The following is a 72,089-nucleotide window of genomic DNA, read 5'->3' on the forward strand; positions in this document are numbered from 1 at the left end:
AAGTATGTTACTAATGTACATTATAATGAGACATCTAACATTTTCATTTTGTGAATGTTATTAGGGAAATAAACTTTAGATGTCTTACCTTAGGAGCTAATAACCATACACTCCTGCATTAGGACAAGGAGGTCGTAAGACCATCCTCCTTGACCTCGGTACCAGTAAGATCCGCCTAGCGGGTAAAAATAGCAAAACTATACCCGTTTATAAATGTGATGTTGCAAAAGAAAATTGTGTGTTAAAATTTGGTTATCCACCTCAAATTTTTATAGAAATTTTATTATGTGTTCAGGGACCATTACCATGGTAAGGACGTATGGTCGACGACGACGTGACCAGGCAGCATCATCACCATTAATGCCGCCACCATCGTCTCCATCATCCCCATCACCTTCGTCACCACCAAGACCATTGTCAACATCAAACGCTCCAGCGCCAGAATTGACTGTGATAATGAACTCTTTGGAAGCCTTATTGGAGACATTAAAGGAATCCACTAAGGCCAGAACCAAAGGGGAATTTCATCATGTAGCCACCAGTTCAGTAGAACCAAATAATTATGAGCCCAGAAGACCAAAAGAAGACATTTCCAGGGAGCTTCAGAAAATTAGACTCCCAGAATTCTCAGGAGGTCGAGCAGGTGAACGCGTTGAAGCATGGTTAGAAGGAATGAACAGATGCTTTAGGTTAAGAGAATATTCTTCTCTTCGGCAAAAACAAAAATTGCCGTGTTTCAATTAAAGGAGAGTGCCTTAATTTGGTGGGGAAATCTGGAGAAGCAGCTGCACCTTACATCAGATAATGTCCCTTGGGAACTATTTGAGGAAAGGTTCCGCGCAAAGTATTTACCTCCATACTTTCAACAACAGCAAGCGAGAGCCTTTCATACATTAATTCAGGGAAATAAAACGGTGGAAGAGTACGAGATTAGGTTTATGGAGCTTGTAAAATACATTCACTACTTAGATTCTGATGAACGTCAAGCTGAACGCTTCATATTTGGGTTAAATCCTCGCATTAGAGCCTTGGTAAGCATGTGGAAACCGTCATCAGTAGCCGAGGCGGTTGAGTGTGGTCGTTATGCAGAAGAGCACCTTGGAATCAGAAAAGAGATAGGGCTAGCAGAACCTTTACAATCAGGATTTCCTGGAAAGACTCCTCGAAACTTTATCAACGGAGGTAGCTCAAGGCCACCTTATGATAACAGGTCTACCTCTAGAAATATAGTAACAAGAGCTCCCATGGCAGTAAACACTATAGCCTCGGAATCATCAAACGCTAGGTCATGGTCATCTCAAGGGACTGCCAGCAAAGGTAGAAATTCGAGAGAAATCAACATGAGAGGACGAAGCTCGTTCTCTAGAAATTCACGTCCTGAGTCAAGAGGATCAATGCCGCTAAATTGTTGGGGATGTGGGGGACCGCATTTTCAATGGGATTGCCCTGAAGCTTCGTTGAATATGTCGCATAGGATTGGAGAGGGACCAATATCAAACAATCAAGATAATCATAGAATTCATGCAGTAACCAGCAACGACCAAGCAGCGCATCAACCCACTATAGCAGGATCTTCAGGTATGGAACAAGGGAATCGTAACGGTCGAACCATTACGTATACTGGGACGTAGGGTTCGATAGTTGAGGAACCGCTTGGTGGACCAAGTTAGGGTCCATTGGGACAAGTATAGTCCTGGATCAGCAACTTGGGAAAATACAGAGGACATATGTCAAAGTTACCCTAATCTATGTCAATTTTGAAGAACTTTAAACTATGTTTAGTATATATTTACTTCACTACAATCAGAGACTCAGAATTTTTTTTGAATGATTATGGATAAACGTGAAATTTTGTGGCATAATACATGTTTAATTCCTGCTGGTACATGGATACAAAAACAATATATATGGTTCATTTTACTAAATTATAGTTGTCAAAGTAAAGTTAATACAGTTGAGTGATTTTACTTCTGATAGAAATTAAGATATTATAGATCTGATTTCTTTATACATGTCAATATGATCAATGGGATAGAAATCAGGAAGTGAATACATTCTAGATGAAAGTCAAAAGACATGCATGGAATATGGAAAAATATGTTGTACTGTAGTATCATAAATGAATTAATAAGGGAATAATATGTGAGTTATTTTGAATATGCTTGTGCACATTTTACGGATGCATGGATAAGTATATGATTGCAGGTAATAGACAGTTACCGGGATGACCACGTGATGACAGAACCTCAGAACAATTAAAGCTCCAAGTGATTCTATGATAGGGTGTTAGCCCTAAGTTCTATTGGGAGGGGTGGAGGTGTTGCCCATCGTTTATCCTCCGAACCCTGGAGTCATGGGAGGACTGTGTGAACCACGCTCCCCTAGACGTGTGATGATGACTGCCAGATGCCTACTGGGAATCAGGTTGGTATAACCGACGCTGTCACCTTAGAGTTTATGAATGGCCGAGTCAGTAAAACTGACGCCATGGCATACTCCAGTAGAGGACGGATAGGATGGGAGCGGAAGAGATTAGGAAGGATAGGTTGATTTTAGAATAGCTTGGGAACCTGGATGGAGCACGATATGTCCATTAAATCGTAAACCTAAAATTCTAATTTTGTTTTAGTCTCTTGATATTAAAATAAAATTTTAAAGCTAAGAAAGGGGTACTAATTACCATCATAAGTAATCAGATAAGATGAAACTCTAACTTCGGGACGAAGTTTTCTGAAGGGGGAGTGTATGTAACGACCCATTTATAAAGGTTAAGAAAAGTTAAGAAATGATATATATATATATATATATATATATAATAATTAATTAATATAAAGTTATAAACCTTATATTTTAAATAATATTAATAAAAAGATATATGATAATCATATTAAATGTAAAGTTCAAATTCAATAAGTTAGAAACTTAATACTAAAATAAAACACATTAATAGGACAAAAGGGCAAACCGTAGCTAAATGATAAGGAACGGGATAAGCATACGGTCTGAGAGCGTGGCAACAGGGAGGGAGGCGGTGGTTGCATGCGGGAGGGCGGCCACCGCCAAGCCCGTGGATAAAACCGGAATTGTGAACCGAGTACGGGGGGGAGAAACGGAGGAGAAGCCAGAGGAGGAGTTCAGCAGTGAAGCCAGAGAAGGAATTCAGCAGGGAGAGAGGTCTGACATTGGAAGAGCTTTAATCCGACTGAGGTTCTGGGCACGGGGGACAGTGGGCTTCTGTGAGAAGCTTGCTGGATTGAGCAGCCAGCCTCTGCTCAATCAGGTTGGGTGGAATTGGTCTCCCTGGGTAATTGGAGAAAACAACAACAGTATCGTCAACTTCACGGGATCAGCTAGCAGTTCAGGTAAGTACAAATCAAATTTTTATGCTTCCTGTTTTCAAGTTTATGAGTATTACAGAGCTGAACCTTCAGATAGCAGAACTACAGTTGAAGATGCAGCCTTCAACCCCGCTGGAGGTTAAGGGACAACGCGCCACCGTGATCACAACAACAATGGCGGCGGTTAACAGTGTAGTGGCAGAGTGCACAAAGTTGTTCGAGCAGTCATTCGAGGTCCTCACCACCCTGCAGGAGGACCCAAACATAGAGTGCATGGAGACAAAGGTGCGCGAGCTGCAGCAGAGATACGACGAAGTAAAGGGGACCATGCAGATGATTGCCCTTACACAGAGGTTCACGAGGATGTATCAGGCTAAAGCGCTCAAGGAGCAGGTGGATGCTGCTCGAGATAAGGAAGCAATTTTGAAGGTGCGCCTACAACTATGGATCGATGAGGCTTATACCATTTCAGCCTCCTTTGAAACAAATCTCACGCAACTGCAAGCAACACAAGAGAGGATTCAGGGCAACAGTTTAGCCACATCGGTCACTGAATAGCGCGTAGAGTAAGTACAGTAGGCAACCACTCAGTGCGCTGCCTAACTTGCAGTGTTCTAGTTAGAGTTAGGAGGTCTTCGCGCAAAGATATCCGCATCGATAGAGTGACTTGAGGGTGAATCACGATGTTTGTGTTGGGGGCCTATTGGGTGCAGGGTTCCCCAAGGGAAGTTTTGGGGCTTAGAGCCCAGATTTTGGTCCAAAATTGTAATTCTAATGTAAATACTCCGCATTTTGTGGGTGCAGAGCGCGTAGTTTGTTAAAGAGTCATAGGTTGTTCGCCCTTAATTTTGTTATTGTAATGTCGACTGTAGAGATCTACCCATGGTCCGCGAACCATGGGATTGTATAAATAGAGCGAGGCTCTAAGTAGTTTGAGAGGATAATGATAAGGAAGAACATATGATGTGCGCGAGATAGATCTGAAGTGTAAAGTCTAGTTTTGGGTCGTAGAGTAGGAGAAGGCTCTGCAGCTGAGTGCACAAAAGCCTAGTAGTTCGCAGCTGAGTGCACAGAAGCCTAGTAGTTCGCAGCTGAGTGCGCGGACGTCTGTAGTTGAGTGCACAGAGCGAGTCGAGTCTGTACAGTTGGAAGTATTAATAAAGAGAAGTTTCCTATCAATTCTGTGTATTTATTTATTGTTTTATGCATCTGTTATCTTGGGTATGAAATTCACTTCTAATACTTATTTGGTGCGCGAATTTGTATAATTGTATTGATTAAGTGAATGCAAGATAGAATATCTGTTTACGCGAAGTTAACTAAGATCTGTTAAGAAGATAAGCAAGATACGCGATGTAGTATGGGGAAATAGTGTAGTCCGCTGCCATAGCAGCCAAAAGCATCTCAACGCTTGGTTAGGGCTGCGCAAAAGACAATTGTAATAGATCGCGAAGGTACTGAGGGTTGGAACAGTGTGCGAAGTGACCTGTGCAAAGTCAGGCATAGTTGGACTAAACTGACATCACAAACATCTCAAGGGTGCGGAAACTTGGTTCCATTATCCCCCCATACTGCTTTGGGTGAGACTTCAGTCTGTGCTCCGCGGGCTGATGTTGAAAGGGCCAGTAGTGTAGGGATTTGTTTGGCTAAATAACTCTGAACCTAGGTCAAGTCCCCACAAGCCAACACGTTCCAATTCCTCTTCTTCCATGGATACCGCAACCTTTAGACCTTTTCTCAACTCCTTCAGCGTGCCTTCATCCTCAACAATTTTCAAGAACAGTTTAAACCATTCCCCAATCTGTTGGGTGTGATTAGGCATGTGATCTTGCGGTCTTTTATTATCTTTCTCTGCAGTCATCCTTTCGAACAACTTAGCTGCTTCCTGATAGTACTTCTTTTGGCGTTCAGGCTAATACCCCTTTCGTGGAGACGTCACTTTAAGGATTAAGGGGGGGTCTTCTGTGTAGTGGTCCTTCCTTGTCTTCTTCCCTCCCCTGGTGACTATATTAATATTGGTTGCGGGGAGGCCGTCATCGGTTCATCATTCCACATTCACCAAGTTGGCCCCTTTGTCTGGTCCTTTCTTCCCAACTTTGTAATGAGTTCTGGACAGTCCTCCGTTGCGTGGGTATTAATTCTACATTGTGAACACCAGGGTCTCCTCCGCAGTGGACATTCTCTGTCAACATGCCCTTCCTGGTCACAGTTGTAACACCTCACAGGCCCTCTCCCTCCCGATCTTCCTCCTCGCCCATTTCCTCCCCCCCCCGGTTCGACTCATTGATTCTGAACGTGGATCTGTCCAGCCTTTTTGCTAGAGCATCCATCACTCGGCACTGATTGATGTGATGCGTCGCTGATGCGAAAAACTTACAGTAGTTGTTATTGGGGACGTTAGAGTACTTTTGAAAAATGGGGCACATCCGTGGCAGGTGTCCATATACCCTACAGACCTCACAAAAGTCTTGATTATCCCTCCTTGGGAAGGCCCCTTGCGCTCCTACCACCTCAACTCCTACGATTGGTGGGGCTCCTAACGACCCTGCAACCCCACTTTGATGATTAATCCCTCGCAACCTCGGGCATTTCGTCGTAACGTGCCCCTCTACCATGCAGTGGGTGCACCAAACGTTGGGTGTGGTTGGACGCACTGGCTGAGGATCTTTCAATTTCTCTGTCAAGGTCACGATCTAGTTTTGTAGGCCTAAAATCGACGAATCTTGCAGGCTTGCGCCTCCCTTGTACTCATGCGGGTATCCCACCATAGCTTCTATGTGTGACGCTTGTTCCAATGCATCCTGGAGGGTTCCTATCTTTTGTTGTGTTAGTCGCATTCTGGTCAGAGGAAAGAGTGCCTTAATGAACCAGTCCCGCTGTTGGTTTGGGTCCAGAGTGTAACTCAGCTTGGCAATGGCATCCTTAAACGTTTGCATGAGCTCCCAAGCCATCTCCCCTTCCCTCTTCTTAGTTTCCCATAGTTCCGATAGCCCTTGTTGATCCCTCTGTGTTACCTTGAATTCCTACACAAATCCTCTCTTAATATCATCTACTTTCTAATTCTGCTCTGCCCACTTTATAAACCAGCGCAGAGCCCTTTCCCTCAACTTGGTTTGGAATTCTACTACCCTTACATTATCCGGAGTTTGATAGGCCCTCCAAATAGCTTCCCAGAGATACCAGTGCTGCTCTACATCCTCGTTTCCTCTCCTTGCAAATTTGAGATATCTGGTAAAAGATCTCGCCATACTGATCTGGCTAGGAGCTATCAGCACGAACCCTTTGCTTCCCAGCTACTGGAATCCCTATAATCCTAAATTACTAATACTACTAGTTCCTGTGTTGCTCCAGATGTTGAAATTGATTCGGTATTTCTCCCGCGCACTATATACCCATGCTCCCTTAGCTAAGCCAATAATAATTTCCTTCGATTGTGATAAAGTGATCTGAATTGATCTAAGACAAACAATTAAGGTATTACAAACTCATGTGCATGGATGTGCCTATGTTACTTTGTGCAATGGATCAATAAGATTGCGAAGTACACAGGCAATGAAGCAGTTAAAGAAAACATAGCAGGCAAACATACAAACACAACAAGTTTAATAAGGAGTTCACCCAATACTCCTGGGCTACGTCTCCCTGTCTAGCCTTCAGTGGTGGCCTCTCTATTATGTTCTCTAAGCAAAGTTTTTACAACAATGAGCTCAATTTGAGTCTCACACAGCAAATAAAAATCAGCAGGACTGTACTTGGATCCCCCAAGTCTCTAGAGTACACAGACTCTCCTTATTGAAACTCAACCTTTGTTGGTCACAGTAGTATGAGCCCAATCTCAGACTCATACATGACAGGCATATACAGAGGATTTTGCTTGAACCTCTCAAGCCTTCTCTCAAGTACACAGACTCTCTGACTCTCTCTGGCTCTGTCTGGCTCGATGTTGCCTTTGCTTTGCAGGTCAGCTCGGCTTATTCTCTCCACTATTAGTTTTCTAACTTGCTTTCTTTCTGCTTTTCCGCTTCACTTGCTGCATTTTCTCTCTCTGCCAGTTCATGGCTTTAAAGCCAATCTGCTTTCTGACTATTCATTTTTCGCTTCCCGGCTCCCTTGCCTCTATTTGTCTGATTCGCTCTGTTCTGCGTAATCATCACTGTATAATGCCTCTCAGGGAGGTGGCCACCTATTTCATAATGAACTGAGTGTCAATTCTCTTGGACGTTTTCGAAATGACCGTTTAATCCATTAACTCCAAGAATGCTTGCGAAACACAAATCGCTGCCAACACATCGTCCATATCAGACTTCAAATCCTTTATACTCTACCTGTTGACCCTATCAAATCCGGTCATCCATCGGATTGCGTCTCCGCCGTCGATCTGGAGCCTCCAAATCCAACGGTCATCATTCATATCGGGCGAGTAAGAAACATGATGTTTACCCATCCGATGTGAGTGATTTTCTCTCTCTTTCACCAGACGCGTGGCACCCATTGTGTGGCATCAGGTGGGACTCGGTTGAAACTGCTTACCGCTTGAAGCCCTTCTGATATTTTGCCGGTTTCTATGGGACCCTGCTTCTGATGGAATCGGCGTGATATCTGTTGCATTTTATGATTTTTCGGGTGCGGGTGCTCGGGGCTTTTCCTTCTTTGAGGGGTTTTCTTGTCGCTAATCGCATATCAGAAACCACCCCCATTTCTTGAATTGACCTCTAGTTTTGCTAATTTGTGGCAGCGCGCGTTACCATGGGCCGACGATCTGCACGCTTGAATGAGGGTCCTCATTGCTCCGCGCTGATCACAAATTTCAACTATTACGAGGATATCTTCGATAAGCTTGATCTGTATAAGACTTGTAACCTTGGCATGATTTTTAAAAGAGTTCATGAAAAACTTAGAGAGTGTTCTAGGATCCAATTCGGATCACGGCCTTCCCACTTAAAAAGCTTTTGGACCACCAAAAGTTGGTTTTTAAGCATCAATCAAGTGAGGGTATAGATTCCCCACTTGCCCAATTTCTATCCATTTTGCACTGCTTAGTTTTGAACCTTTGAGTCTAATCTTGAGGTACTCAACATCCCCTCTGCGCGTAGTCCTCACCTTCCTGTCTAGAACTATATCTTCCTGCAATTCATTGAGATATTGAAGCTAAGTTGCAGGAAACGTGGCCCTAGGGGGCGTTTCGCCAGGGGAAACGAAACGAAACGCGTTTCCTCGTACCGTACGGCCTGGAAACGCGTTTCTGGCCGTAAGGCCATGTTTCCCGAAACGGAAACGTGGCCGTACGGCCGGAAACGCGTTTCCAGGCCGTACGGGCCACGTTTCCCCCAAAAAAACATTTGTTTTTTAATATTTTTTTTTCTAATGTAGATCTCTTACATTTGTTTGCCCTAGTGTTGATATGCAGTTCATGGTAATGTTAAATTCTTAAAGTAAAAGTGATATTCTCCTTTATTTTTCATTTTCATCCTTTTACATAAATTTTTAACATTACCATGAAATGACTCAGGATGTTTGAGAGTGGTTTCGCCGTCATTGGATTTCATATGGAGAAAGTAGAATTTTAGATCTTACTCAAAATCCAACAGACTTATCTGTTTTTCAGGATTTCAGGATTGGGGGGATTTCAATGTTTCCATTGGATTTTATCATGTACTAGGGTATGGAACTTGTATTTAATCGAGAGAACAAAGCCCTCTATGCAGGGGAGACTCCCAATAATCAAGAGAATGTAGGGTACTAGGGTATGAAACTTGTATTTAATCAAGAGCACTAAGGTCATTCGACTATGTAGGAGGAGACTCCCAATCAACCACGAGACAAAAAATTAGAAATTTCTCGTGGCTGATTTTGGATATTTCTATTTTCATTATGTGATTATTCATGAGTAAATGTGATGTAAATTTAGATACTTATAGTCTATGCATTGACAATTGACAATTTTATCATAATGTAATAAATTAGAATGTATCATATATGCTTTATGATTGCACATATTTCTTAAATTCCTAATATATATATATATATATATATATATATATATATTCGCGTTTCCCCGTTTCCAAAATTTGGGGAGGTCGCGTTTCGTATCGCTTCCCGTTTCGGAAACTCGTACCCGTTTCCTCGTTTCGTGCAACCTTGTATTGAAGCAACATATCATCAATAGAAGGCAATTGACTCTGCTCTTCAGGATCTTCAATTAATGAAGGTTCAAATAGTCTCAAGCTTTTTGCAATAACAACTGAGTAGGTATGCATGTAAGGTGGTAAATCAAGGCGAAAATCATTTTCACCAATTTTCTCAAGTATTTTGAAAGGTCCATACCTTTTTGGCTTCAGCCTCTTACCTTCACCTTGCATTCTGTCTCTGCTGATATACAACCAGACTTGATCACCAACTTGGAAACTATGCTCAATCCGATGCTTATCATGCCTTGCCTTGTACTTGGCTTGGCTCTTTTCCAGCTGTTCCTGTACTGCCTGGTGAATTTCTTGGATTTGTTCAATGAACTTGGTTGGCTTGTTCACATCGTTGTGTCCATCAACCGCTATGTTTTTCTCAAAGACAAAATCCAAGAGAGACCTTGGTGTGAAACCAAAACAGGTCTCGAAAGGAGATCTCTGTATAGAAGAATGTTTAGCTCGGTTGTAAGCATGCTACATATAACACAAATGTTCATCCTAAAGTTTGGGATGCTTGCTGCAATAGCTTCTGAGAAACTGGATCACTGTCCTGTTGACCACTTCTGTTTGGCCATCTGTTTGTAGATAAAAAGTTGTGCTCTTTTTCAACCTGGTGTCCATCAATCCCCACAGACTCGACCAAAATTTCCCAACAAGTTGAGAATCTCGATCAGATTCAGTGGAAGTGGGTAATCCAAAATGAACCCATACATGCTGAAAGAACAACTTTGCTCTTTTTTCAACTGTAATCTATTTGTTACAAGGTATTAAAATACACATTTTGTTGAACCTATCCACAATAACATATAAATAGTCATGACCTTTCCTAGATTTGGGTAGCCCCCCAACAAATTCCATGGAAACACTCTCCCAAGGATGAGAAGGAACTAGTAGTGGAGTGTACAAGTCTAGTTTTCTATTGTTGGGCTTGCTTTCAGCACACATAGTAGACCCTCTTACATATCTAGAAACTGTTTCATTCATTTTTGGCCAATAACAAAATCTTTGCAGCTGTGTAACTGTTTTACTTACACCAAAGTGACCTGAAATTAGAGAAGTGTGTGCTTCTCGAATTATCTTTACTCTTTCAGTTTGTGGAATGCATAACTTTCCAAAATGATATAAGAGTTGGTCCTTAATATGATAATCCAATTCTTCTACTTGTTTTCCATGACTTAAAGTTGCATATACATCTTTGAAATCTATATTTTGAGCATATTGTTCAATGTAGCTTTCATGCAATACTGAATTATGCTCAAGTATAGTAGATGCATTGATGATTGGTTTGGACAACATATCTGCGACTTTATTGTGTATGCCTTTTTTATATCTGATGACAAGATGAAACTGTTGTAGAAAACCCATCCACCTATAGTGTCTTGATTGCTACAACTTATTTTGTGAGTGTAAATATTGAAGTGGTTGATGATCAGTATGTATAACTATCTCTTTGCCCATTGGGTAATGTTTTCACTTTTTCACACTCTGTACTAATGCATACAATTCTTTATCATATGTGAGATAATTAACTACTACAGAATTAAATGTCTCAGAATGATAACATATGGGTTTACCATGTTGCATCAACACTGCTCCCATGGCATAGTCACTGGTATCCATTTCAATCTCAAATGGTCTTTGAAGATCGGGCAGTGCTAGTACTGGTGCTGTACTAATATTTTCTTTCAAGGTGTCGAAGGCTTTCTGCTGTTTTCCTCCCCACTGAAACACCTTGTTCAATCATGTTAAAGCATGTAAGGGAGCTGCATTAAAAAAAAAAGTTAGAAATAAAATTTCTCCAATACTGTGTTGCCCCTAGGAAGCTTCTGACTTCTGTAGCAGATTTGGGTTTAGGCCAGTTTACAATGACTGCAACCTTAGAGGGATCTATCTTCAATTCACCACCCCCTACAATATGACCCAAATAATTCAAAGATGTTTTGCCAAATTCACATTTTGAGAGCTTAACATAAAGATTTTCTCTTTTCAAAACATCTAGAATCTACTTTACATGCTTCAAATGTTCTTCCCATGTTTTACTAAATATAAGAATGTCATCTAAATATACAATGACAAAATCATCAATAAAAAGCCTGAGTACATCATTCATTACTCTCATGAAAGTAGCAGGTGCATTAGTCAAGCCAAAAGGCATAACTAACCACTCATACAATCCCTGCTTTGTTTTGAAAACAATCTTCCATGCATCTTGCTCTGCAACTCTGACCTGATGATAGCCACTATGCAATTCCAACTTGGAAAAGTAAACAACTTCTTTCAACTGATCTAATAGATCATTTATGCGAAGAAGGGATAAAGATTTTTTATCGTTATATTATTCATTGCTCGGTAATCAATGCATATTCTCCATGAGCCATCTTTCTTTCTCACCAAGACAATTGGAGACCCACATGGTGATGTGCTAGGTCTTATGAACCCTTGCTCGAGCAGCTCTTGTACCTGCTTCTTGATTTCTTCATTCTCTAAAGCAGACAACCTTTTATACTTGTGGCTGTGATTGTTGTTTCATCCGTTGAGTCTGATCCCAATCCTTTTGAATAGCTGCAGCAGTCTTCTTCTTCTTGCCATCATACTTCTTGGGCCTCAGCTCCAGATGCAGAATCCAACAGTGTTCATCATCATGCCCATCCTTCTTGCAGTGAGTGTATGAAGATTTGGTCTTTTGTACAGTATTTGTCTTCCTCTCTTTCCACTTCTGTTTTCTCCTTTTCTTGCTTTTTCTTGCAGTGGGTTTTGATGATCCCCCAACTTTTGGGTTCACATTCTTACCTCTAGCCTCTAGATGTGTAGCTTGAACAAATACCTCATCTATGCTAGTGGGATTAAACATGAGAATGGTGTTCTTTAAATAGTTGTGTAGACCACGTATATACTTCAGCAGAGTTTTAGGTGAGTCTAAAGAAATTCCTAAAATCAAAGCTCTTTTTCTAAATTCTTGGGTGTAACCTCGTACACTTTGCCCTTTTAATTGTCGAAGAGTTTGCCAACTCATCATGGCTTGTTGCATATAAGCTAGTGGATAGAATTGCTTTTTAAATGCAGAAACAAATTCACTCCAGACAGAAAGGATTTTACCATGCTTCTTCATGTCAGCTTGTGTCCTACCTTCCCACCATACCAAGGCAGTGCCTCCAAGTCGTAGGCTGGCCAGCGGAATCTTGCTTTTGTTTGAATCGATGCTTTGCACCTTGCAATACACATCAATTTGTCTAATCCAATTATCCAACTTCTCTGCATTCAACTCTCCATCATATATCGGCAAATCAAATTTAACATCTAATCTAATCAAAGATGTTTTCTTTTTATTTTTAGGGCTATTAGGATTTGTGAAAAGTTTCTCTTCTTTCCCTTTGCCTTTAGAATGGTCATGGAGGAGAGATTCTTCTACTCCTATTTCTTGTTTGGAGTTTGATGAATCTTCATCTCTACCCTTCTTAAATTCTCTATACATTTCTTCTACCATGGCTCTCATGGTCATGAAACTATCCATGAACTGGGAGTCTAATTCCAAGGGACTTTTTTCTGCCATTTTCCTCTTAGGATAGACTCTTCCAATTTCTGAGTTAGCTTCAACCAATTCTCCTTCTCCTAATTTGAGCTTTGTCCTAGTTAGCATTCAACAACAAAATCCAGCACAAGCTTGTCTAACCTGAGCAACCTAGAGCTTTGATACCACTTGATTTGAATTGATCTAAGACAAACAATTAAGGTATTACAGACTCATGTGCATGGATGTGCCTATGTTACTTTGTGCAACGGATCGATAAGATTGCGAAGTACACAGGAAATGAAGTAGTTAAAGAAAACATAACAGGTAAAAATATAAACACAACAAGTTTAATAAGGAGTTCACCCAATACTCTTGGGCTACGTCTCTCAGTCCAGCCCCCAGTGGTGGCCTCTCTATTATGTTCTCTAAGCAAAGTTTTTACAACAGTGACCTCAATTTGAGTCTCACACAACAGTTAAAAATCAGTAGGATTGTACTTGGATCTCCCAAGTCTCTGGAGTACACAGACTCTCCTTACTGAAACTCGACCTCTATTGGTCACAATATTATGAGCCCAATTTGAGACTCATACATGATAGGCATACACAGACTCTCCTTACTGAAACTCGACCTCTATTGGTCACAATATTATGAGCCCAATTTGAGACTCATACATGATAGGCATATACAGAGGAGTTTTCTTGAACCTCTCAAGCCTTCTCTCGAGTACACAGACTCTCTGACTCTCTCTGGCTCTGTCTGGCTTGATGCTGCCTTTTCTTTGCAGGTCAGCTTAGCTTATTCTCTCTACTCTTAGTTTTCTAACTTGCTTTCTTTCTGCTTTTTTGCTTCACTTGCTGCCTTTTCTCTCTCTGTCAGTTCGTGGATTTAAAGCCAATTTGCTTTCTGACTGTTCGTTTCCGCTTCCCGGCTTTCCGGTTCCCCTGCCTCTGTCTATCTAATTCCCTCTGTTCTACGTAATCATCACTGTATAACGCCTCTCAGGGAGGTGGCCACCTATTTCATAACGAACTGAGTGTCAGTTCTCTTGGACGTTTTCAAAACGACCGTTTAATCTGTTAACTCCAAGAATGCCCGCGAAACACGAATTGCTGCCAACACATCGTCCATATCGGACTTCAAATCCTTTACACTTTGTCTGTTGACCCCATCAAATCCAGTCATTCATCGGATTTCTTCTCTGTTGTCGATTTGGAGCCTCCAAATCCAATGGTCATTGTTCATATCGGGCGGGTAAGTAACATGATGTTTACCTGTCCGATGTGAGCGGTTTTCTCTCTCTTTCGTCGAATGCGTGGCACCCATTGTGTGGCATCGGGCGGGACTTAGTTGAAACTGCTTACCGCTCGAAGCCCTTCCGATATTCTGCTGGTTTCTGTGGGACCCCGCTTCTAACGAGATCGGCGTGATATCCATTACATTTTATGATTTTTCGGGTCTGGGCACTCGGGGCTTTTCCTTCTTTGAGGGGTTTTCTTATCGCTAATCGCATATCAGAAACCACCCCTGTTTCTTGAATTGACCTCTGGTTTTGGTAATTTGTGGAATCGCGCGTTACCACGGGCCGAGAGTCTGCGCACTTGACCGAGGGTCCTCATTGCTCCGCGCTAATCACAAATTGCAACTATTACGAGGATATCTCCAATAAGCTTGATCTGTATAAGACTTGTAACCTTGGCATGATTTTTAAAAGAGTTCATGAAAAACTTAGAGAGTGTTCTAGGACCCAATTCGAATCACGGCTTTCCCACTGAAAAAGCTTTTGGACCACCAAAAGTTGGTTTTTAAGCATCAATCAAGTGAGGGTATAGATTCCCCACTTGCCCAATCTCTATCCATTTTGCACTGCTTCATTTTGAACCTTTGAGTCCAATCCTGAGGTACTCAACATCCCCTCTTTGTAGTCCTCACCTTCCTGTCCAGAACTGTATCTTCCTGCAATTCATTGAGATGTTCAGGCAACATATCATCAATAGAAGGCAATTGACTCCACTCTTCAGGATCTTCAATTAATGAAGGTTCAAACAGTCTCAAGCTTTCTGCATTAACAACTGAGTACATATGCATGTAAGCTGGTAAATCAAGGTGAAAAGCATTTTCACCAATTTTCTCAAGTATTTTGAAAGGTCCATACCTTATTGGCTTCAACTTCTTACCTTCACCTAGCATTCTGTCTTTGCTGATATACAACCAGACTTGATCACCAACTTGGAAACTATACTCAAGCTGATGCTTATCATGCCTTGCCTTGTACTTGGCTTGGCTCTTTACCAGCTGTTCCTGTACTGCCTGGTGAATTTCTTGGATTTGTTCAATGAACTTGGTTGCCTTGTCCACATCGCTGTGTCCATCAACCGCTATGTCTTTCTCAAAGACAAAATCCAAGGGAGACCTTGGTGTGAAGCCAAAAAAGGTCTCAAAAAGAGATCTCTGTGTAGAAGAATGTTTAGCTCGGTTGTAAGCATGCTGCACATAACACAAATGTTCATCCCAAAGTTTGGGATGCTTGCTGCAATAGCCTCTGAGCATCTGGATCACTGTCCTATTGACCACTTCTGTTTGGCCATCTGTTTGCGGATGAAAAGTTGTGATCTTTTTCAGCATGGTGTCCATCAATCCCCACAGACTCGACCAAAATTTCCCAACAAGCCGGGAATCTCGATAAGATACAATAGAAGTGGGTAATCCAAAATGAACCCATACATGCTGAAAGAACAACTTCGCTATTTGTTCAGCTGTAATCTGTTTGTTACAAGGTATTAAAATACACATTTTGTTGAACCTATCCACAATAACATATAAATAGTCATGACCTTTCCTAGATCTGGGCAGTCCCCCAACAAATTCCATGGAAACAATTTCCCAAGGATGAGAAGGAACTGGTAGTGGAGTGTACAAGCCTAGTTTTCTATTGTTGGGTTTGCTTTTAGCACACATGGTACACCCTCTTACATATCTAGAAACTATCTCATTCATTTTTGGCCAATAACAAAATCTTTGCAGCTGTGCAACTGTTTTACTTACACCAAAGTGACCTGAAATTAGAGAAGTGTGTGCTTCTCGAATTATCTTTACTCTTTCAGTTTGTGGAATGCATAACTTTCCAAAATGATATAAGAGTTGGTCCTTAATATGATAATCCAATTCTTCTACTTGTTTTTCATGACTTAAAGTTGCATATACATCTTTTAAATCTATATCTTGAGCATACTGTTCAATGTAGCTTTCATGCAATATTGAATTATGCTTAAGTATAGGAGATGCATTGATGACTGGTTTGGACAACATTTCTGTGACTTTATTGTGTATGCCCTTTTTATATCTGATGACAAGATGAAACTGTTGTGGAAAACCCATCCACCTATAGTGTCTTGATTTCTACAACTTATTTTGTGAGTGTAAATATTGAAGTGGTTGATGATCAGTATGTATAACTATCTCTTTGCCCATTAGGTAATGTTTCCACTTTTTCACACTCTGTACTAATGCATACAATTATTTATCATATGTGGGATAATTAACTATTGCAGAATTAAATGTCTCAGAATGATAACATATGGGTTTACCGTGCTGCATTAACACTGCTCCCATGGCATAGTCACTGGCATCCATTTCAATCTCAAATGGTTTTTGAAGATCGAGCAGTGCTAGTACTGGTGCTGTACTAATATTTTCTTTCAAGGTGTCGAAGGCTTTCTGCTGTTTGCCTCCCCACTGAAACACCTTGTTCAATCCTGTTAAAGCATGTAAGGGAGCTGCAAGTAAGGAAAAGTCAGAAATAAACTTTCTCCAATACTGTGCTGCCCCTAGGAAGCTTCTGACTTCTATAGCAGATTTGGGTTTAGACCAGTTTACAATGACTGCATCCTTAGAGGGATCTATCTTCAATTCACCACCCCCTACAATATGACCCAAATAATTCAAAGATGTTTTGCCAAATTCACATCTTGAGAGCTTAACATAAAGATTTTCTCTTTTCAAAACATCTAGAATCTGCTTTACATGCTTCAAATGTTCTTCCCATGTTTTACTAAATATAAGAATGTCATCTAAATATACAATGACAAAATCATCAATAAAAGGCCTGAGTACATTATTTATTACTCTCATGAAAGTAGCAGGGGAATTAGTCAAGCCAAAAAGCATAACTAACCACTCATACAATCCTTGTTTTGTTTTTAAAGTAGTCTTCCATGCATCTTGCTCTGCAACTCTGTTGTGATGATAGCCACTATGCAAGTCCAATTTGGAAAATTAAACAACTTCTTTCAACTGATCTAATAGATCATCTATGCGAGGAAGGGGATAACGATTTTTGATCGTTATCTTATTCAGTGCTCTGTAATCAATGCACATTCTCCATGACCCATCTTTCTTTCTCACCAAGACAATTGGAGACCCACATGGTGATGTGCTAGGTCTTATGAACCCTTTCTCGAGCAGCTCCTCTACCTGCTACTTGATTTTTGCATTCTCTAAAGTGGACAACCTTTTATACTTGTGGCTGTGATTGTTGTTTCATCCCCTGAGTCTAACCCCAAATCTTTTTGAACAGTCTTCTTCTTCTTGCCATCATACCTCTTGGGCCTCAGCTCCAGATGCAGAATCCAACAGTGTTCATCATCATGCCCATCCTTCTTGCAGTGAGTGCATGAAGATTTGGTCTTTTGTACAATATTTGTCTTCCTCTCTTTCCACTTCTGGTTTCTCTTTTCCTTGCTTTTGCTTGCAGTGGGTTTTAATGATCCCCCAACTTTTGGGTTCACATTCTTACCTCTAGCCTCTAGACGTGTAGCCTGAACAGATACCTCATTTATGCTAGTGGGATTAAACATGAGAATGGTATGCTTTAAATAGTTGTGTAGACCACATATATACTTCAGCAGAGTTTTAGGTGAGTCTAAAGAAATTCCTAAAATTAAAGCTCTTTTTTTAAATTCTTGGGTGTAGCCTTGTACACTTTTCCCTTTTAATTGTCGAAGACTTTGCCAACTCGTCATGGCTTGTTGCATATAGGCTAGTGGATAGAATTGCTTTTTAATTGCAAAAACAAATTCACTCCAGACAGAAAGGATTTTACCATGCTTCTTCATGTCAGCTTGTGTCCTGCCTTCCCACCATACCAAGGCAGTGCCTCCAAGGTGTAGGCTGGCCAGCTGAATCTTACTTTTGTCTGAATTGATGCTTTGCACCTTGCAATACACATCAATCTGTCTAATCCAATTATCCAGCTTCTCTGCATTCAACTCTCCATCATATATCGACAAATCAAATTTAGCATCTAATTTAATCAAAGATATTTTCTTTTTATTTGCAGGGCTATTAGGAGATGTGGGAAGTTTTTCTTCTTTCCCTTTGCCTTTAGAATGATCATGGAGGAGAGATTCTTCTACTCCTTTTCTTGTTTGGAGTTTGATGAATCTTCATCTCTACCCTTCTTAAATTCTCTATACATTTCTTCTACCATGGCTCTCATGGTCATGAAACTATCCATGAATTGGGTGTCTGATTCCAAGGGACTTTCTTCTACCATTTTCCTCTTAGGATAGACTCTTCCAATTTCTGGGTTGGCTTCAACCAATTCTCCTTCTCCTAATTTGAGTTTTGTCCTAGTTAGCATTCAACAACAAAATCCAGCACAAGCTTGTCTAACCTTAGCAACCTAGAGCTCTGATACCACTTGATCTGAATTAATCTAAGACAAACAATTAAAGTATTACAGACTCATGTGCATGGATGTGCCTATGTTACTTTGTGCAACGGATCGATAAGATTGTGAAGTACACAGGCAATGAAGCAGTTAAAGAAAACATAACAGGCAAACATATAAACACAAGTTTAATAAGGAGTTCACCCAATAATCCTGGGCTACGTCTCCCGATCTAGCCTTCAGTTGTGGCCTCTCTATTATGTTCTCTAAGCAAAGTTTTTACAACAGTGAGCTCAATTTGAGTCTCACATAGCAGATAAAAATCAACAGGACTATACTTGGATCTCGCAAGTCTCTAGAGTACACAGACTCTCCTTACTGAAACTCGACCTCTATTGGTCACAGTAGTATGAGCCCAATCTGAGACTCATACATGACAGGCATATATACAGAGGAGTTCGCTTGAACCTCTAAGACTTCTCTAGAATACACACTCTCTGACTCTCTCTGGCTCTGGTTGGTTCGATGCTGCCTTTGCTCTGCAGGTCAGCTGGACTAATTCTCTCTGCTCTTAGTTTTCTAACTTGCTTTCTTTTTTCTTTTTTGCTTCACTTGCTACCTTTTCTCTCTCTATCAGTTCATGGCTTTAAAGCCAATCTGCTTTCTAACTATTTGTTTTCGCTTCTCGGCTTTCTGGTTCCCCTGCATCTGTCTGTCTGATTCCCTTTGTTCTACGTAATCATCACTGTATAATGCCTCTTAGGGAGGTGGCCACCTATTTCATAACGAACTGAGTGTCAATTCTCTTGGACGTTTTCAAAATGACCATTTAATCTGTTAACTCCAAGAATGCTCGCGAAACACGAATCGCTGCCAACACATCTTCCATATCGGACTTCAAATCCTTTACACTCTGTCTGTTGACCCCATCAAATCCGGTCATCCGTCGGATTGCGTCTCTGTCGTCGATCTGGAGCCTCCAAATCCAATGGTCATCGTTCATATTAGGCAGGTAAGTAACATGATGTTTACCTGTCCGATGTGAGCGGTTTTCTCTCTCTTCCACCAGACGCGTGGCACCCATTGTGTGGCATCGGGCGGGACTCGGTTGAAACTGCTTACCGCTCGAAGCCCTTCCAATATTTTGTCGTTTCTATGGGACCCCACTTCTGACAGAATCAACGCGATATTCGTTGCATTTTATGATTTTTCGGGTCCGAGCGCTCGGGGCTTTTCCTTCTTTGAGGGGTTTGCCTAATCGCATATCAGAAACCACCCCCGTTTCTTGAATTGATCTCTGGTTTTGCTAATTTGTGGGAGCGCGCATTACCATGGGCCGACGGTCTGTGCGCTTGACCGAGGGTCCTCGTTGCTCCGCGCTGATCACAAATTGCAACTGTTATGAGGATATCTCCGATAAGCTTGATCTGTATAAGACTTGGCATGATTTTTAAAAGAGTTCATGAAAAACTTAGAGAGTGTTCTAGGATCCAATTCGGATCATAAAGTACCAGGGGAATATCAGGGGAAACACTACCTATGCCTCGGGGGAATTGCTGTTGACTCTTAGCGGATGCTTGTCCTTCATTGAATAATCTCCTCATCACGTCGCCCATATCCTCTTTGCTTCCTTCTTCATGCCCATGCGGCCTCTTCTCTTGCAATTCCCCTATCGCAACATGTACTTGCGATCCGTCTTCCGCAACCTGCAGGGAAGGTCCATCCTCATTTCCCCGGCTCCTCCATCTTCCTTCACTGCTCTTACTTTGCCTAGCACCTTCTTCTCCTTCCTCTTTGACTCGAGTTTTTCCCTTCACCGCTCCTACTTTGGGGGGGCCCATCCTTTTCTTCCCCAGAGTCTGAAACACTCTTCCCTGCCACTTATCTGCTAGCATTGCCCTTCTTTGCGCCCTAACATCTCTTTCTTTCTTCAGTTCTTTGACATCCATCCCTTTAGCAACATCTCTATCCCTCAACCAACAACATTCCCCCCTCTACGTCTTCCCTTGGTATTGGGGATTTACGCTGCCATCCCCGCAGCGAGCGAAGGCAACTATCCTTCTTCCACCATAAACATCTTAATTCACGTCAGTACTTCCCTCATCAACTCACCTCTCAATCCCGAGCTGAACACAACTTTTTCCTTTGAGAAAGACTGATAACTCTCCACGACAAACTCAACTTTGTATCCTTCCATCCTAGTCCTTACCCAAAAGTCGACTACTATATTCAGATCATTATCCAATTGTTGCAGCAAGGCGACACCTGACGGAGTCCAAGTTCGACGAGTTGTTGCCGATCCACCTAGCTGAGTCTGTCCCTTCAGCGTTCTTAACCAATTGTACAGGTCCTCTGGAACTTACACCAGAAAATTTCATATTGATCATTAGTGCCGTCAGCATATAAAATTTCCTCCCTTAACTTGCTAATTGGTTGACTTCTATGGGTAGCCTGTTTCGCTACAAACTGATCTACTCTATGGTTCCACCAATCCCTGATCTCCCTCTTAAATATCCTTGACACCATAGTCTAAACCAATTCTCATACCTTCAAGTCTCGGCAACAAAACCATTTGTTGGCTTGGAAGAGTCACCGGGGTGAAGACCCTGGGTTCGAGCATTGGAGGCCAACAATAGTCCGCTGTAGTCTAGGACAACACCGACATTTTCACCTTACTCCAAAGGGCAAGGAGTCTCACCCAGGGTGGGCTGCGACCAAAAGGGAAAAGGGTTCAGCATGGAGTCGGGAAAGTCTTAACCAGGTTGCATTCGATCACATATATGGACACATTATATATAACACAGAGATAACAACATACTTGTTTCGGGAATAAGTACCCTAGGGCTTTGGGTTAGAACCCCAACAGAGCAAAAGCAAACTACAACAAGAAACACTCATACAACTCAAGCAAAACGTTTATATAATCAAACTACATAAGAGCAACCGTACCTGGATTTCCTTCGCTTGAGTAGGTCCCGCAGGGTTCAGACCCTCTGCAACTCCCCATGTTCTTCAGACCTGAAAATCATTCAATTCGAACATACATAGCAGTATAGAAGTAAAGCATATTCACGAATTTTGACTTTATATTATATAAACAAATGATTGATCATACATCAAAACAACATTCATATATGAATTACAACATAATTTGATGCATAGACAAAGTTAATTTCGGAAACAAGACAACATTTCTTTTATTGCAATAAGCTATAAATAACATGGAGAGAATTCACCTGAGTCTTCTTCTTTCGGCTCTAAGCGAAACTGTCCTCCGGATTTGTCCTATTCCAGCCTTCAACAATCTTCTTCCATAACCAACACCATGATATCTCAAGCAAGAGGGTGAATATCTATAATCAAGGAAACAAGGGCTTCCTGAAGCTTGGGGAAGTGCATGAGGCACAGGGATTCATCAGACTCAGTCAAGGATAATCTCAGTATAATAACTCTATCTCTTCTCTTCCTTTAGGCCTTCTCATAGAAGTCTATTTATACTTCTCCCAATTAGTTTTTTAGTTGGGAAACAGTTGGGCCACGGGCGATAGGAGGTAATTAACAGGTAAAACCCGTGAACGCTGCCCATAATTAAGGAAATTTAATTTTTATGTGTTTTAACACATATACGCGGGTTGGGTATTGACTGACCCGCGTGCACATGCTTTGATCTTAGGGCAAAGTAGCGTACAGGGAATAAAACAATGTTGTTAATATATTTGGACCAAGTCTGGAAGGAGGGGTTGCCCTAGGCCATAAACCAAACATCACAAATACCAAGGGTGGTAAATGGTGCTATAACAATACTCGTGATAACATAAGGACTAATGATTACATGCAATTAATAAGACATTCAAAATTTTAAAGATTCATCATACACAGGGCCCAGATACATCACAAGCCACAACCGATCTTAGCAGGTCTATTAATCTTAACAATCAAACATTACAATATAACTCGGCTTTTGCCGCAACCAACTACATGAAATACCTGGCTCAGTTCCACGGGTTCGATTCAGCTTCACAGACCATGTCTTCCCGGCGTCTGCAACCTTCCCTCTATCTGCTGCAACTGGGGATCCTTTCACCTCCTCTCACTCCTCTCCTCACCTCGCTAAATCTAACCCCGCTCCTTTCCTGGTCTTCTCCTTTTATATCCTTCTCTGTTACCTGGACTGCCAGTTCTTGCTCGGCTGTTCTTCCCCTCGGCTGCTTCTGCACCTTCCCGCCCCCTTGGCTATCTTTGCCTTCCGCTGCCACTTTGCCGCACTCTTGCGCAACTGCTTGTTCCGCCACCCAACCGTTTTTGCCACCCGTTTCCTTATCATCCCTTGGTCAACCAAAATTGGTCAAAACCTTTTCAAAATTTAAACGAAGGCCCCAACAGCGTATCGGTATGCTGTTAAGATTGAGTAGAAGTTTAAACAGAAGAAGCGGGACTTTGGATCTGCAAATCCAAAGCAAGGAAAAGGCTCCCCCAAACCACAAAACAAAGGACCAAGCCAAGGCAGGGCTAGCTAGGACAGTCTGCTGAAGCCGCAAGAAAAGAACACCACCATGAAGACGAAGAAGGAGACAGGAGAATGGTGTGAGTTCCATAAGAGCTCCACTCACAATACAAGTGAGTGTCAGACCAAGCAGTTATTGGTGGCCGAGCTGAAGGCTTCCGAATCAGACGCAGGTTCCGACTCAGAATCAGAACTTGATAAGGGAACTGACAAAGGTAAACAAATCATTGATGTGGAGCCCAGTGCCAACGTGGTCAACACCAAGATCCAAACTATTGAGCCTAAAGATCCAGAGGAGGAGGAACGCCTCTTCCGCTCATAGATGTGGGTGAAGGGTTCTCCGCTATAGTTCATTTTCGACAGCGGGAGCCAAAAGAACCTCATTTCAACAGAGGTCGTGAAGCGATTGGGCGTAAAGACTACAACACATCCATAGCTGTACACCATCAGGTGGCTTCACCAAGGATGAGATCTCCACATCAGCCAGTAGTGTCACCTTCCCTATAGCATGAAGCCCTTCACAGATGAGGTACTATGTGACGTTTCTCCTCTTGAAGTTTGTGATGTATTTTTAGGACAACCATTATTTTGTGGAAGCGACATGTTGTATATGAGTCTAGACCTCGCTTTGTGATTATTACTTTCGCTAATAAGTTGTACAAGATACTGGAGATAGCCCCGCCTATTGCCATCTCTTTGATCGTTGTAAATAAATGCAGTAAGATCATTTCCCAGACCAGGAAATTTGTTTTCCTTATGGTTCACCCATAGGTCAAGAAGAAGGTTGTGGCCATGAACAACAACAACAGATGGACAAGGTCATGGCGGAGTACAAGGATATTTTTGCCTCACCCACAAGGGTACCTATGAATTGTTAGGTAAAGCACTCCATTGATCTAACACCAGTCGCGTCGTTGCCCAGATCTATCGATCCTCTGTTCTGGAGAATGATGAGATCAAGAGGCAGATTCAAGAACTATTGCATAAAGGGAACATCAGGCCAAGCTCATCACCTTCTGGGAGCTCAATTGTATTGGTATAGAAGAAGGATGGGACCTGGTGGCTCTATATTGACTATCGGGCACTGAACAAGATCACTCTCCAGAATAGATACCCAATCTCGCTATTGATGACCTTCTAGACCAACTCAAAGGGACCAAATATTTCAGTAAGGTTGACTTGAAGTCAAGTTATAACCAAGTGCCTATCGAACCCTCCTATGTGTGGAAGACTGTCTTCAAATCCAAGGAGGGCCTTTTCGAATGGTTGGTCATGTCATTCAGATTGACTAACACCCCTGCAACTTTCATGAGACTGATGGACAACATCTTGCAACATTCACCAAGGCATTCGTGGTGGTGTATTTAGATGAAATCTTAATCTTCATCCAGAGTTTGGAAGAGCACCCCCACCATATTAGAAGGTCCTTCAAACCTGTGATAACACAAGCTGTGTGCTAACTTGGAGAAATGCACCTTTGGCTTGACCCAGGTTCAATATCTCAGATACATCATTGATGAGCAGGGTGTACATGTGGACCCATCCAAGATACAAGTCATTCGGGATTGGCTAGCCCCAACCACTCAAACAAAGCTCCGCACCTTTTTGGGTCTTGCCAATTTCTACCGTAGGTTCATGTTGGGGTTCTCTCATATGACTTGGTCTTTAAGTCAAGTCACCAAGGGTGGAGTGAAAGAAAAGTTTTTTTGGTCAGAAACCCAATAAAAAGTGTTCTCTAAGTTGAAGAATTGCCTTTTCTTTGAACCAGTGCTTACATTACTAGACCTGCAACAACCATTTGACATTGATACAGATGCCTCTGACTATGCTATTGGTGCAGTTCTCACTCAACATGGGCATCCAATGGCTTACCACAGTGAGACACTTTTAGACACAGTCCAAAAGTACCCCACCTACGAATAAGAAATTTATTCCATTGTGCAGTTCTACCCTTAATGGAAACATTACATTCTGGGGAAGGAAACGGTCATCCACACAGACCACCAACCTCTACAGTTCATACAGACACAAGGGAAGTTGCAAAATGATCGCCATCAAAAATAGTACAAATATCTGCAACGGTTCAATTTTAACATTAAGTATAAGAAGTCCAACACCAATATCATCGTTGATTGCCTCAGCCGACCATCAGTCATGGCTTTGAGACTTCGAGGTGGCCGCATCCTTACAAGAGTGATCTAGAATTCGGTAGCATATACCAGACACTCCTGGAAGGGAAGCAAGTTCCGAATTTTCACCTTCAAGATGCACTGTTTTGCCACCTGGGACACATTTGTGTTCCTTCAAGTGACCGTGCCAATGTGATTTGGGAGGAGCACCATAGTTAGGTTGTTGGACATTTTAGAGTAGAGAAAACAGTGGCGGTATTGCAGAAGTATTTTTATTGGCCAAAACTTCGTCAGGATGTTGGAAAGTACATTAGATCCTGCACCAACTGAACCATTGCCAAACCATTCATCAATAAGAAAGGCCTCTACACTCCTCTACCTACTCGTAGCTGGCCTTGGGAATCTATCTCCATCGATTATAATTCGGGCCTTCCTTCTACTAAACATGACAACGATTGCATTTTCGTGGTCGTCGACAAATTCTCTAAGATGGCCATCATGGAGGCATGTAAGAAGAGTATCACAGTAGAGGCCACTGCTAAGCTCCTCTTTGAGCGAGATTGGGTACACTTTGGGATACCACAGTCCATTGTCTCAGATGGGGACAGCAGATTCTTGAGTGCATTTTGGTCAAGTCTCTAGTTAATGTTGGATACAAAACTTATTGAGTCGACATATTTCCATCCCCAAACTGTTGGCCAAATAGAGGTTGTCAACAGGATGATCGTACATAGTCTGTGCATGTACAACTCGAAGCATCCATGCACGTGGGATGAAATTCTCTCCTATGTCTAACACAGGTACAACATAGCTCTCCACAACTTAACATGCCACATCCCCTTTCAGGTATGGCTGGGATTTTAACCATTATGCCCCATTTATGTGTTAATACCATTTGCAACCACTCAGGTAGATTCGACTCATGTTCAATCTGCAGCTAAAAGAACCAGCAACGTACTTGAGTTCATCTAACACATCCGCCAATAGGTCCATGATATATTGGATAGACCCAATGCTAAGTACAAGTAGCGCCATGATCAACATCGAGTGTCGCACAAGTTCCAATGGGCGACAAATTTTGGCTACATTTGCAGAAGGAACGCCTTACTGGACCCCACCACAAGATTAGCCTGCTTCGATATGGACCATACACCATCACCAAGGTTGTCGGTGACAATGCCTTCGAGCTCAACATCCCACTGTTCCCTGGTTTGCACCCAATGTTCAATGTAGATCGCCTTTGGCCATACTTTCTACCATTGTTGGACACATCTAACATTGCAGAACAACTCACACCGGTAGAGCTCAACTCGAACTATATGGAACAAGCCACAACTGATCAGATCATGGACACACAGATCAAGAACACTTGCCAACAGAGGATACAGTTATATCAAGTTGTCAAAGTAGGCCAACTCCTTCACCAGGGCAAGTGGTTCACCAAGGATCAGGTTCAACAGAAATTTCCTCACCTCATGGAGGCTCTACACGCAATGGGGACCATTGCTTCCTAAGGCAGGAGGAATGATCTAGGTGGATACTGGTGGCCACCTGCCTATTCCACCTAGACCCCCCAGTTAGTTTCATATGTTTCCTTGTTCATTTCAGCATTTACTATTTTTAGCAGTTTTTCGGGTCCTAAACTTTCGGAGCAACTTTGACCCCCTAAACGACGTTTTTTTGGAGTCCACGACAGACCCAGAGCTATAGGTAGGGGCTTGCAGCAAAACGTATAGTACTCGGTGAGACCTTCCCAGCAAGGTATCGTACGCGCCAAACAAAGATAATATGACCAAGTTACGACCCCGAGAAGTTGGCTGCCCAACTAACCCCAATGGGGCCCACAAACTCTTGGTGTTACATCTCCTGGGGTTAGGCTTTTGGTTTTTTAGGGTTTTCTCATGTTTTCCAATAATAAATAGGCCCTTGAGACTCATTGTAACATAGTTCAGAGGCATGTAGTTGCCACATCTTTTCTCAAAGATAAGATACCATCGCCCGAGCTATCTTAGTTCCATTTTGTTTGTAAGCATAGTTCAGTATTTTTTTCTATTAATGAAATGAAGTGTTTTTCTGCTGCATATTTGTGTTTATGATTATATCTATAAGTTGTTGTGCTCCTGTTTAAGTTTGGATCAGTTGGATATTGGTGGTCACCCGCCTATTCCACCTAGATCAATTACTTAACAAAATTATGGCATTTGAATGTCTTCACCAAGATTCCAATGGAATTAGGGTGGAAGGTGAGATTGCAGTTGATACTTCTAAGAGGTATAATGAGCAAGAAGCGAGCGGAGGGGGTGTTGCATTGTGGGAGGATTTTGAACTGGGGGGATTTCTACCATTGGCCCGAGCAAAACTTGCTCTAGATTTTTCTAAGAGACATTCTTACCATGGATTTGTTGGAAAGAAAGAAAAGAACATTCGGGTTCAAAGGATTCTGGTAGTTGCAAAGGCTGTTGCAAATTCAATAGAAGATAGAAGGTATGGATTATATTTTGATGCAAACTTGATGCAGTTTTGTATTGTTGGAGAGGTTCCTAAATGCAAGATTGAAGACCAATCAGAAGCTGTCAAGCCTAAAGTCTCTAATGCCGTGAATAAAGTTGATAATATTCTACAAGAGGCTGTATCCAATTGTGCAAAGTAAGAAGCTTTTCCATTTGAAAAAACGGCGTTATGTGTTTGAGAAGTTACTACTGTGAATGCAAATTCAGATAAAGAAGAAAAAGATGAATTAATTGTCTTTAAAACCACTGCAACAGAAAAGAATTCAGAGTTAAATATTTCTTCAAATTCACAACATAACCCTGTTATATCTTCAAGTATTCAGAATCTGAATCCATTGTGTCTTCCTCAAGAACCTCAGCATCTCCAATTTCCCCCATCCAACTGACTTGCCAATACAGATTTTTTGGTATTCTTCAACATTGACCATGGGGATAGACCTTTCTTTGGGGGAGTATACAACTCCCCATGAGTTTTCGCAATTATTTGAGAGTTCTGCAAGTTCTGTTCATAATTGGTCAACTAGTATTGGAACGTCTACTGTTGGGCTAACCAATTTTCTTGAAATTTGGGGTATGAAAAACTACACTGCACCATTTTTGAATAGTCATGCAGGTGTCACCGGCTTTGGAAATTTTAGTCAACAACCTGCTCAGCAGATAAATCATCTCCATCCTTCATGGTATAGAGATGATCAAGCACTTGTTTTTAATGGGACGATGAACATGAATCTTGGTCATCATTTTCAATTAAATGGATCTTTGTTAAAGTCATAGCTTCCTGCAAGTACTGTGGGAAAGTTGAGTATATTTCTACACATTCAAATTGGATTCCTTCTCAATGTTTGTATTCATCAAATCCACTTGGAGTCTCTGTGAGTACTGTTGTTGCTGAAAAGGTATTCGTCTTTTTTTCCTGTGAAGTAAATCTGATTACAATGAATATAATTTTTACATGGTATGACTCTTCACCTAGGTGTTCAAGGGCGATGGTAGGCAGTGTTATGTTTGTTTAGTGTGTTATATTCTTATTCTCTTGAAGATTATTGTTACTATTTAACTTGCAAGAACAACAGTTTGCTGCATGAATCAGAGGTGCTGGATCTTTATCCATATCAAACATTTTATTATTGTACATAAGGTTTACCAATTGTTGATTGTCTTGCATTGACCATTTTATTATTAGAGCCAATTATGTGCATGCCCATCGATATCTTATGAGAATTTCCAATTCTAGTTTGGGCTTTATTCCTTCATGGCATATGCTAAGAGCATTTTTCTTGCTCATTTCTTTCATCTCTTAAGGATTTAGTTTGATTTGTGTTTCTGCAGAATTGTCAACATTATTATCAGTTGCTTCCTGAGATGGAAGTATTGGTAACCTGGTAGACCCCTACAAAATGTGATGGTGGGAGAGGAAGAGGAAGAGGGGATGGGAGGTTTTCCCTTAAGGATCAGAAACAAGGGGCAGCCATATCAAAGAGAAAACAACTTCATGTTTCAGAGGTTAACAAGGATTTTAGAATTTGTTTTTTCCGCCTTAATGGGATTCTCTTTGCATTCACAAGGTATGATTTGTTTCAAGCTTTCAACTCTTCAAGCTAGTTTTGACATTTTGTTTGGTGTTTTCCTAGTTCATAAATGCCTCTTTACTTCTAAATTTCAAATATTTTTAATTGCCAGCCTCGAGACATTTGATGAAGTTTGTTCCTCTGCAATAAATGAATTTGAGGAGCTTACCAAATCTAAACTCATTTCAGAGATGGGGATTGGTTTGGATACATTGGTCAATGGCTCCACTTTTAGTGGACTTGTGGTTCTTCAGATTGTGTCAATTCTAATATTCACAATTCATAATATTAGTGAAACTGAAAACATAAGTTTGTCTTATGCGGAAATTTTGCAGTGATCTGTTCTGCTTCAGAATGATTTACTTGCTGCTTTTGACTTTGTGGGGCACATAATTAGCAAATGTGAGAAATGAGATGATGTTTCCTCTAGTCCTTTTTTGCCAGCAACACTAGTTTTTATGGAATGGTTGGCTCAAAGACCAGATATTGTAGCATGTAATGATGTTAAAGAGAAACAAGCCAGAGCAAGATCATCTTTTTGGAGTCATTGTGTCATATTAATTAACAAACTTTTGGTACATGAATGTCTTCACCAAGATTCCAATGGAAGTAGGGCGGAAGGTGAGATTGCATTTGCTACTCCTAAGAGGCTTAATGAGCAGGAAGCAAGAGGAGGGGGTGTTGCATTGTGGGAGGGTTTTGAACTGGGGATTTCTACCATTTCCCCAGCACAACTTGCTCTAGATTTTGCCAAGCCACATTTTTACAGTGGATTTGCTGGAAAGAAAGAAAAGAACATTTGGGTTCAAAGGATTCTGTCAGCTGCAAAGGCTGTTGCAAATTCAGTAGAAGATATAAGGTATGGAATATATTTTGATGCAGACATGATGAAGTTTTGTATTGCTGGAGAGGTTCCTGAATGTAAGATTGAAGACCAGTCAGAATATTTCAAGCCTAAAGTATCTAATGCCATGAATAAATTTGAGAATATTCTATGAGAGACTGTATCCAATTGTGCAAAGCAAGAAGTTTTTTCATTTGAAAAACCTGTGTTATGTGCATGAGGAGTTACTACTGTGAAGGAAGATTCAGATAAAGAAGAAGAAGATGAAGTAATTGTCTTTAAACCCACTGCAGCAGAAAAGCATTCAAAATTAAATATTGCATCAAATTCACAACAGAGCCCTATTGCATCTTCAAGTATTCAGAAACTGACTCCATTGTGTCTTCCTCAAGAACCTCAACATCTCCAATTTCCCACCTCCAACTGACTTGCCAATACAAATTTCTGGGTATTCTTCAACATTGACCACTGGGAGAGACCTTTCTTTGGGGGCATATGCAACTCCCCATGAAGTTTCCCAATTATTTGAGAGTTCTGCAAGTTCTTATCATTGGTCAACTGATAGTGGAATGTCTACTGTTTGGATAACCAATTTTCTTGAAATTTGGGGTATGAAAAATTACACTGCACCATTTTTGAATAGTCATGCAAGTGTCACTGACTTTTGAAATTTTAGTCAACAACCTTCTCAGCACATAAATCATCTCCATGCTGCATGGTATAGAGATGATGAAACACTTTTTTTAATTGGGATGACGAACTTGAATCTTGGTCATCATTTTCAAGAAAATGGTTCTTTGTTAAAGTCAGAGCTTCCTGCTAGTACTGTGGGAAAAGATGAGTCTGTATCTACACATTCAAATTGTATTGCTTCTTAAAGTTTCTATTCATCAAATCCACTTGGAGTCTCTGTGAGTACTGATGTTGCTTACAAGATATTCATCTTTTTTTCTGTGAAGTAAATATGATTACAATGAATATAATTTTGATCTGGTATGCCTTTTCACCTAGGTGTTCAAGGGTGGTATGTTCGTTTAGTGTTATATTTTTAGTCTCTTGAATATTATTGTTGCAATTTAACTTGAAAGAACAACAACTTGAATCAAAGATGATGGATCTTTCTCCATATCAAACATTTTATTACTGTACATCAGGTTTACAAATTGTTGATTATCTTGCATTGACCATTTTATTATTAGAGCCAATTGTGTGCTTTTTTAGTTTGGGCTTTATTCTTCCATACTGTATTCTAAGAACATTTCCTTGCTCATTTCTTTGATCTATTGAGCATTTAGTTTGATTTAAGTTTCTACATAATCGTCAGCATTATTCTTAGTTGCTTCCTCAGATGGAAGTATCAGTAACCAAGCAGACCCCTACAAAAGGTGATGGTGGGAGAGGAAGAGGGAGAGGGGATGGGAGGTTTTCCCTTAAAGATCAGAAATAAGTGGCAGCCATATCAAAGAGAAAACAACTTAATATTTCATAGGTTAACAAGGCTTTTACAAATCATTTTGTTCGCCTTAATGGGATTCTCTTTACACGCACAAGGTATGATTTGTTTCAAGATTTCAACTTTTCAAGCCAGTTTTGACATTTTGTTTGGTGTTTTCCTAGTTCATAGATGCCTCTTTACTTATAAATTTCAAATATTTTTAATTTCCAGCCTTGAGACATTTGTTGAAGTTTGTTCCTCTACAATAAATGAATTTGAGGAGCTTACCAAAACTGAACTCATTTAAGAGATGGGGATTGGTTTGGATACATTTGGTCAATGGCTCGACTTTTAGTGGACTTGTGGTTCTTCAGATTGTGTCAATTCTAATATTCACAGTTCATAATATTAGTGAAACTGAAAACATAAGTCCGTCTTATGCGGAAATTTTGCAGCGATCTTTTCTACTTCAGAATGATTTTACTGATGCTTTTGGCTTTGCGGGGAACATAATTAGAAAATGTGAGAAATGAGATGATGTTTCCTCTAGTCCATTTTTTCCAGCAACACTAGTTTTTATGGAATGGTTGACTCGCAGACAAGATATTGTAGAATGTAATGATGTTAAAGAGAAGCAAGCCAGAGCAAGATCATCCTTTTGGAGTCATTGTGTCATAGTACTTAACAAACTTTTGGTCTTTGAATGTCTTCACCAAGATTCCAATAGAAGTTGGGTGGAAGGTGAGATTGCATTTGCTACTCCTTAAGAGGTATAATGAGGAGGAAGCGATAGGAGGGGGTGTTGCATTGTGGGAGGAATTTGAACTAAAGGGATTTCTTCCATTGGATGCAGCACAACTTGGTCTATATTTTTCCAAGCGACATTATTACAGTGGATTTGCTAGAAAGAAATAAAACAACATTCAGGTTCAAAGGATTATGGCAGCTGCAAAGGCTGTTGCAAATTCAGTAGAAGATAGAAGGTATGGAATATATTTTGATGCAAACTTGATGAAGTTTTGTATTGCTGGAAAGGTTCCTGAATGCAAGATTGAAGACCAGTCAGAAGATGTCAAGCCTAAAGTCTCTAATGCCATGAATAAATTTGATAATATTCTACGAGAGATTGTATCCAATTGTGCAAAGCAAGAATATTTTTATTTTGAAAATCTTGTGTTGTGTGCTTCAGGATTTACTACTGTGAAGGCAGACTCGGATAAAGAAGAAGAAGATGTAGTTGCGTTTAAACCCAGTCCAGTAGGAAAGCATTCAAAGCTAAATGTTGCTTCAAATTCACAACATAACCCTATTGCATCTTCGAGTATTCTCCAATTTCCCCCCTCCAACTGACTTGCCAATTCAAATTTATGGGTATTCTACTATTCTTCAACATTGACCACTAGGGAAAACATTTCTTTGGGGGCATATACAACTCCCCATGAAGTTTCCCAATTAGTTGAGAGTTTTGCAAGTTCTCGTGATCATTGGTCAACTGGTATTGGAACGTCTACTGTTGGGCTAACCAATTATCTTGAAACTTTGGGCATGAAAAATTACACTGCACCATTTTTGAATAGCCATGCAGGTATCACCGTCTATTCTCAGTAGATAAATCATCTCCATCCTTCATGGTATAAAGATGATGAAGCACTTGTTTTTAATGGGATGTTGAACTTGAATCTTGGTCATCATTTTCAAGAAAATGGATCTTTGCTAAAGTCAAAGCTTCTTGCTAGTGTTGTGGGAAAAGTTGACTCTGTTTCACACATTCAAATTGGATTTCTTCTCAATTTTTGTATTCATCAACTCCAATTGGAATCTCTATGAGTATTGTTGTTGCTGGCATGTCAGACAAGCCAATTTCCAATGAAATTTCCTCGGCCATTGTTAAAGCAAACACCGGTCAACCAAAAATATCCAGTGAACCACATGTAAAAAACTTTGAATCATCAGCACTGTCCAAGGTTGATACACCAACTACCAAAACTAGTATAACTACCAAGACGACAAACACCTGTAAACTAAGCATTAGAAAAGGACGTGCGAATAAACATGTTCGTCATTTTGGACCTCCACCTGGTTTTGATCCTGTACCTTCAAGATTGCCAGATAGTTCCAACACTGATTTATTGCATTATAATCCTAGAGTCACCTGTGTAGGTGAGCAGATGGTTCAGAGAAATGAAAAACCCCAAATGGATGACTACAGCTGGTTGGATGGATACAAACCATCAAATGATGGAGAGAGAAATGATTCACGTATAGCTCAGCTAGGCTATACTCTTTTGCCTACTAGTGACAATCTAATGAGTGTTGCAATGAAATTTCATTTTCCAGGCAAGTAGGTTCCAACTCTGCCAATATGCCAAGATCAACAATTACATGTGAAGCAGAAGTTGGCTTCAATACAAGCCCCAACAACAGCAACAACATCAAATCCAGGTGTTTTTTCCTAAACACCAACAACATCAATCTTTGTGGTCTGTGAGGTACTTTGGTTGAGAGCCATAGGTTCTATGAAGCCAATTCTAGGAATGAAACAATATGTGCATTGATAGATGATAGTGCTTTCAGTTTGCCTTATCTACATTTTTGGGTGCAAACAATGGAATTTGCCAAGTGATTATTTTTTCTTGTTGAAATTACAATCAGACATTGCATCTCTATTTCTCAGTAGATTATATATCTTGCATCGTAGATTGTATATGCATGTACCTTAGATATCTTGCTTGGTAAAAGGGTACACCCTAGATGCTTTGAGTGTTGGATAGGAGTTGAAGAGGTTTCCTTTTCATTGTTGTTTGTGGTTTTAACAAGATAACATCGGGAAATGCTTTTTGGTTGGAGTAATGGTTACTCATGGTTATGCATCAAATCTTTGACCTTGGCTCATGTTCTCTATCGAACACTTATTCTTGTTTTGTGGCCTTTTCCAAGCTATAAGTATTTTCCATCAGTGCCCTACAGACCAGGCACAATCAATGGTATTTTCCTTGACTTTGTCTATCTCATGACCATTATGCAATATATATCTAAATAAAGCTTGATTTATGGTATCTGACATTTCACTTGGAATTTTCTGGCTTGGATGGTATTAAAGTGCTTTTATTTCGCAGAGTCTTAGAAATATCTAGAGGTCGAGATTACCAAGAAAATTATTCGAGTGGATCAGTAAGTTTTGAACTGGAGATATTCACATTGGGTGGATTAATGAAAAAAGTGCAGTGTATGAAGGTTCATTAGTGTCCTTGTTCCTTGTTTCACCACGGGTTTCAGAGATTATCAAGAATATTGTCATCACATTGGAGATTTTGAACTGTAGATGTGAGAATCAAGGGATCTATTCATTTTTATTTTGACAATATCAAGAGGACTACTTTCAGTATACACGCGGACTCGCAATTCTACTTGGGGTTGTGAAGGAAGCCAATTTTGTGGGTAAAATGTTTTGTTGTTTTTTTTTGTTTTAATAACAAGGATTTTGATCTAGGGAAATGCTTCAACATAGTGTTTGGTACCTAGGTTTCTTTCGCTTAGGATTATGAGTGCTGGTAGTAATGCTTCATTGAACCCAAGCACACGTTTTGGATTAAGGATTTGTTGATAAGCTTCCCTCGTTGTATGCATCTACTACTTTTCATGAAAATTATTGTAACCAGACTGACAATATTTCTCAGTTCTATTTTATTAGCTTTTTTGGGATATTAATACCACAAGATATATATTCTTAATAATCAAGATGTTTTTCGTATATTCTTAATAATCAATATTCTTTCTTGTTTCATTATTGATGGTTGGCTATGTTTAACATCTTTTTTTATCTTTGTTATATTGGTTATTACTTCGAAAATTTGTCATGGAAATAAGTCTTACATGTAACATGTCATACATATCAACCGCATTTTGAAGTAGAGATATCATTGATTCACTGTAAGCATTTTAAAATTGTATTCCTACTTGAGAACTCATTTCTTTGCAAAGACATAAAACAATTCATATTTGGATATTCTTATTTTGACAATGTTTATACTATGCATTATTCATCTACAGGTGTTGTGTACATCTCTTTAGTTTATAAATGCAAGAGTACTTAACGTTATCTATCTTTTAGAAATTGTGTGAGACAAGATTTGAAGAGGCCTGATATTTTCAAGGTATACTCAATATTGGTATTGATAGAATAAAAATTAGAAACATTTTCTCCACTTTTACATTGTTGGATCTGTTTCCCCAAAACCCTTCTTAATATAATTCCTCTTATGCAATAAACAAACTTTTAGCATAGATGGATTGATTTTTATTATTGTCTTACAACAAGCTTATGGCTTGCTTTGAATTATTTGTAGGATGGTTTTGGGAAGTCTTATCTGTCCTTCTAATAAGTGTCCACAATTTTATAAGGAGGGTAGTTCTTACAAAATTATCTAGAATTTGGAAATGTCTCTTCCAAGGATTCAGAATTTGGACATGTCTCTTCCAAGGATTCAGAATTGTCTCGTATAAGAAGATTATTGGTAGGTATTGCTATGGAGAGCAAATTTAGTGTAGCATATGCATGTTTGCCCCTTTTGAGAAAAAAATGGAAGAAATGCTTGAATTTTATAACCTCAAATTACAAAACACATTTTAATGCCTTTGGAATTTGCTGAGAAATGAGAAGACATAAATTTTCCTTAGTATGTTAGCGAATATACTAACAGTATGAGGCACTTGGATTTCTTCGTTCCTCATTGTTTTCAAGGATAGTTAAGAACTTATTTTTCTGTGTCACCCTCACCATGAGAACAAACCATTCTATCATTATTGTGCACTCAAGCATGTCCCACGCCCTAGAATTTGTTAGAAAAGCCCAATAAAATTGTGTTTTGCATCTTAGGATATTAGGATCTATTGGTGAAAGACGTGAATGATTCTAATTTGTTTGTGGTTATAAAATTGTTGCAAATTTGCTCAAACGATAGATTTATGGTAAAACAAAATTAAAAATAAGAATGTTGGAGTGTTTGAATGGTAGGAATGGGTTCAGCGCCATCAAGAACCCCTAGGGCATCCAAAACCCTGAAGTTTGACAGTTGTAACCCAGAATTTCAAAAATTTCTATCGGATATTTATCATAATCTTGCTAGAATTTCCATTATTTTTCAGGCTAATTTGTGGGCTCTTTTGACTAAGCACTATTGGAAAAGTTTTGTTACGATTTTACCAGTCTTATTCAATTTTGTGAATTGGTTGGATATTCCTTTGCAGAATGTTCATGGGCTTAGTTTTCGACTTTTAAAGGTAATTTTCAATTTTCGACAAACTCTATTGTTGACATTTTCATTTTCATTTTCTTGTATGGCACAATTTAAGATAATCTTTGTGTTTTCATTGGAGGAAATGTACTCAAAATTGCCTTTTGAAAAACCTTTTTATGACCTTTGTATGCCTTTGTTTATTCAAGGCTTAATCTTTTCACCTTTTGGGGTAATTGCTAGTTTATGTTGATTAATAATAAACACATAAAATCAATCTAAAACTACTAAATTAGTAGTTTATGTTTATTAATGATGAACACAAATAAAATGAATAGACAACTAAATTAGCTACTTATAATGATTGTTAATGAAAGTAAATGAAATGAATATAAACTACTAAAGTAGTCATTTATATAATGAATATGAAACTACCAAAAAAGATAAATAACTATTGCAAATGATAAATTTGTGAGTACAAATGACGACTAAATTTTGCGTATATACGACTATTAGTAGCTAATTTATAGTATCTTATAACATGACCAAAATTTAGTCACATTTATTTGGTAATTAATTTGGTTTTAAATGTTGACTAAAATTTGCATATGTATGACTATTAGTAGCTAATTTACATTATTTTATAACACAACCAACATTTTAGTCATATTTCTTTGGTCATTAATTGGTTTTCTCGGGTGATAATTTAGTAATATATTTTGTTGTATATTTGGTTTTAATTATGGCAATTAATGACCAAATAAATAACCAAATCGATGAATAAATCAATGACTAAATTAATGACCAAATATACTACTAGAAAACAAAATTGAGGCAATCAATTAATGATTAAGATAAAAATGACTAAAAGTTGGTCGAGTCATAAGATATTGTAAATTAGCTACTATTGGTCATCGACCGAAAAATAGTCGTTTATATGCAAATTTTAGTCATTTTTTTAGTAACTAATTAGTCATTTTGTACTAGTGAGAAGGCTTAGGCATGACTCGGTCAGCCCATAAGGCATTCACCAAAGTAGAGTGCCAGTTTCGTTGTTCAAAGAATATGGTCTTTTTTATGACACAAGTGAGGTTCTTGTTCGTGGATTCAGCAAGACCATTCCCTTGCGGATAATAATTAGTAGAATGTTTCAAGATGATACCATTTTCCAATGCAAAATCATAAAGTCTTAACGATGAGAAATATGTTGCATTGTCAAAAATAAGTGATGTAAGAATGTTGAACATGGAGATGATATTCTACTGTAAAAAGATGTTGGCTTCCTAATCATTCACTTGTTTTAGTGGAACTTCTTCTGTCCACCACGTGAAATAGTCAGTAGTAGTTAATATATAATGGTGTTGTTTTGATGAGTGCGGGAAAATTTACCTAATGATATCGAAGCCTCACTGTTGAAAAGGTTCTTCCACTACAATGGGCTGCAGCGGGGTTGCTGACTTTTGATTTCGATCGATGTACCTTTGACTGACTGGACACTTCCGAGCATAGGCATGAGCATCTTTGAATAATGTAGGCCAGTAAAATCTGGCCCACATAAGCTTATGTGTTGTAGTGTTTCCTGCGAAGTGTCCCCTGACTGGTTCTTCATGGAGGTCACGTAATAACTTTTCTGAATCATGTGCCTCAAAACACTTAAGAAATATTCCATTGTGGTTCTCACTGAACAACACCCCATTCACCAACTAATATAAAAGTGCTTTGATTCAGAGTGACGTCTTTTGTTGCATAGAGAAGTGAGAGGGCACAATGTCATGCTCAAGGTATTGGCGCACATACACATACCAAGAGTTTATGTATGAAGTGGGGGAGGCTCGCTCCACATTGTACATCTCGACATATTGCTTCCATCCTATGACCTCTTCTTCTTCCTCTTTGGAGTTGACTGCTTCAGTTGCTAATTTGCAAAGACCATGACCTTTGATGTTTGAACTAGCTTAAAGTCAAGATCATATTTTTGTAATCCGGTCATCCAGTTCGCCCTTCTTTCACCCATCTCTTGCTTGACAAGCAGTGATCTGATTGCTGGGTGTGGAACAAAGATAATACAATGGTTTTTCAACAGATAGGGTCTGAAGTGTTTTACCTCCTTTTACACTCCATAATCTTGTTTGTCCACGGCGGGTAATTGAGCTCTGGTCCTTGTAAGCTTGCACTCATGAAGGATATAGGTCGTTCATTGTTCAATTGATCCTTCTAAGTGAGCATAGCTGCAAGAGAGGTGTCAGAAGTAAAAGTGTAGAGAAGTCTTTGTTGAAGTTTGGGTTGTACAACATGGGTGCTTCTATTATAGCTTTCTTGATATAGGTGAATGTGTCCTTTTTCCTCTTTTCCCATTCATATACTATGTCTTTCTTGATCATCTCTTCTATTGGTTTAACAATCTGAGCATAGTTAAAGATGAAATTTTAGAGGAAGTTGATCTTTCCCAAGAAATATTGCATAGCTTTCTTGTTCGCTGGGTGGGGAATCTGAATGATGATCTGAATCTTGTCCAGATCCACCTAGATCCCACTTTTAGCAATGATGTGTCCCAGGATATTACCTTCAAACACTGGAAAGATACTCTTCTTAGGATTCAAGGATATCCCGTATTTGCGACATCGCTCAAAAATATTCTTCAGATGGCACAGGTGGCCTGATCGTTGTTTGGAAAATATTATCATGTCATCAAGGTAGACCACTATGCTTTGTCCAATAATTCCATGAAAGGTGATGTCCATTGCACGTTGGAATGTTGCACCAACATTGACTAGCCCAAATGAAATTCTTCGTAACACGAACGTGCCCCACATTTTTTAGAAGGTAGTTTTTAATTTGTCAGGTTCTGCTACTACAACTTGGTTGTAACCAGAAAATCCATCGAGCAAAGAAAACATTTTGGCCCCAGATTTTGTTTGCAAAAATTTTCTCCATGGATGACACTGGGTAATTGCCTTTGTCTAAGGTGCAGTTGAGATTGAGAAAATCTACGCAGAGGGAGATATCCCTAGACTTCATTCTCATAGTGACTAAGTTTGATACCCACATTGAATATCACACCTTGTAAATGATTCGAGCATCCAACAATCTTCTCAACTCTTTATGTATGAGGGGCTCAAGTGTTGGGTGAACTTTTCTTAATTTCACCTGAAATGGCTTGGCCCCTTCCCTTATTGGTATCCCATGCTGGATCATTCGCATGTCATATGTCTTGATATCATCGTATGTCCATGAGAAGACATCACAATACTGCTTGACTAAAAATATTAAGGCTTGTCACTTTTGTGGTATGCAGTAAGTACCGATATTAACATACTTCAGATCTTTCTCAGTTCCTAAGTTGATTTTATCATGTGACAACATAAAATTGTGGGTCTTGGCATTCATAGGTCCCCAGAAGTAGTTTTGTAGATAATACAACTTTTCCAATGATACCACACCCTTAGGGATGAGGTTGCCTTTACTTGCACTGGCAGCATCCTATAGTGTCTTTTCGTGCTCCTCCTTGTCAATCGCTGGATCTTTGAATATGTCACATTTGGCCATAAAGTACAATATCTATTGGTCATCATAAAAAACACGTAAGTTAGTTATGTTATATGGGACAGATGGTTTATACATAATTTCAATAGAGGAGTCATCCCTTAAAGGTAACATTCTAGCAGTTGCATTTGCTAAGGAATCCGTAGTTGCATTACGCATTTTTGGTACTGAATAATATTGAAATCTTGGGAGTGAGAGATGAGTCACCATACCTCTTTTTGATAAATATTAAGATGAGGTGACACATATTGTATAGTGTTATGTACCTGATGTAGCGCAATTTCATAGTCACCTACCACTTTTAGAACAACAACGTTGAGGTCAGTGGCCTTCTATAAGCCCAAGACTAGTCCTTCATACTATGCAATGTTGTTCATGCACTCAAATTCCAAGCGACTAGAGATCAAGTGCTTTCTCTGCAGTGGGTATATTAAAACAAAAACAGATCTATAGACCTCATGTGTCTTGGATCCGTCAAATTACATTGTCAACATATCATGTGTACTTGGACTACTCATTGCATTAATACTACTACTGCTACTAATACTACTACTACTAACTGTACAAAATTCATTATCACCACTTGGACATGGAAGGAGATGTGTGTGTCTGGTGGAACTAGGGATGGCTCTACAAGATAGCACCCCTAATTTGTTTCTAGAAAATAATTTCCAAATAAGCGTTCTGCGAAAGCCATTGGCTCGTTATGCCCATTCAAGGGAGTCACTGCGTGCTTCATGTATCTCTCTGACTCTATCCAGATCTGATTATTCTTGCCTCTATACGTAAGCCATAAGTGTGACCAGTTTATGGCAAAGTATCCTTGCAGCTTGCTTGACCAGTCTTTGCTCAGTAACACTCCATATGCTTCCAGAGTGTCCATAATTACAATGTTGATACATTTGTGAACTCATCCCTCAGTTGATAACCAATGATGACATCCCTGAGTTCGCCAATTTCTGGAACATGAGTTCTATCCAGTTGAATGATTTGTGCATCTATATTATCCCATTTATCATTGATCTTCTTGGCCACAAATAGTGGCATGACATTTATCGATGCACCAAAGTCGACCAAGCAATTGTGTACATTGAAGTTGAAGATTTTAAATGTTAACAAGAACGGTGGGTAGAGTGTGTTTGCCTCCACGCAAAGTGCGTTAAGTACAAATGCGAGAGCGTCAGGAGACTTACTAGATCCCTTGTTTGAAGAGGTAGAATTACCGATACAATTTTTTCAAAGTGCTCATAGAAGGATGTCTTGCTGGCATGTGATCTTTGTAAGTTCAAACAAATATATTTTTGCATGAACCTTCTTCATATATTCTACAATGTTGTAATCTACAACGGGAATACTGACTGAGGTTTTTGGGAATGGAACGAAGTTTGTAGTTTCCGGAGGGATGATTCTGTCTTTACCGTTGTCTGAAACACTTTTCGTCAGAACTATTTTCCCAGACTTACTCTGAGTGTTTGCACTGAGTTAGCCGAAGGATTTAGTTTTATTAACAAATTTTCCTTGAATTTATGTTTCATCACCTCAATCATGTTAGAAAATTATATATTACAGAGCAATGGAACACATAAAATATTGCAAAAATATAAACAAAAAAAACACATAAAACAAGAGAGACACAGATATACGTGGTTCACCCAGTTTGGGCTACGTCCACAGAGAAACAGCCAGTCCTTCCTTTTATATTATCCAGCAAACTGAAGAGATACAACCTACAACAGATTGTTGTAATTCCCTCTTCTCTTTCAATCTCCTCTCTCTTCGTCACTTAGAATACAGATATAGATAGACGCAATACAATTCCCTCATATAGAGCGAGGGGGTGCCTTTTAGGGCAAAAAACACTAAATTAAACATAACTTCTACCGTCAGATCTTTGCCTAATGAACAACCCAGATTGACTACGAAATAACAACATTTTATAAGGCAATTTTACATCTATTCTTAGCTTCAAGGGCGCTGCCCCCGATCCCCCTGCCAGGGGGGGCTCCAAAAAGGTCGCAAAAGCCCCCCCTCGACCCCCTTGCAGCAAATATTTTACGGGTAGCATTGCCGCCCCATTTCGAAATGGGGTCTAATGCGGCAATACTTTTGAATATATAAGATAATCTGGCTCCACACCCAACAATCTCCAACTTGGAGACTAATTATAGCAACTCCACCGCTGCTTCATTTGCTGGACAATGACTCCACTTTGGACCTGGATGTTTCTCATCTTGTTCGTCATACTTGAAGACTAATTGAAGCTGAGCAGATTCTCAGTTTCTCCCTGATTACAACTTTTGTTAACATATCTGTAGATTCTGGCTAGTGTGTATCTTTTCCAGCTTCAACTGTCCATCTTCCAACGCTGACCGTATGAAATGGTACTTGAGCTGTATATGCTTGGTCTTGGAATGAAATGCAGAGTTATTTGCAAGATGTATGGCACTCTGGTTGTCACTATATAACCTACCCAACTCCTGCTTCTTACCCAATTCATCCATAAACCTTTGTAACCAAATCATTTCTTTACTAGCCTCTGTAGTAGCAGCATACTCTACTTCTGTTGTTGAGAGTGCAACAACACTTTGTAGTTTTGAGACCTGACTGATAGTTGTTCCACCTACAGTAAACACATACCCTGTTGTGCTCCTCCTGTTATCTCTATCACCTGCCATATCTACATCAACATATCCCTGTAGAGCAATATGTGAACCACCAAAGCATAACGTTGATTTGTGGTACCTCTCAAATACCTGAGAATCCACTTCACTGCCATCTAATGTTCTTTTCCTCGATTTTTCATGTACCTGCTTACAACTCCCACTGCATGTGCAATATCAGGGTTTGTGCAGACCATTGCATACATTAAGCTTCTAATTGCTGATGCATATGGAACTTTAGACATATGAGCCATTTCTTCCTGAGTCTTGGGACACTCCTCCTTACTTAATTTGAAATGGCTAGCCAAAGGTATACTCACTGGTTTTGTATTCTGCATATTAAACCTTTTCAATACCTTTTCTATGTACTCACTTTGAGACAATGTTAATTTGTGATTCTTCCTGTCTCTAGTAATTCTCATACCAAGGATTTGTTTTGCAGCACCCAAATCCTTCATTGCAAATGAGTTTGCTAATTTTCTTTTGAGCACATTTATTTCCTGCATGTTAGAACCTGCAATAATATAGCTGCCATCATTTTGCCTTTTGAGATAAACACAATGATCAGAGTGACATTTAGAATAACTTTGTTCAGACATAAACCTGTCAAATTTTAGATACCATTGCCTTGGAGTCTGTTTTAAGCCATACAAGCTCTTCTTCAACCTACACACTAGTTTCTCCTTCCCTTTTACCTCATATCCTTGTGGCTGCTGCATATATATCTCTTCCTCCAAATCCACATGGAGAAAGGTTGTCTTTACATCTAACTGCTCAAGATGAAAATCTTCAATTGCTACTAGACTTAAAATAGTTCTGATTGAAGTCATTTTAACAACAGGAGAAAATATTTCATCAAAGTCTATACCCTTTTTCTGTGCAAACCCTTTCACCACAAGTCTATCTTTATACATTTTTCTACCTCCATCTTCTTCCTTCAACTTGTAAACCCAATTATTCTGCAATGTTGTTTTACTTGCAGACAACCTGACTAGTCCCAAGTCTAGTTATGTGCTAAGGAGTCCATCTCTTCTTTCATGGCTTGCTCCCACTTCTTCCTGGTTTCTACTTGCATTGCTTCTTCATAACATTCGGGTTCACCAAAATCAGTCAACAATACATAATATAATGAAGGAGAGTATCGTTCAGGGGGTCTACTTATCCTGGTAGATCTTCTAACACCACTTTCAGGTGTTTGAAGTGATTTTTTTTGTTGTGGTTGTTGTTCTGGCTGTTGATCATTACGATTTTTAGGCACCATCACTTTTTCTATGATCTCGTCAAGCACTGGTATTTTCTGTTTTATTTTTCCTGTTCCTTTCCCTGCCACTGATCCTTATACAAAACCTTTTCATTGAATATGACATCTTTGCTCCTAATGATTTTTTGTTTTTCATAATCATAAAAGCGATAACCAAAATCATTAACACCATATCCAATAAAGGTACATTTCTTTGATTTTGCCTCAAGCTTTGTTCTATTTTATTTATTAATGTGGACAAAGGCTTCACAACCAAAAGTATTTACAAAGGAGTACTTTACCTTTTTACCTGTCCATGCCTCCTCTGGAATACCACCATCCAAGGAACTTGAAGGCCCTCTGTTTATTAGATAAACAATAGTCTCTACAGCATCTGCCCAAAATTGTAAAATCAATCCCGCATGTAATCTCATGCACCTGGCACGCTCCATGATGTCATATTCATCCTTTCTGACACGCCATTTTCTTGTGGTGTTCCTAGAACTGTCTTCTCTCTACGAATTCCATTCTTTGAATAATACCTATCAAAATCTTTGCTGCAAAATTCACCTCCATTGTCTGATCTGAGACACTTCAACCTTTTTCCTGTCTCATTTTCAACCAAGGCTTTCCATTTCTTGAAAGTATCAAATACATCAGATTTATTTTGAATACAATAAATCTAGTTTTTTCTGGTTGCATCATCAATAAAAGTAACGTAATAATGAGAGCCACCAAGAGATGATACCTAAGCAGGTCCCCATACATCTGTATGCACAAGCTCTAATTTTTCGCTCTTCTTTTCTTTTCCAACTCTAAGGAATCTGACTCTCTTCTTTTTCCATAAACACAATTCTCACAAAATTTTAAATCAACATGCTTCAAACCTGGCAACAAATATCTTGAGTGAATAATCTGCATCCCTTTCTCACTCATGTGCCCGAGCCTATGATGCCACAATGTCGTATCTTCTCTTGTAGAGGTTAAAGCATTAACAAAATTAGAAATACCATTACATAAATACAATGTACCAACTTTTGCTATTACCAGGGGTCCTTTAGTGACATTCTAGGTTTTATCTGTGAAAGTAGTTACGAAACCTTCACCTCCCAACTGCCCTGTTGAAATTAGACTTTTATTTAGATCTAGAACATGCCTTACCTCCTTCAATAACCACTGATTTCCATTTTGTTGTTTTATGAAAACTGTACCCATTCCAATGATTTCACAGGGTTTATCATCACCCAATTGAACTTGTCCAAAATCTCCTTGAACATAAGCATGAAAATGTTTCCTATCAGGTGTGGCATAGAATGAGGCCCCTAAATCTACCACCCAGGCATCAATAATATTTTCTAATTAAAGAATCAAAGCATCTTGCAACACATCACCTGTTACATTCGCTTCATGATTATTTTCTTGCTGCACATCTCCTTCTTTTCCCTTTCGAGACTTGCAATCTTTCTTCAGGTGTCCTTTCTTCCCACATTTCCAGCACACTATCCCCGATCTAGACTTGGATCTGCCTTTTCTTGACTTACTGTGATATCTAGGGCTCTTTCCTCTTTCCATTTGTCTTCTCCTAGTCTCTGCAGTCAAAGCATTACCTGATGTCTCACCAGAGCTTTTCCGTCACATTTCCTCGCTAAGGATTGCACCGACAACATCATCAAACTTTAAATTACTAGATCCAGAGACAAAGTTACTAATGGCCATAACTAAACCATTCCAATTTTCTGGCAATGAGCACAAAAATAATAGAGCCCTAACTTCATCATCAAAATTTACCCCTACAGAACTTAACTGACTGGTAACTGTATTAAATTCATTTAAATGATCAACAACAGATCCACCTTCTGATATCTTCATATTAAATAAACGTTTCATAAGAAATACCTTATTTGAGGCCGAGGGATTTTCATATAGTTTGGCCAATGTCGACATTAAACCCTCTATTGTCGTTTCCTTTGAAATATTAAATGCTACCGATGCTGCTAGGCACAACCGTATTGTTCCAAGTGCTTTTCTGTCGAGAATATCCCATTCTGTCTGTCATACTCGTTGGCTTATTTGTCTTTCCGCTCAATGGTTGGTACAGATCTCTCTGATACATATAATATTCCATCTGCATCTTCCATCGCTGGTAGTTTTGGCCATTGAATTTTTCGACCCTAAACCTACCATCTTCTGCCATTGCTCCCACTCGAACCAGGAACCCTTCTCTCCTACGAGTTTATCAGCCAAATAGACCTTCGACTCTGATACCAGTTGTTAGAAAATTATATATTACAGAGCAATGGAAAACATAAAATATTGCAGAAATATAAACACAAAAAACGCATAAAACAAGAGAGACATAGATATACGCGGTTCACCCAGTTTGGGCTACGTCCACAGAGAAACAGCCAGTCCTTCCTTTTATATTATCCAACAAACTGAAGAGATACAACCTACAGCAGATCCGTTGTAATTCCCTCTTTGCTCTCAATCTCCTCTCTCTTCCTCACTCAGAACACAGATATACATAGACGCAATACAATTCCCTCATATATAGTGAGGGGGTGCCTTCTAGGGAAAAAAACCCTAAATTAAACATAACTTCTACTGTCAGATCTCCGCCTAATGAACGACCCAGATTGACTACGAAATTATAGCATTTTACAAGGCAATTTTACATCTATTCTTAGCTTCGGGGGCGCTGCCCCCAATCCCTTCGCCAGGGGGGGGTCCCAAAAGGTCGTAGCCACCCCCCTAGACCCCCCCCCCCCCCTACAACGAATATTTTGTGGGCGGCAACGTTTCGAACTGGGGTCCAATGCGGTGATACTTTTGAATATAGAAGATAATCAGACTCGACACCCAACAAATCATAGTGGTCGACCCTTAAATTCTCAAGTTTTATCGATTACTCTGCTTCTAGGACGGACCATCACTCTGAGGTTCCTTATCGACAATACTTTTTTGGGCTGCGAGAACACAATGACACATGTTTACTACATGCCCAGTGCTCAGAGCTTCATCAACTGCATCAACTTCTTCCTTCTCTTCATTGGGTTCAACTTGTTCCTCGGCCATGACTGAGTCAACAAATTGTGTAGCTATTTTTCTTGCGATCTGGTTCCATTGTGGGCATGTATTTTCTGAATGATGCTCATTACAAAACGTGCAATACGAATCCATGCCAATATTTTCAATGTTCAGAAACACATTGGAACTCTGCGCAGATTATGTCGGTTGATTATTGTTGCTGCCAGAAGTTGCATTCCTTCTAATCATGAAATTGGGGGGCCTGCTTTTCACAATATTATTGTTGTTCCTTTGTTTAAGTTCAACCATTTCAATGGTCAGGGACTTGACGAGACGGGTAAGGCTTTCAAGATCATTTGGTTCATTTTCCTTAGCCTTTATCATAGAGGCTCGAGACCTCTTACTTGTGTCTTTGGAGTCCTTTGTGGGTTCATCATCTGTGATGACTCCAATAGTGCGCAGGTCCTTCTTAATGGCAATAGCCTCTTTGTAGTTTCTTGTCATTGTTGGTCTTGCAGTTTTCTTTACAAACCGCACAATACTTGTTGACAAGGTAGAAGTGTAGTAGTCGATGGTGATGGAATCACGATGTTTTGTGTCATCCGAAAACTTGTTCAAGATGCGATTGAACCTCCAATTGAAATATTTAATCTTTTCCTTCTGCTCCATCTTAAGACTACCCAACTCCTTCAATAACATGGTAGGGATCTTATATTCAACAAATTTCCCAATAAATATTCTTTTTAATGCCCTCCAATTCTGGATGGATTTTGGAGGAAGGTTGTGATACCATATAACTGCTCTACCATCCAAGGTACATGCTAAAATTCTGCATGCAACATCATCGTAACATACCTCAAGTGTTTGTGGATGTAGGAAAAAGTTGTCCAAGTGATCTTCAACCTTCACTATCTTGTCAGGGTCATATTTCATTAAGATATTCACCATGTGCCTCGACATATTGTGCAGGGCACTCGAAAGTGCCAGTGGGCCCTAAGTCATCCAATCCAGATTTTTCTCTGCCATGTCTTCTTCTTCGTTGTCCTCCTCCTCTTCCAAATTTGACAGTTCCTCTTCTTCTTCTTCCTTTTCTTCCTCTCTGCCCATCCCACCAAAATTTGAACTCGAGAGTAAGGGTTTGCCTCCTTCTCTTCCTTGAAAAAGTGGAGGTTCTTCTTCCCTTTCCACAAAATCTACTAGTTCTTCAAGACTGGCGAGAACTACTTCTTGAATAAATGAGACAACTACTCTTGTGGGGGTGGTCTTGTTCTTATTTTGAGAATATGTAAGAGTGATTACTCTCGGAATCAATCCAACAACTTTTTCAAACTAATTGGTGATGGGGTGGACAACCCCAAGTTGATGATACGGGATTTCACGTTTAGGCATGGGTGGTGAAGAGTTACCAACTTAAGAATTACGAGTAGGGAAGAAAAGGTGAACATCAATTCCTTGACAAGAATATGGGTTAGTGAGCTCAGTGGGACGATCAACCATAAAATATTAGTTGCCCTCCTTCTAGTGCAAAAAATGTTGACAGTGTTGGACCCACCAACATTCAAGGGATCTCCTTGATATGAAGTCCCAATCAGACCTCACACCATTTGGTTTAGGAGTCTCATCTGGTATAAAGGCCCAGTTGCCCAATACTTAAATATTTTCCTTGGCTCTAGCTATTAGCACAAGTGATGTAGTGGTATCTTCGAAAAGTAAGGTGAGTGTGCAACACGACTGTATCTAGGTTTTATTACTGCGAAATGGGGAGAAATGTGAGCCTCTAAGTGAGAGGTAATAGTACCACCCAGAAAGAGACACACATGAACCAGAAGGACCTGTCCAACATCTAGCAGAATATTCCATAGCAGATGTGAGAGTCGTTATAACCAAGAACAAGGGAAACCCTGTCTAACATCCAGCGGAATAGTCCACAATGGATGTGATAGTTGTTTTAAGCAATAAGAAAATAAAGGTTTGTCTAGTATCTCACAGAGTATTCCACAAGGATGAGACAACAATAACAACCATTACAACACATTCTCAATAAGATAAGCACTAAAATAACTGAAATAGTTCAACTATCTTAGTACATGTGAAAGAAAACATGAAATACAAATGTTCATATAATAGTCTTACAAAAATTCATAAGTCATGCTTGAAGAATGTGTTGGCCTTAAAAGGCTTATATTACTAAGCAAAAGTTCCAAGACAAATATTTGGATTGTACATCACTAGCCCCAGTAGTGGGACATTGGAGCCACTCCTTGCTCCTCAAATAACTAGCTGGTCTCTCTAATGCCTTGCAGAGGAGCGAAGGTGAAAATTCCTTTGTTCATACAATGAGGGGGTATATATAACCAAGGGGTGATGCCAACCCCTTGTGACTCTTTGACTACTCTCATGAATGTTCAACTTCCTATGACTTTTCAACTTACATTACTCTTCATATTCATGTGTGTCGATTGGACTTCCAATTTACAATACATTTGATTTACAATATACATGGCCCAAAATAGTGATGTAGCATATCAAAACTCATGACACGACTTGACATGAAATTGTTGACATGGACTGGCTTGATGGCGTGGCAATGTCAAGCCACAATTTTTACTGAGTGATAGTTATGTTCTTGGATATGATTTTTCTTCTCCTCCACATTGCTTGATGATGTGGGGTCTTCAATCATCTTCGGTCCTAGAAGGTGGTTGCACACTTGTTTTCCTTTTTCTTGCTCTTGGTAGGTCCACTCATCTATTCAACTACAAGTGAGTCTTTAGGCATGCTTCCCTCATTCTTCTCCTTCCTCATCATCTCGCCATGACTTGATAGTGCACATGTTCCTACAATTCACTCATGATGGGATGACATCAATATAAAAACTCCCTATCTTAAGATGATGCATTATTATCCATGCACTGAGCCCGGTATAGGTGACAGGCTGGGAGAAAGGGCCCAGTAACTACACATTGTGCAGTTCCAGGTGACAGGGAGAGAGCTTGATCATTGAGACGGCGCAGAGCGCAACTTAGGCTATATTGAGGAACTTTTCAGCACAGTCCTCGTTGGGGAAAGAAATTTCACAGTGGCCACTGGGAGTTAGGATTGTGCAGTACAAGCCTACAACAGGTGATGCAGAATGAGGTCCTGAGGGGGTCAGTTCTATGCAATTTTCAGAATCAATGGGGACTGGGCAACAGATAAACTTGGAGGACAAACCTGTGTAGTTCTTGGGTTTAGTGAGCTTTGTCTAAGGGAGGTAATTGGAGGACACATTTGTGCAATTCTGGAAGCCAAGGGAGGTTGGTCTCTCTATGAATTATGAGATTCCACCAGGCAAGGGGAAAATTTTGAGGACTGAAAGTGCAAAGTGCACAATTCAATTCAGACTTGGGGAACAAGTGCACAATTCTGGAGGTCAAGGAAGGTTATTGGGTTCTGGAATTGCGTAGTACAACTTCCCTAGAGGAAAATGATTGCGCACTATGGAGTTCCATGCAGAAAGGTCACATTACTAAGGGCTGAGACTGCGTAGTGTGCAGTTTAGTCGAGGCCTAGTGAAGCTAAGTTTCCCAGTCGGGAAGATTTTCTGAAAATGGCTAACTACAGGAGGAAGATAGAATTGTGATGAAATTGAACTGTGATCACACACTTAGTCTACCGAAACAAAGAGACAAATCATTACCCTCTATGTGACTGTCTCATGACATGAGGCAACAAGTGCGACACTTGAGATTGACTTTAGGACAATTGTGATGACACTTATGTGACAGTGCTCAAAACTTTGTGTATGAGTATGACCTGTGTTTACATGACTAGGATAAATTGTATATACAAAGACCAATGCTTGAAACCACCATAAAAGGTTCACAAACATGACATATTAGTCAAAACATGCCAAAAGAAGACAATTAATCCAACAATAAAAAGGGTTCAAAGGACTTGGGGAAAGCTCATGAAATGAGCTTATGTGTTTGCAACAATCAAAGGAAAGACCAAGTAAGGCTTCGAAATTTGAGTGCAAGCCAAAATTTTGGAGTGTGTTGCAGCCGCTACAACAGTTTGATACAACTATGATTGTCAAAGTAAATCACTGTAGAATCCATCTGCTGACCAAATAACCCAACAAGAATCTTCCTCATCTAGATAGCCTCACAAGCTGCTTGACTAGAAGCCATGTACTTTGCTTCTGCTGACCTGAGTGAAAATTATCTTTGCTTGTTGTACCAAGAAACTACTACTAGCCCAATAATGAACACTCCCCCTCATGTGGTCTTTTTTTTGGATGGACTCCCTGCCCAATATGTGTCTGTGAAGCCTTGCAACTTCACTCCCTTTGTCCATCTATACCAAAGACCAAACTGAGTGGTTCCTCTGAGGTATGTCAAAACATGTTTAGTTTCCTTTCAATAGATTTTGGTTGGCTTAACCATTTCTTGACTAAGTTGGTTAACTTCAAAACATATGTCTAATCGTGTGTTCACCAAATATATAAGTGAACCCACAAGCTACCTATAAATAGTAGTCTCCACTACACCCGAAGTAGCATCTTCCTTCCTCCAATTTATTGCTATAGGAGTTTCCATGGGTTTGTTTCTCTCCATGCGGAACTTCTTCAGTATCTCGTTGGCATACTTGCCCTGAGAGACAACAGTTCCCCATCTCTTTTCCATACTTCCATACCAAGGAAATAATGCATGAGCCCCAGGTCCTTCATCTTGAATTCTCTTGCAAGATTTCTTTGCAATATTTTACTGGCTTCTCATCACCTATTAGAATTAAATCATCGACATATAATACTGTAATCAACAATTTACCTCCAACCATAATATGGTAAAGGTTTTCATCTACTTCACTTTTAGTGAAGCCCAACCTAGTGAAATAGAAGTTAATCCTAATGTACCAAGCATAGGGTGCTTGTTTCAATCCATATAGCGCTCGCTTGAGGCTTCACACATGAGACTCTATGTTGAAGGTCTCAAATCCTTTCGAGTGCTCAATGTACACCTCTTACTCAATCACTCCATTGAGGAATGTTGTATTCACATCCATCTAATGTATCCTCCATCCAATTTGCGCTGAAAGTGATAGAATAGATCAGATTGAAGAGTACCTTGCTACTAGAGCAAAGGTCTCCTTGTAATAAATTCTATCCACCTGGGAGAACCCTCTAGCCACAAATATGGCCTTGTGTTTCTCCACACTCCCATCTATTACATGCTTTAACTTGTAAAGCCATATGGAACTCACTAGTGACTTGTCTACTGGTCTTGGGACCACTTCCCAAACATTGTTTCTGATAATGGAGTCATACTCCTCTACCATGGCATCAACCCATATTGGTTTCTACACTGCTTCCTCGAATGAGGATGGCTAAATCTCTACACTCTCGCTCATCAAAGCCATGTTGCCAATGTACAAATATGGTGACCTCCTCTGCCTGCGCTGTGATATGGGTGCTCCCACATTCTCTCTAGCATCATGAATCAATATGTCAGCCTCTCTGGTAAGCTTCGTTCCATCTCTAGAAGTCTCTACATGATTGGGTGCTTCCATTTTTTGCTCCTCTTCATGTGGTTGCTCCACATCATCATGAGGTTCTTCCTTTGGAGCCAAAAGCTCCTCATATGCATGCAACTGAGCCTCCTTCATCTTCATGGCCTTCTCTTCATCGAAATTCACATATCTATGAACCACTGTCATTCTGTGAGATGGCAGGTACACCTGATAGTTGTGAGGTGTGTCAGTGTACCCCACAAATATGCCCAACGTAGTTGTTGTCTCTAGACTTTTCCTTGCATTTTTGGTAACATGACAGTATATTCATGAACGAAAGATCCTAAAGTGTGCCACATCTAGTTTCTTACCTAAAAAATCTTCTTCTGGTGTAATCATCCTGAGAATCCGATGAGGAATTTTTCTCTGCACATATACATTTTTGTTGCATGCTTCAGTCAACAAGTGAAACGGTAGAACCTGATCACGTAACATTTCCCGTGCATCTCCCACAATAATTTTGTTCTTCCTTTCAACCACCCCATTATGTTGTGGGTCATGGGGTGATATTAACTCCCGCCAAATGCCTTTTTATGCATAGAATTTCTTGAATTCATTCGACACATATTCTCCACCGTTGCTGCTCTTGAGAGCCTTCATGTTCCTTCTATTGTATTTCTCAACAAGTTCTTTAAATTTACAAAACTTAGAGAACAACTGATCTTTCTTCTACATGAAGAAAATCCATCACTTACGTGAGAAATGATCTAAAAATATTACATAATACCTGCGCTTGGCCATGGAGGCTGTCGAGAATAGTCCACACACATATGAGTGAACTCTTTCGAGGATCATTTGTGCTCAACTATCCTTACAATGAAAGGTGGCTTTGGTGTACTTCCTTAATGTACACCTTTTGCATGTATCTATCTGCTCTAGTGTACCCTTGGGAAGTCCTGTAGAAATTTGTTGCATGATCTTCAAAGCTCCATAGTGCAAATGAACCAATCTTCTATGTCACAACTCACTGATGTCTCGACTTTGAACCTTCTCTACTTTTGTTCTCAAAGCAACACAATCTTCTACATCCAATTTGTAGAGGTTCTTCACCCGAACCCCAATCCACTTCACTTGTCCTGAGACTATGTAACAAAGGAAATCATTTCCTTTGCTAAATATCACATCGTAGCCATGGTCCTCCAACATAGCAACTGAAACGAAATTCTTCTTCAAACCCAAAACATACATGAAATCTTTTAATGTGAGAGGAGAACCAGACTCCCTCTCAAAAGTAACAGTAACGATGTTGGTCATACTATACCTTCCATCATCTATCATTTCGATGTGCAGTTGGAGGTCCTTCTCCTCCAATTCAATGAAGAATCGTTGGTTGCCGATCATATGGAATGATGCTCCACTATCCAGATACCACACACTACCCATCACCGATGTCACCATGAAATAAATGAGGATGAAATCCAACTCAAAATGTGAAGCAAGAGCTTCACCTACCACTCCTCTTGAGGGATTCTTATTGGCCTTCTTGTGCAGACACTTCGTCGCATAATGTCCCATCTCATGACAGTGAAAACATTTAATCTTCGACAAGTCCTTCTTCTTGCCTGTTGGGTAAAATTAATTGCTTGATAAAAAAACAACTAATCACCTATACATTAATTATCTACCTGAGGAGTGTCTTTTTATTTTAAGGCAATCGGAAAAATATATGCAAGAAATTACCAATAGATAACACTAGTTCTACATGATTGTGTTCTACACTACCAATCTCATTCAACAAGAAACAAAATGTAAGACTTGAATAACAATACTAATTTAAAAATAATAAGGTAAATGACATGAAAATAAATTATGCTAATCAAACGTCTTGAATCAATAATAAATTAAACCACACATTGATGAATTGGAAATTAACCTATTGCACACAACAGTGTTGAAACTCTAATCTAGAGCAATAAATTAAATGAAATCTAGAAATTGCAGGAAACAACAAACCTGGAAAATGCAGCAGCCAGCAAATTACTTTAAAGAAAAGGAAATTTACTTTAAGGAACAACAATTCAATCCAAATAAACAAGCACACAACTAAACTACTTTAGATGTTCAAGGCAACACCTCGTCCAAGATAGTGGGCCCAACTGCCCAAGAGTTAGTTTTGCCTTGAAAAATAATTCAAATAAGATGATCCAGGAGGATCTTGTCAGATCATTTCACAGGTGTTGAAGTGTCGTCGTTAGTGTTCAAATTCGTCGTCAATTCACTTCGGTGTCGTCGGCTTCAACATTATTGGCTATGGGTCAGGTTGTTTAGGTTTATGGTTTTACATAGTGTTCAGTTGACATGGGTTTGTGCCTAGTTGTCGACTTGTGTTCATCAACAGTTCTGCCAGGATTGGTGGATGACATGTGTTGTGTCGTTGCCTTGCAGGATTTGGGTGTCGACAAAGGGATATTGTCGCAAAGGCAGCTAGTGTCGATGATATGTATATGGTTTATGTCACATTGCGACAAAAGTGTCGTAAAAGGGTGTTTTTACACCTAATGTAAAACCTAAACCCTAATCAACCTAAACAAAGTCTAAAATTATGCTAAATCCATGCTATAACCTAAGTTCTATGACCTAAAACCCTAACCTAATAGCTCTCGGCATAATCATATTATTAAACAATAAAAAAAAAACATTACAAAACACCAAACAGTTCCTAACCGCGTCCTTAAACCGTAGCGGAACCGTGGTGATGTGACCAGAGACAAGGTTAACCGTAAGGGTTCGGAACCACAAACATAAGCCGTCAATCCTAAACCACGTGGGGGTCATGAGACATGTGATCAACGCATGGATTAACCGCCGAGGTTAGCATTGATCGCAGTCCCTAATTGCATCGAAACTGCGTCAGAACTGCATCAGAGAAGACTGGCCATGTGAACAGAACTCACTGCAACATTAATCACATTGCAGTATTGGCACAGTTAAACCACAACAATTACCGTGGCCGGTTGTGACATGTGAACGTGCTGGACAGTTAGTGTAAACTTTGCCAGAATCGTCGGGGGAAAATGCATGGTGGCGTTTGGTGGTTAGACCGCTAGCGCTTAAATGCAATTGTTACCACCCTCTGCCCGGTCAGCCAAACTGTTTGCGGTTTTAGGGTTATGCTATGGTATTTTTGGGTTTTTATTCGACATTTGTTAAACAAACTTGTAATGTCTGTTGGGTTGTGTTATATTCTTTCCACGACTAGCCCACGTAGTTAACTAAGGGGGTAGAAGGGGGGCGGAGCCCCCCCTTCGTTGCGCTGATTGCGTAGCGGGGGGAGTCATAAGGGGTTTGACGGGTGCATGTAACCCCACCCTATGGGGTCTAGTGCAGTGCCCAAGAAAATTTTGATTTTGGAACCTATGTTAGGTTGGGCAGACCCACCTATGGTTTTTTGCATGATTTTCGCACATGTTTGTGGACGCGATGGTTTTTCGGTCCATGGTATTGGATGCTTCGGCATGTATAAATATGTATTATAAAATTGAAAGGAACATAATGAAAAATCAAGTTGGTAGTCCCAGTTTTGGGATCTAGGGGAAAATCTTTGTGTATATGTGTTATGCTCTCGCATTGTTTATTTTCTATGTTCTAGACTCATATGCAGGTAATTTCTGTATGGGGTTAAAACCTACATTTGGTATCAAAGCTGTTTTGGCTTCAAGGGGACGCCTTTGTTGCTCAGGGGTTTCGCTTGGGCCTACGGTAGACCCTGTTCAGTGGGAGATCTGCGAGATTGATTATGGTAGTGAAAGAAGATGGCAAGCAGTGGAAAGATAAAGATCGAGAAATTTAATGGTCAGAGTTTTGAGTTTTGGAAACTCAAGATGGAGGATCTGTTGGTGGATAAAGATCAGTGGATTGTGGTAGATCCGGGTGCTAAACCAACAGGAGTGTCTGATGAAGAATGGAAGAAGTTGGATCGGAAGGCAAAGAGCACAATACTATTGTGTGTCTCAGATTCAGTATTGCTGAATGTATCAGGGGAAGCTATGGCGAAGGCTTTGTGGGACAAGTTAGGGACTTTGTACCAATCTAAGTCTCTGGTGAATAAATTGTTCATGCGAAAAAAGTTGTATAACCTGAGGATGAAAGACGGAGACTCGGTGACAGAGAATCTGAACACATTTAATACTATGGTAAGTCAGTTAGCATCTGTTGATATTAAAATTTCAGATGAAGATAAGTGCATCAGTTTGTTGTGTTCTCTACCAGATTCGTGGGATAGTATGGTTATTGCAATAGGTAGCAATGCAAATGCCTTTCAGTTCGATGAAATAGTCTCATCCTTGCTGACGAAGGAGATGATATGGAAAAATCTGGAGAGCCAGAATGGTGATGCTTTGTCTGTATGAGGAGGTCTCAGAACAGAAACAAAAATAATTCATCCGGTGGGAGATCTAAATCTCCAGGAAAACCTGTAAAGGTGGTGTGCTGGAAATGTGGAAAGGAAGGGCACCACAAAAGGGACTGTAAATCTAAAGCTCCTGACAAAGGAAAGGGATATGATGATGCTCCTTCTGCAGAGGTGAAAACCACCTCAAATGAAGGTGGGGGTGTGTACTTGGCTTCTTCAAGTACACATGTAGATCATGAGGCATGGTTGATTGACTTAGGTGCATCCTTTCACTTCACTCCTCATAGAGAGTGGTTCTATGAGTATGAGAAATATGATGGTGGTGATGTCTTCTTAGGGGATGAAAGGAAGGCTAAAATTGTTGGTCACAGAAAAGTAAAGTTGAAGTTGCAAGGTGGAAGGGTTAGAACACTTCTGGGTGTTCTGCATATTCTTGCATTAGCCAGGAATTTGATTTTTGTAAGTAAGCTAGATGATGTAAGTGTAAAAACAATGTTCAAGAAGGATACCTACAAGATGGTTCGGGGGGCACTGGTATTGATGCAGAGAGTTTGAATTGGAACTCTATACAAGCTGCAAAGTAGCACTATTGTTGATGGGTACAACAGTTCCATGGTTCTTGAAAGTGGAGCAGAAAACCTAATGGTCTCTGGAGAGAATACCATGCTGTGGCATCAAAGGCTTGGACATATTGGAGAGAAGGGCCTTTGAATACTTCATGGTAAATGTATGGTAGAAGGTATGAGTAAGAGCTCTCTGGATTTTGATTTCTGTGAAAATTGTGTATATGAGAAGTAAAATCAGGTGAGTTTCCCCTCTGGTGGTAAGAGGGTGAAACATATATTAGAGCTTGTGAATAGTGATGTGTTTGGACCTGTGAAGGTTCTATCACTGGGTAAGTCTGTGTACTATGTATCATTTATAGATGACTTCCTAAGGAATACATGGATATATTTCCAAGTACACATCCCCACCTCAGATGAAGGTGGGGATGTGTACTTGGCTTCTTCAAGTACACATGTAGATCATGAGGCATGGTTGATTGACTTAGGTGCATCCTTTCACTTCACTTCTCATAGAGAGTGGTTCTATGAGTATGAGAAATATGATGGTGGTGATGTCTTCTTAGGGGATGACAGGAAGGCTAGAATTGTTGGTCATAGAAAAGTAAAGTTGAAGTTGCAAGGTGGAAGGGTTAGAACACTTCCGGGTGTTCTGCATATTCCTGCATTAGCCAGGAATCTGATTTTTGTAAGTAAGCTAGATGATGTAAGTGTAAAAACAATGTTCGAGAAGGATACCTACAAGATGGTTTTGGGGGCACTGGTATTGATGCAGAGAGTTTGAATTGGAACTCTATACAAGCTGCAAAGTAGCACTGTTGTTGATGGGTACAACAGTTCCATGGTTCCTGAAAGTGGAGCAGAAAACCTAATGGTCTCTGGAGAGAATACCATGCCGTGGCATCAAAAGCTTGGACATATTGGAGAGAAGGGCCTTTGAATACTTCATGGTAAAGGTATGGTAGAAGGTATGAGTAAGAGCTCTCTGGATTTTGATTTCTGTGAAAATTGTGTATATGAGAAGCAAAATCAGGTGAGTTTCTCCTCTGGTGGTAAGAGGGTGAAACATATATTAGAGCTTGTGAATAGTGATGTGTTTGGACCTGTGAAGGTTCCATCACTGGGTAAGTCTGTGTACTATGTATCATTTATAGATGAATTCCTAAGGAATACATGGATATATTTCCTTAAGAAGAAATTTGAAGTCTTTGATAGGTTTAAAGAATTCAAGACTGTGGTGGAAAACCAGACAGAGAAGAAGATAAAGGTGTTGAGGACAGATAATGGTGGAGAGTTTTGCAGTAAGGAATTTGAAGAATTCTATAAGAAGTGTGGTATATCATGACAAAAGAATACTCCATATACACCTTAGAAAAATGGAGTTGCAGAAAGAATGAACAAGACATGGATGGAAAGGGCAAGAAGCATGCTCAGTGGTGTCGGGTTAGGACAGGAATTTTGGGCGGAGGAGATGGAGACAACATATTACTTGGTCAACAGATCACCTTCATTAGAATTGGAGGATAAAACTCCACAAGAGGTATGGATTGGTAAGAAACCCTATCTTTCACTTTTGAGGGTATTTGGATGTGATGCATATGTACATGTTCCAAAGGAGAAATGAACCAAGTTGGATAGTAAATCTGAAAAGTGCATCTTTATTTGGTATAAGGATAGTTTAAAGGGTTATAAGCTTTGGAACCCAGTAACAAGGAAGGTTGTGTACAACCGAGATGTGGTGTTCAGAGAGGTTAAATATGTTATTAAACATGAAGTTCAACCAAAGGAACCTGGGAAGATATAGTTTGAGCTTAAGGAGGAGGAATCAAACTCTACAACAAAGGAGGAATTAGAAGATGAAGAACCGAAAACTCCAGGTGTGAGAAGATCAGTTCGAGAAAGAAGGCAACTAGAAAGATATAGTCCATCTGCTTTCTGTTCAAATTTTGCTTTATTTGTTACTAATGATGATCCCAGAACTATGAAGGAAGCAGTAGATTTAGAGAATGGAAAATTCTAGAAAGAGGCCATGGGTGATGAAATGGCATCTTTGCACAAAAATGAGACTTGGGATCTGGTGGAGTTGTCAGCTGGAAGGAAACCCATTGGCAACAAATGGGTGTGCAAGAAGAATACAAATGCAGAAGGAAAGTTGGAGAAATACAAAGATCAATTGTAGCAAAAGGTTATTCCCAGGTGCTGGGAATTGATTTTGGTGATATTTTTTCTCCTGTTGCCAAGTTAATTTCTATTAGATTACTTTTATCTGTTGCTGCTGCTTTTGATTTTGAGGTAGAACAGATGGATGTGAAGACAACATTTCTTCACGGGGATCTAGAAGAGGAGATCTACATGAAGCAACCTGAAGGCTTTGCGGTGAAGGGTAAGAAAGAACTGGTATGCAAGTTAAAGAAGTCTCTGTATGGGTTAAAATAATCACCAAGGATGTGGTATCAGAAATTCGATACATTTATACAGGGACTTGGCTTCACCAGAAGCAAAGTAGATCATTGTGTGTATTTTAAATTAATTGGTGACCCTGTTATTTATTTGGTATTGTATGTGGATGATATGTTGCTGGTTGGAAATGACAAAGAAATTATTCACGATTTGAAGACCCAATTGTCCTCTAAATTCGACATGAAAGATCTTGGTGCTGCAAACTATATTTTGGGCATGGAAATTAAAAGAGATCGGGCAAAGAGGAAGCTCTAGTTAAACTAGAGGAAGTATGTCGAGACAACATTGCAGAGATTTAATATGTAGGATAGTAAATTGGTGAAGGTTCCTATTCCTGTAGGTGTAAAGTTATCTGCTAAACAGTGTCCCAAGACACAAGAAGAGGAAGAGGACATGTCTCGTGTTCCATATGCAAGTGCAATTGGTAGCCTGATGTATGCAATGGTCTGTACTAGACCAGAAATTGCACATGCAGTGGGAGTATTGAGCAGGTTTATATTAAAACCAGGAAATGAGAATTGGACAAAAATGAAGCGGGTTTTCAGGTATTTGCGTGGCACTAGTGATTGTGGCTTGTGCTACCAAGGATGACCAGGATTGGACAAAGTGTTGGATATTCATGGCTTTGTTAATGCAGACTGGGCTAAAGATCCAGATCAGAGAAGATCTACAAGTGGGTATGTGTTTAACCTATTTGGAGGTGCAGTCAGTTGGATGAGTAAGAAACAATCTGTAGTGGCACTATCAACTACAGAGGCAAAATACATGGCAACCACTCATGCAAGTAAGGAAGCATTTTGGTTGCAGAGATTGTATTCAAGTATGGGGTTAGTACAGGGAGCTATAAGGATAGACTGTGACAGCCAAAGTGCAATTTTATTGGCAAAGAACCCTGCATATCATTCAAAGAAAAAGCACATTGATGTTCAGTATCACTTTGTGAGGGATATGATAGAAGACAAAAAGGTGTTGCTAGTAAAGGTGGACACTTGAAGAATACTGTAGATGCATTGACAAAATCTGTGAGCTCTGAGAAGTTCTCTTAGTGTAGAGAAACAATGGGAATTGCAAGGCTGGATAAATGACTAAGCTCTCTTGTGGCCCCCTATGGAAATAAAACAACAAGTGGGAGAATGTTGGGTTGTGTTATATTCTTTCCACGACTATCCCATGTAGTTAACCAGGGGGTTAGAAGGGGGGCGGAACCCCCCCTTAGTTCCGTTGATTCCGTAGCTAGGGGAGTCACAGGGGGCTTGACGGGTGCATGTAACCCCACTCTATGGGGTCCGGTTCAGCACCCAAGAAAATTTTGGTTTTGGAACCTATGTTAGGTTGGGCGGACCCACCTATGGTTTTGTGCATGATTTTTGCACATGTTTTTGGACACGATGGTTTTCGGTCCATGGTTTTGGACGCGATGGTTTTTTTGTCCATGGTATTGGATGCTTCGACATGTATAATATGTATTATAACATTGAAAGGAACATAATGAAAAATCAAGCTGGTAGTCCCAGTTTTAGGATCCAGGGGAAAATCTCTATGTATACGTGTTTTATGTGTTATGCTCTCGCATTGATTATTTTCTATGTTCTAGACTCGTATGCAGGTAATTTCTGTATGGGGTTAAAACCTACAATGTCAGTAAGTGACACACCTAAATCCCTAAATCGTACCCTCAAAGTCAGTTGATGCATCCCAAACTGAGCAACAATGGTTACGATGCATCTAACCACTGTATAAATGTAAATTTGCAGACTTTTGAAGAGTTAGTGAGGATTTTAAGTGTTCTTGGTACTTTTCATTCAGAGGTTGAGATAGAGAGGCGGTCAGTGTTTTGATCATATCTTGGGAATTCAGAGTCGGTTTTGGAAATTGTAAGAAGCGTTGGAAAGCTGGTTTAGAGGGATATATGATGATAGTGATCAGAAGTGCCTGTGTGCACATTTAGACTGATCAAATCTCTGTGTAATCAACACCTTCTTTTCATTCCTAATAAAAATAGTCGCCCATCTTGAAAGCAGACTCGGAGACGTAGTCCATCAGGGATGAACTCCGTCATCAATCTCATTGTCTAGTATCACTGTCTTTTGCTTGTTTGCACTTCTGTTATGCATTGATTTTATGTTTAATCAATTTTCGTAAAGTCTTCTTCTCAAGTAGTTTTCCTCGATTTTCGCACTTTCAACTAACATTCAAATCATTAATGGTTAATCAATTCTACATCAGTTTTAGTTTATGATCATTTCAGATCATATAATTTGGTATCAGAGCAGGTTACATTTGTAGAATTTTCCATTGAATGTTAACCAGGTCAAAGTCGCAACGAGGAGAAAGAATCCTTGAGTAGATCGATACAAATATTGTAAAGAGACAAGTCGATCATAAATCGACCATGTCAGGACCTGATGCAGGTGAAAACACTAAAACTAAGATGAGTGAATAACAGTTTCAACAGGCGTTCTTAACCATGCAACAGATGTTGGGAGAATTGTATGAAGACAATAAGGTGAGAGATGCAGCTTCTTCTTCAAAGCCATCGAAGAAGGACAAAGGTAAAGGGAAGATTGATAAACCACCGTCACCTCCATAATCTCCATCATCTTCTACTTCTTCTTCTAGTGCAAAATTTGAAACAGAAAAGAAACCTAAGAAAACATCTCTTTTGAAACTTGATGTGAAATTTGAGTTACCTGTTTATGATGGCGAAATGAATCTTGAAAATCTATATAACTAGATTAAGCAGTTAGAAGTGTATTGTTGCATTCAGAACATTTCTAGCGATAAAACTAAAATTTAGTTAGCTAAACTTAGAATGGGGGGAATAAATTTAATCTGGTGGGAAAGTAAAACTCAGATAGATTTAAATCATAAAGGAAAAGTCATCTCTTCATGGTCTAAGTTTTTAAAATCTCTTAGGAAACAATTTTATCCTTTAAGATACATGCAACAAGCTGTGATTGATTGGTAGCATCTGAGGCAAGGTAAAGGGTAGAGTGTTTAGGAGTTTACTCAAGAGTTTAGAAAGAAAGAATTGGCGCTTGGTATTTCATTGGATACACGTGAAACTTTGTTAAAATACATCGGAATTTTACATTCATATTTGCAGCATACTTTATTAATGTTTAATCCTGATGATTTTGATGAGGTGTGTGTTCAGGCCATACATATTGAATCAGGTTGTAGACCATTAAAGTTTTCCTCACAGTCATCCAAAGAGTTGGAAACCAAAGATTCCAATGATAGTAAGGGGAAGAACATTTCGAAGAGAAAGAAATCAGCGATCGTTAAGAAGGAAAGACCTACTTGTTCTCATTGCCATAGAATCGGTCATGCTGAATCAAAGTGCTGGAAACTTCATCCAGAACTTAAGCCCAAAAAGTTCCTTAAGGAGAAGGATGAAAAGAAGGCCATTGCAACAATCCAGCAAGATCTAGGTTCAGATTCAGGTGATGAAAGGAGGATAACCGCCATGGTTACAATAGGTAAAATTTCTGATACTAGTTCAAGTTCAAAAACTATTACATCTTCTTCAAACATAAATCCTTCACAAGAGGATAAAAGAGTTAAATTATTTAACATAAGGATAATTTCTAAGCATACAAATATTGACACAATGATTGACAGTGGATCACAAGCAAATTTAATATCTGAACATATAGTTAATCAATTAGGATTGGAGACACAGAAGCATCCAATACCATACCCATTAGGTTGGCTTAATAAATCAACTCAGATACATGTCATAAAGCAGTGTCAGTTAAAATTTGTAATTACATGTAAGTATATTGATGAAGTGGAGTTATATGTGGTCCCAGTAGACATATGTGGAGTTGTCTTAGGAAGTCCTTATCTTTATGATAGAGATGCAGTGTTTTACAGAAGAGAACATAAATATCACCTAAAGAAATAAGGGGTTGAATTTATTGTTAGGGCACATAAATTCAAATCAAACTTGGATTTAATTGTTACAAATCAAGTTAAGAAATTAATAAGTTCAAGTAAATATGTACTCGTGTTTATTAAGGAACAACATAAGGATGATTGTTCAAAATGAAAGATTCAGTTTATAGATCAATTGGTAAAGGTGGTTAATTATTTTCCAAGAAATCTTATTCATAAATAGGATAAGAAACATGAGATACATTTGATGTCCTATGAACATCTTCTTAAAGATATAATGACTTTCAACTCATTCAGTCAATTGAATTCTACAAACTATCATCATCAGCAATGTATTGCAGGGAATGGTACATGTGAGTCTAATCAGAGACTTGTTTCAGATGGTATGCTTATTTTCAGTTTTAGGGATACATGTCAGTATTGGGGAAATTCAGTGTTCAACTTCTCTTGCATTGTGTCGCCATATCATGTCTCGAACAGTTTGGAAACCTCTTTTCAAGTGGAGAGGAGACCTATTTGTTTTTATATCAAAGCCTTTACTAAAGAAGTGTCAAAGTGTCTAATGGGAACTTATGCATCAAAGGAAAGTTCTAATCAATGGAAAAATCATTTAATAAATGAAGGAAAAGTGATTCAAACAAATCAACAGTTAAATCAATACTTTCAAAGACAAACTAAGTTTCAGCAAATTTCACCTTACAGTTGGATAGGTTCATTGATGCAAGTTCACTTAGTAAACAAGAATCAGGAAAGTATGTCAATTCAAGTAGTTGGTTTGATGTCAAAAGTATCTTTGGTTGTCTTGGTCATTCCACAAAATAGATTGTTTATACCTATTGATGGTAATAAATAACATCTAGTAGAGATTGTTTTCAAAGATTATGAATCACTAACTCATGGTTCTTCGTGGAAAGAATTAAGTTGCCATGTTGATAATAGGTTATTTTCCCATCGTCGCAAGTTGTTCATGCTGCAGATGGATGAAACAGGTCACTGACTCAAAAAGTGCCATGGTCAGCATCATGAAGGTCATCACTTACAGGTGATCGATTGAATATATTGGTACATCATTAGGTCAAGGTGGAAACATAGGGAGTTCTACCCTCATCGACTAATTGATTAGTCAAACTTTTGTGGTCCAAAAGATTTCAAGTGGAGAGGAATGATCTAGGAGCATCTTGTTAGATCATTGCACAAGTGTTCAAGTTTCATCGTCAGTGTTCAGAGTTGTTGTTAATTCAGTTCGGTGTTGTCAGCTTCAACAGTATTGGCTATGGATCAGGTTGTTCAGGTTTATGGTTTTGCATAGTGTTCAGTTTATATGGGTTTGTGTTTGGCTGTCGACTTGTGTTCATCGACAGTTCCGCCAAGATTGGTCGATGACATGTGTCATGTCGTTGCCTCGCAGGATTTGGGTGTTGACAAAAGGATATCATTGCAAAGGCAGCTAGTGTCAACGATATGTATATGGTTTATGTCACATTGTGACAAAAGTGTGGTAAAAGGGTATTTTTACACCTAATGTAAAGCATAAACCCTAATCAACCTAACCCTAAGCAAAGTCTAAACCTATGCTAAATCCATGATATAACCTAAGTTCTATGACCTAAAACCTTAACCTAATAGCTCTCGGCCTAATCATATTGTAAAACAATACAAAAAAACATTACAAAACACCAAACAATTCCTAACCGCATCCTTAAACTGCAGCAGAACTGTGGTTATGTGACCAGAGACAAGGTTACCGAACTGCAAACATAAGCCATCAGTCCTAAACCGCGTGGGGATCATGAAATAGGTGATCAACGCATGGATTAACCCCCGAGGTTAGCATTGACCATAGTCCCTAACTACATCGAAATCGCGTCAGAGAAGATTGGCCATGTGAACAAAACTCATCGCAACGTTAACCATAGTGGAGTATTGACACAACTAAACCGCAACATTTACCATGGCGGGTTGTGACATGTGAACGTGTTGGATGGTTAGCATAACCATCCATAGAACCACCGGGGGAAACACATGGTGGCATCTGGTGCTTAGACCGCCAGTGCTCATATGTAACGGTTACAACCCTCTGCCTGGTCAGCTAAATTGTTTGTAGTTTCAGGGTTATTCTATGGTATTTTTGGGTTTTTATTCGACATTTGTTAAACAAACTTGTAATGTCACTAAGTGACACACCTAAAACCTTAAATTGTACCCTCAAAGTTAGCTGATGCATCCCAAACTAAGCAACAGTGGTTATGATGCATCTAACCACTGTATAAATGTACATTTCCAGACTTTTGAAGAGTTAGTGAGGATTTTGAGTGTTTTTGGTACTTGTCATTCAGAGGGTGAGACAAAGAGGCGGTCGACATTTTGATCATATATTGGGCATCCGGTGTCGGTTTTGGAAATCGTAAGAAGCATTGGAAAGATGGTTTAGAGGGCTATCTGATGAAAATGATCGGAAGTGTCTGGTGAACATTCAGACTGATCAAATATTTGTGTAATAAACACCTTCTTTTAATTCCTAATAAAAATGGCCGCCCATATTGAAAGCGGACCCGGAGATGTAGTCCATCAGGGACGAACTTTGTCGTCAATCTCGCTATCTGGTATCGCTGTGTTTTTACTGTTTGCATTTATGTTATGAATTGATTTTATGTTTAATCAAATGCTGTAAAGTCTTCTTCTCAAGTAGTTTTCCTCGATTTTCGTACTTTCAGCTAACATTCAAATCATTAACAGTCAATCAATTCTACATTAGTTTTAGTTTATGATCATTTCAGATCATCAGATTACAAGTAGACAATTATGAAATTCCACTTATAGCTTCTTTCATTAAAAAGTAGTAATAGATGCAATATAGCTCTAAGCTTTGCCTCTAATTCAATAATTTTCCCTCCTTCCCTCTTTGATCTCTGTTTTCATTTAAATAGACAAAGAGCAAAGGGAAGTTACAACTACATTGATTACATAATGATTTCCATTACAATTGTAGATTGTCCACAACAAATTGATCAACAAGATCAGATCTGAAATATCTCTCCATCATGATTCAACTGGAACAATTCGAATCTGGAATTACAATTGGGAGAATTTGGAAAATGGCCACAACAACAAATCTGAGAAAATTGCCTTCACATAATCTTCTGTTTCTCTCAATCCAAACCGAATGTTGGAAAACTTGTCATTGGAAAGCTATTTTGGTCCATTCTGCACAAAACTCATGTCTTAGATTTTCAATATTCATCTTCCCTTTCCAGAAACATCCAATGAAAAACTATCACTTTTTATCCCAATGAATTTCTGAGTTGAAACATTTGAATATGAGCTGAAGACCAAATTTGCAACCTGGAAGAGATCTTGGAGGCTAAAATCGTGAGTGATGTTATAACAAATTCATTAATAAACCATCATTGGAAAAATCATTCATAATAATCATCAATTTATTAAAAATAAAGGAGAACAAGTATTACTTATCCACAAGAGCATAAGTAATTATGAAATGGAATTATATGATAAATAATGATAAATAATGTGATAAAAGAATGGTAGGAATGAATGAAATACATGTTAAGAAATGGTAATAATGATGATAATATAATGGCCCAACATCTCCCCCAAACTGAACATGTTGCATATCCTCATGCAACCCAATGTCACTCTATTAATCAATTTGTAATACAATAACCAAGACACTCACTCCAACTCAGGATGTTGATGGAACAAAATGCTTCTTCCGCAAAGATTCCTTTAAAACAATAGTTGTTCAATTCTAGCATTGTTGGTGGAGTTGTAACAATTTGCACATTAATTTTCAATAATATATATGTGAAGTTGCAATGAAATATGATACAAGTAACAATGAAATTTATTAACTATTTTCTCAAAAACTACAAACCAAGTCTTGGTGAAATTTTGCAACCAAATTTCCACTATATTAATGTTTCTTCAACCCACTATCTGATGCATTGATTTCAAGATATCAACAAAATGGTTGTAGGTAACAGTGCATGATTTCTGAAATTTTACAAATTGGTTTATCTTGAAATTTTATGGGTCTGTATATTTTAATGATGCCTCTTTATTGTCCAAAATTCACTAGAATCAAGTTCACATTTTAAAAGATATATACGGATCAATTTCTGCATTGCATAAAAATGTATTTGTATGCCTTAAATGAGGAAGAAAAGAGAAACAATCATCATACATAGAAACTCCTCCCCCAAACTAGAAAATGAGCATGCCCTCACACTACACTTGAAAACAAATTGAGGTCGTTGCTACAATAGTTGTTGAAATCTTTGCTTGGTGTATAACAACATAGAGTAAGGGAGGTTTTGAGAAGGAATAAGGAGATCTATGGATGATAAATAATATTAATGGCATGGTCATGATAAATAGATTAATGAAAGTAACACTCCCCCAAACTAAAATCTTTTGTGTAAAGAAGGAGAAATAATGGTTGAAAAATATGAGTCAATAATGCCTAGTGGTTTTCCATAAAAATATCCTAAACTTTTAATAAATCAAAAACTTATTCTATTTTACCTCAAGTTTTACCTCCATGAAAGCGTGAAATGAAATGGAAGGACTGATATTTGTTGAAGTTGATGTAGGTTGAACAGATGTTGAAAGTGATATGGAAGGTGGAAACCATGCAAGCTGAAAGAAAGTAATCATAAAGTGTAGCAAGGTTCTCTTACCTCAAACTAATTAGTTGCCTTAGCATCAAGGTTTTTATAACACATCTCATGAGTAGCCTCAATCAGTAATTCATCACCTCAATTACCTCATTATATATAAAAGTGACATAATCATGTTATGAATTCCATGGGATAATAATGGATAAAAGGGGAATATAAAATAGGGTAAAAATGACGAGAAAAAGATGCATTCCCTATACTCATAAGCTTTGGTTATTATGAGAACAAAAATGGTGAGTATTAGTTATCTCAGTATTTGGTTATCAAGATATGACCAATTACCTAGTGTTTGAAATCATAATTAGGTCTCTTTATTCTACCCCAAAATAATAGTAGTGTTGTTAAATGGCGACCAATTGGGAAAATAAACTATCTTTGGTTAAAGATATGAAACATGTAGAATAAAGGAATGATAGATTAGATGATACAAAATGTCAAATCTCAAATATCCTAAAAGTTTCATCCCTGACATGTAAAGTGAATATTTAGAACTCATTAATAGATATAAACCATAACCATCATCATCTAAGAAATGATTAGATATTACCCCATGAACCATGAGTTCTAGCAAACCTTATATATGCAACAATAGACTTTATCGGAAATTAGCTTTGAGAAACTAATGTAACCAAGTATATCATAGTATTGAATTAACTTCTATGCCATAGACATGGCCACTGCTGCCAGCAAGCATCCATAGCCTCAACAGGGATGCCTTTTTAACCCACTAAGATGCTAGCGTCCCATCTATTAGAAATAAATACATAGTTACAAGAGCATTTCAATTTACTTAGATGTCTACTGAAGATCACTCTTTTGGCTTGGTAACTAGATAATAACAATTCCATTCACAGGAGCTAACAAAAGTGAACAAGTCGGATCGTGATGAGACCTCTTGTCCTTTAGTTTTACAACCAAAGGCCATTACCCTGGCTTGGTGACCAGTAGTGGTAATGTTACTTTATTAGGACTTGTGATCATGGTAGGTCGGCTCGTGATGAGACCTTCTATCCTTCAGTTGACTATTTTTGTTTAAAATTCAACTACGGTTATGGTTAATCAATAAAAGATTACTTAATATATGGGGTGGCAGGTCAACTCCTTAAGAGCTAGGGATGGCATAAAAAGTTTTATAGTAACTATTTTCAACTTGGGTAGTCTTGATTCTAAAAAACTAATAACCTTCAAATGACTGCTGATAAATATATTTTTCTTTGTTAAGATTGGGGTTGAGGAACAATTCGTTAGATAGTGACGGAAAGATTTAAGTACAATTTTGTGGTAATCATCATAAATTTTACAAGATCAAGGACTTGACAAATTAAGAAAGTTGAAAATTGACATGGTGAAATCATATTTGCATAATTATTCCTTAAAAATAAGATTATGTTTATAGATAAACAAAGATAAATTGACTACCCAATCATTATGTCAAAGAGGACCTAGAACATTAAAAGTATTTCCCATTCACTAAGTGTTGAATAAAAAATGTGAAAATGGGCGACTGTGACTTAGGTAACAACAACTGTAATAGAGGAAACAATAGTTGTGACCTAGGAAACAACAATTGTGACTAAGAGAACAATAACCGCGACCAAGGGAACAACAATTGTGACTAAGGGAACAACGACCACAACCAAGGGAACACCACCTGTGACTAAGGGAACAACAACCACAACCAAGGGATCAACAATGATGACTAAGGGAACAACAACCGCGACCAAGGGAACAACATATGTGACTAAGGGAACAACAATCATGACCAAGGGAACAACAACTGTGACTAAATGAACAACAACCATGACCAAGGGAAAAACAACAGTGACTAAGGGAAAAACAATCGTGACCAAGGAAACAACAGTGGTGGCCAAGGTAACAACAACTGTGATTCAAGATTTATTTATCCAACAGTACCATTACTGCAGTTAAAACCTTGAAACTACACATACCATTTTAAGCTTGTGGATATGAAGTATCAAGCATGACTGTGGCAATCCCTCCCAAAAACTATCTCAATGGGAGATCCTAGCAAGGTGACATGGAAAAGGATTAGTCATCCAACAATCATAGTCACTTTACAAAATAATGAGGAATTAAGAGTAAATTATTCTTGAAAAGACTTACCATAAGAATGTTTAATATTAGATATGAGGCATTCATATACTTGATAAAATTTGGGGAACAAATGGATAGATGTGGAGCAATAGCATAAAACTTCAGAACTTTCTTCTTTTATTTTGGTGAAGGGACAAAGTTGCGACTTTGAAGTAAAAAACACCCAAAAATACAAGAAATTAGAAAAGAAAAAACACTTTATTGAAAAAAAATAATAAATAAATAACTTAAGTTACAACAACTATGATTTCGGGTGTAGCAATGTTGTTTCCTAAGGGAACACCAATCTGTTTCTAGTAGCAACAATTTTTCAATGGTGAATGAATGGAAACAAAAGATATTTTGGAAAAATGATTTGGTAGCAATGACTTGGATGTTCAAATCAATTTTTCATCTCTCTTGTTATGAATCCATCATGTAAAAAAAAAAGTCTTAACATTATTTTATTTGTGTTGGTGGGAAATAGCGGGAACAATTTTCTAGAAAGTTCTTATGCTAAAAAAAAATAAAATTAGATCAAGGCACCTAGAAAGAATCAAAATCATATAATATTAAATTTATTAATAGATGCTTGGATGAAATGCCCTTATTTCATTAGCATTATCTTCAAGAATCACTTCTTCGTAAATGGACCTCCTTTATTCTCCAAGGACCTGCAAAAAACGAGCATCTACCTGCAATAAAACATAAAATCATGGAAGAAGAGATGTTGCTAATTTTAGGCAACAATTGTATGTTCTATGCTTTAGAGAAATTTTACTTCAATTTCTTTATGAGCCCAATATCAATTTCAGTTTAGTAATCACATAAACATGTAAGTAAAGTGCTGATAGAAAATAAACATAAACAATAGAAGACAAACCAAGACAAGCAGACACAAGATGTGGCACCAACCAGGGACAAACACCAATGTGGGGAAACCCTTGATCAATTCTTATTTTAGTCTTCAATAGTTCAGCAGAGAGAGATAATACAATTTACAAATTCTGATAATTTATAACAACAACAAAGGAGCCCTAACAAAAAAAGTCAATGCTGGTCAATAGAAAAAATTTGA

General features: G+C 39.1%; 1 protein-coding gene across 1 annotated transcript; it reads left to right on the top strand.

Moving 5' to 3' along the window:
* Positions 1-2,974: 2,974 nt before the first annotated feature.
* On the top strand, positions 2,975-31,165 carry LOC149208501 (uncharacterized). Its single transcript, XM_089396093.1, has 3 exons — positions 2,975-3,362; positions 29,175-29,410; positions 29,526-31,165. Exons 1-2 carry the CDS (start codon positions 2,975-2,977, stop codon positions 29,204-29,206), a joined length of 420 nt encoding a protein of 139 aa, XP_089252219.1. The 3' UTR covers positions 29,207-29,410; positions 29,526-31,165.
* Positions 31,166-72,089: the final 40,924 nt, after the last annotated feature.

This window comes from Pinus tabuliformis, chromosome 1_2 (genome assembly GCF_031772625.1).
Source record: "Pinus tabuliformis cultivar Carrire ecotype Pingquan chromosome 1_2, CPIR1, whole genome shotgun sequence".
Classification (NCBI taxonomy): domain Eukaryota; kingdom Viridiplantae; phylum Streptophyta; class Pinopsida; order Pinales; family Pinaceae; genus Pinus; species Pinus tabuliformis.

What these genes read in the sequence shown, in the direction of transcription:
- LOC149208501 (XM_089396093.1), top strand. Translation starts at nt 2,975, where the DNA reads ATGATAAGGAACGGGATAAGCATACGGTCTGAGAGCGTGGCAACAGGG. An exon ending in GGGATCAGCTAGCAGTTCAG is followed by an intron (nt 3,363 to 29,174) that starts GTAAGTACAAAT and finishes GTGTTTCTGCAG; the next exon opens with AATTGTCAACATTATTATCA.